The 72,089-nt window shown below is 36.3% G+C and overlaps 1 protein-coding gene and 1 long non-coding RNA gene across 4 annotated transcripts; one reads left to right on the top strand and one right to left on the bottom strand.

Annotated features, from left to right (window-relative positions):
* The first annotated feature begins 39,905 nt into the window (after nt 1-39,905).
* Nucleotides 39,906-44,866, top strand: LOC149532790 (uncharacterized). The gene is made up of 3 exons (XR_016357249.1): nt 39,906-40,042; nt 40,151-40,226; nt 43,460-44,866. It is a non-coding gene; the product is annotated as an uncharacterized LOC149532790 (long non-coding RNA).
* Nucleotides 39,914-45,817, bottom strand: LOC149532789 (uncharacterized). Of its 3 annotated transcripts, none has more exons than XM_089805355.1 (5): nt 45,745-45,817; nt 45,269-45,333; nt 42,848-43,002; nt 41,467-42,717; nt 39,914-41,309 (listed from the first exon to the last, which is right to left on the bottom strand). In XM_089805355.1, exons 3-5 carry the CDS (start codon nt 42,959-42,961, stop codon nt 40,245-40,247), a joined length of 2,430 nt encoding a protein of 809 aa, XP_089661481.1. In that variant the 5' UTR covers nt 42,962-43,002; nt 45,269-45,333; nt 45,745-45,817; the 3' UTR covers nt 39,914-40,244. The 3 variants fall into 3 exon arrangements, with proteins under 3 accessions (XP_089661481.1, XP_089661480.1, XP_089661479.1); XM_089805354.1 differs by lacking the exon at nt 45,745-45,817 and adding an exon at nt 45,544-45,727; XM_089805353.1 differs by lacking the exons at nt 45,269-45,333; nt 45,745-45,817 and having other exon boundaries at nt 42,848-43,009.
* Between the last annotated feature and the right edge of the window lie 26,272 nt (nt 45,818-72,089).

Below are 72,089 nucleotides of genomic sequence, written 5' to 3'. Positions count from 1 at the left end.
TTATTTTGTCTGTCAAATTAATACTCTTTCTGAGTTAGAGCAAAGAATTCTCCAGGAGCATCTCAAGCGATTCCAAGTGATTATGAGGGAATTTTCTGTTAGGGAATTTGGTCGAAGATTTCCATCACTTATCGAGTAGCAATGGCATCCAGAAGCACCAACAATAGTAAGGCAAAAAGAGGATCAAAGATGTTGGTCAAGGGTGTAGAATGGAAAGCTCCAAATTTCAAGTTAGTTCCTATAGTGGCAGAGGCACTCGACCCTAATGGCGTGTAATCACAAATTCCACCAAAGGTACTTCTGATTAATGATATCCACACTCATTTTAAATGTTTAATTCAAGAGATAGGAACCCTAGAAATGGATAGTGCCTTAGAAGAAATGTGTGTTGATGGCTCACTAAAACCTGAGCACAAGCATTTGGAAACAAAAGGGTTGACACACATATCCCATCTATCAAGAAGCTTTCAGATAAAATGGATCAGGTATATTCTTAGGCGTGTTCACAATGGTCAGCTATGGTTGGAACAACCCATATTGATCACCAAAAAGATGATTCATAAGATTACTGGCCTTCCCATTCTGAGCAAAGCTAAATCCACCAAAACCCTAGGTTGGGATGAACTCTAAATGAAAACCCTAGCCAAGTGGGATGGTAGAGGCTTGAAAATTAGCATCGTTATCGATGTAGAGCTGAGGTTCAGAATTCATGTAATTGTTCACAAGTTTTATAGTTCCAGTTGTTTGAACAATGTGCCATGTGAGGCAGTAGACTTAGCATTCAAAGTTGTGAAGAAAAATTTGCAATTTGACCTATTAGAACTACTACTAAGGCAACTAAACAAGAATATGGATAGCATCAAGTCATCAAAGAACAATCCCTACAAATTCAGTTCTTTGTTAACATGTCTCTTCTTTTATGTACAAAAATTATTTCCATCCAAAGGTTCTATCATATGGAGAAAAGATGTTCTCATTTTGTATCAAATAAATGAGTTTATAGCAGAAATGGGTGTAAACTTTGACAGTATAATGGATAATTATTTTGAAGACTTCAAAGAAAGAATGAACAATAGGTTCAAGATTCCTTCTAAACTTGTTGAGGACTATAAAGATGATGTATGTTTCATGGTAGACTGCGATAGAGTATACATTTAGGTAGTCAGACCTTGGGTTGCACGGGTGAAACCTCTCCCTTATGAGGTCAATATTGATGAAACCAAGGACATCATTGACGCACTAGAAAATGAGCCTGTAGATCCCAAGCAACCAGTCTTTGGTACTTATGATGAGGCAAAAGCCATAATTGAATTAGAAATTAAGCTAGCTCAAGCAATCAACAAAGGTAAGAGAAAGATTGCTAAGATGAAAACTATCACTGGTCCCTTAATGCTTACCAAGGGAAAAGGAGAGGACTAAGAAGAGGATCAAGAACAACAAGAAGAAAAGAAAGAATCAAAGAAAGAGGTAGAGCCAACAAAGAAGAGAGGGAAGGTTACCATTACTAAACCTCCAAAAGCCTCCACAGCTGTTTTCACCAGGAGAGGCAAAGATAATAATAAAGGTGAAGTAGTAGTCAACAAGCCCCAACTTACCTTCTAAGAAAGGTTGAAATAGATGGAAGAAGGTGTTGGCATCACAAACTTCAAAGCTTTAAAGTTTGAAACCAGAATTGATGCAGAGAAGATGCAGATTGAGGAGCTGGTACTCACCAAAATGGGAAAGTGGAAGTATTCCCTAAACCAGATTACTCCTTAGATCTCAAAAGAATTATTAGTAAGAATGCAACCGAGATGGGAATCATCCACTCAGACAATAAAAGACATCTATGAACAATCCTTGAAGAATCTATTACCAAATCTCACTGAGGCAGAAGTAAAGGCAGCCATGAAGAATAATGAAGGTAAAATGATGATTAGATTTTACACATGTTTGATTCTAATTAAGGACATTGAGCATGTTGTAAGAGATTCAACAAACATGTGGAAGAATATCTATCATCTGCATAAGCCTAGTGATGATCCAATTGTGATCAAGGATGATGATGGTGATAGTGATGATGAAGAAGATGACATCACTCCATGTGCTACTGTTGATATTGAAGATTATCAGGCACTAAGGGCTGATGATGAAGAGAAAGGGGAAGAAGCTGAAGAGGAAGACAAGGAGGAAGTAAATGAAGAAGAAGACCCAATGAAGATTGCAGCATAAGTCATTGCTTCCCTTCCTCACTCTCCACCTAAGCTGACAACATCATTAGGGTTGGAGACAACTTCAGTAGGATTGATTGCATCTATATCAGAGATATCATCTGCTCCTACCACCCCTCAGCTCTAGGCATCTCCTATGGAAGTATTAGTTACTTCATCTACCGAGCTGCAACCCTCTTCATCAACACCCGAGTGATCAATCACAACATCATTAACTATGCCAACTTCTTCTACTCCATGTACAGTAAGTGCGCCAACCCATTCTACAATTTTTTCTTCAATAGCTCTAACTGAACCAATCTCTATTAGTACTTCAATTGTAACTATTCTAGCCTATACATTACCCATTGGTACATCATTTTTGGGAAGCACATCAGTTTTGGATATAGTTCATATTTCTCTCAGTGTTCCTCCAGTTGGACCAATTCAAGCCTTTTCTACTAGTCCATCTATATCAACTATTGTTTCTATTTCTAAATCCAAGGAAGCAAGCACTGAAGTAAAACCTAAGACTGCTCTAAAACTTCTGCTTACTGGCAAGGTAATTGATGAAGATTTAGACTTGGATAAAGAAATTATTATTCCCAAGATAGATTTGGACACTACCTCAGCCAACAAAATAAGAATGGTCAGTCAACTTTTAGAGCAAAAGGCAAGTCAGAAGCAGTTAAGAGAAGAGAGGGACAGAGAATACACAATAATAGAGAATGCCAAAAATATAATTACTAAAGCTATTGGTGTTGATGTTGATCCATCTCAACACATTTTGTTACAACTAGAAGAGGCTATAAATAAGTTCAATGAGGAAACCTCTAGGCAAGAGAAGCTCATTGAAAAAGCAGAGAAGAAATTTGACAATAAGTTGCTTGAGCACATTGCAATAAAGCGGGTAGAATTATCCACAATTTTGAACAACCTTGAGCAATCTTTTACAAATGTAACATTACTTTTTGGCAAGCTCTGTGATGTTACCGAGTACACCAATGATGTTAAAAAATAAATAAATAAGATAGATGTGGAAATAAAGGCTAGTGCTTTAAAGTTACAGCTTGACCATAGTTCAAGCTCTTCACATTAAGGTGAAATTTTTGTCAAAAAAGTAGGCAGAGTTACTTAGAGAAGAAGCCAGGACTAGATCTACACTGATTGACATCCAGAATATGATCCTTCCAGTCATGGACCAAATTCAAAAACATATTGCCTATTCTAAAACATTGATTCGCGATAACAATTTTTCTATAGCAGATCATATGATTGAACTTTCTGCAAAAGTTCAAGTGGCTCTCTCTGTAGACACCTAAAAACCTTTAGAAAATAAAGTATTTTTATTTTCTAAAAAATTCCTGATGACATCATCATTTATTAATTAATTTATTTATTTATTTTTATGCCATTAAATCCCTTTATCTTAATTAAAAATATTTAATTAAAGAATCCCTCCCAAAAACGTTTAAATCTTATTTAAACATTATTTCCTTATTTATTAATTATTTAATTAATAAATTGACCAAAAAACCCAAAATAAATTTAAAAAATATTTTTTGCCCAAAACTTGGCCAATTTTTTTAAGACCACTAACCTCTTCCAAAATCTTCTAATCCTTCTTTAATTTTGATTAAAGGCTAATCCCATCATTTCCTACCCCTAATCCCAACTCAAAATATTTAATTAAGATTAAATATTAATCCTCATGTTTATTAAAAAAGTTTTAATAAATATCTCCTCAACCCAAACCCTTGAAATAAATAAAACTTTATTTATTTCCTAAAAATCTAATTTATCCTCATCCTAGGAAGTTCTAGACTCTTCTAGAAAGTCTTCATCCTCATCCTAGGAAGTTCTAGACTATTCTAGAAAGTCTTTATCCTCATCCAAAGTCTAGACTCTTCTAGAAGATATCTTTAAACCTAATCCTAATCCCCTCCTAACCTTGTCACATTCCCTAAACATGGGTTAAAACTTACTAACCCAAGCCAAAGTTAACAAATATCTCCTCCTTCACCCACCCTCATTAAATGCCATCCACTTGCCTATCCCTAAGCTAATCCTAAACCATCCTAATCCATCCTCTAATCATTTGCACAATCCTAAGCAAGCTTAAAACCCTCCTAATCAAGCCCAAGTCAAAAATGCTCTCATCTCCCTCAAAATATCTCAACCATAAAACTTTATGAAGCCCACTAGGCCATAAATGACTCTTCCAAGCCCTTTTATTGCTCTTACAAGCCATTATGAGGGTCTTTATGAAGATTTTATCCCATTGAGCCTCCTTTGTTGACTCATCCTTCCCCTTTCCTCCATCCTCTCACCCTGTGACATGTGTCACTCCCTGATTGGTTGTAAGGAAGCACAATCCATGTGCTTTCTTCTCATGCAATCTGAGCCCTCCATGAGCTTTTTCCCATCCTTGCATCTTAGCCCTCAATCCCTCAAGCCTCTTGCCTATAAATTGGATCCTTCCCCTTTGCAAAATAACACAATCCATGAAGTAAAGTCATAATGCCATTTTAAGAAGCCATTTTACATCAAAACCATACACTCACACCCAAATTACAACTCCATTTGAAGCCCTTTTTGAAGCATAAGCTTGAGCATACATCCTATCTATTTAGACAAAGCCACTCAACAAGAGAGCTTCTTATTGAGAGAGCCCATTAATGGCTCATATTCTCAATTGAGAGCTCATCTTAGTCTATCTTGAAGTTTATGAATTTTGTTTAGTTTGTAGAAGCTTTATTTAGATTTGGTTTCTATTAGCATACTAATATTGCTCATATACATTTTGGCACGCCTCATGGGACCCTACATGGGTCATCTTCATTAGCTTTTTTAGTCAAGTTTTGTATGTCATTTGCTAATTTTGGCTAATTTTGTTTGTTTTTGTGATTGGTAGGATTGTATAAATTGGTTTTGTAGGTCCACATGAGCATGAAGAAGACAAAGGAACTCATAGTCTATCTTATAGTGTTTGCAGATTTTTCAAGCTTATAGGTGGAAAAAGCACTTGGATTTCTTCTTCCCCTTCTTGTCTACATTCTTCTTATTCCATCTACTTCTTCTTCTTCTTCTTGTGGGAGATCTTGGCCATTTTTTTTTTAAGGAAGCAAAATCATACACACTTCTTTTTAGTGCTTAAAATGAACCCCCAAATCATACTTAAATCCATTAAAAACTAAAAATTTGCAAAAAAAAAAAAAAATCTTTTAACAAGTGAAACTAAACCAATCCAATCATTTGCATCCTTGCAACATCAAGGTTTTAGATGCATTCATGCAAAGTTAGGAACACTTCATTTTTGAGAATTTAAAAAGAACTTCAAGTTTTCATTTCAAAAGGTTCAAAATCAACATTAAGTGCACACTAAAAATCTAAATCAAACTCAAAGCATCAATCAAGGATAAAATGAACCTCATTTGCAAATATTTTAAAGTTCTTTTAAAAATCTCATGAAAACTAAGAGTCCTAAATGGTTGCCAAAATTGTCCTAAAAAGCTTTGTTATTTGTTCCAAACAAATGTCTTGTTGCAAAATCTTGAATGTTTCTTAGGTTTTTCATGCATCAAAACAATCTAGGAATATCATTTTTGGGCTTAAAATATGCAAACTAGAACACAAAATCTTGAATGAAAACCAAAGTCCAAAGAGTCATTTTCACTTTTGAGTCCAAAACAATCTTGAATGATCTAAGGTTAAAACAAAGCACTTCAAAGTTCTTAAAACAACACACAAAATCTCAATCTTGAATGCTCAAAGGAAAAAACTTGAATGTTTAATAACTTGTCTTTGAATGCATGTTGCTAAACACACTCTTGAATGCCATGGATTAAAATCAAATTTTCCTTGAATGCATGATTAAAACAACAAATCCAATCTTGAATTCCAAGGATCAATTAACTATTGCAATATCAAACACTTCATTTGGAGCTTCTAAAATTGAACAAAACAAATCTCTTTTCCACATGCAGTTTAGGTAAAGTTTGATTTTTGGACATTTAAGAAACTTTGTTAAGTTAAATACAGATTTTCAAAAATCAATTTGAGTAGTTCCTTGGACTCACCTCTTTTCTAATCACCCATCAATTCAACCATTGGTTGCAATCTCAGTGCCATTTATGGGGATGGGTCTACTTGAAAAAGGTGTTAAATGTTTCATAATCTAACTCACTCACTTGGTCTTTGAACATTTGCTTTAACTTTATCAAAAAATTTAAATGACCAAAACTCTAGATTAAATCGATCACACTTCAAGTTTGGGCACTAAAATTGAACAACTATTGACGTGGAGGGCCTCCGGGCATGCGCTTGACAAATCAAGTCTCACACATCTTTGCTTTGGGCTTAAAACAAAATCACACCAACTCTTGAATGCTTTAAAAGAAATTAATCGATACTTGACGTGGAGGGCCTCCGAGTGCGCGAGTTTTCTTTTGTTGACCCTAACTCTTCTTCTTGTTTGCATTCTTCGATTGATTTACTTTTGTTGGTGCTTCAAGTTGGAATTGAACATCGTCTCTTAAACATGAGTGCTTGCAAAGTCTAGATTAGCACACATAAGAGTCAGTTGGTAAAAGAACAAGCGTGTTTTTTTTTTTTTTTTTTTTTAGCCCAAGGTCATCCAAGTCTTCTCTCCCCTTGTCGTCTTTTGAGGCCATCTTGGGTGCATAAGATTAGGATCCAAAACCTTGTTTCTTTTTAGGAGGCCTGCTTGGGGATTTCATCACCCCTTGGACGACCTCAACTCCAGCGTTCTGGCAGAGTATAAGAATCAGGAGGTGAATCGAAAGACACCTCTCTTGGAATCAAGATTTTTGTCACTCAGGCTAAGCCTCAAGGAACTTTATACCCTTGAGAAGTGAAAGAGGAGAAGTGGGTTATCGCTCCTCTCGGCTGTGTGACATCTTGTTGGTTTCATCTATGGATTTGGGCCTCACGTACCTTTGGGTATATCGAGGACTCCCTAGCTAAATCAACTGTCAGCCTTGTAGACAACCATCTAGAGTGTTAATGTGTTTGAAGTGATTGATTGAAATATTTGTAAAACATACACACTCCTTAGTGCAAGTATCACATTCTGAGAATCAAAAAATTCTATCTGGTTGTTCTTATCTATTGCTTGATTTTTTATTTGTTGAATGAATGTTTGCCAAACTTGGTCAATCCTAGCTTAGGGCATACTTAGCGTAGTCACTGCCTATTCCAGAAGTTGAACAAGTTGAAGCAAAACAACTGAGATCTCTCAAAGACAAGAAGATTCAGGAATTGATGTCAGAGCAACCCAAACTCAAATAGAAGTTCCACAAAGTTAAACTCAAGCCATCTCAGGCATACCAAGAACTTTCAACCAAGAGAAAGGAACTAACACCAAGTCCTCAAATTGCCAAACTCCACAAAGCAGAGGACAAAACTGCTGACGAAGCCCTTCAAGATGCCTAGTTAGATCGCACCATCCAATTTAACCAACATCCAGGAGTTAATAATGCTTATGCCTTACCAACTAGGCATGATTCTATGATTAGACCCCCTTGTTTCTCCACATCTTCTTGCATAAGCTTCACTTTTGCATTAGATTCATCTTTGTAGGTAAGCTAGCCATCTTTAGTCATCCCCTTAAGCATTTTAGCTCATCCATCTCATTTAGAACCAAACCATTTAGCCAGCAATCCAAAAACTTCACATCCAAGGCTTCAAAATTATTGTCACCTTGCCAAAAGTTCACCATTCCTAACATCTTTCAAATCCACCAATCTCACCTAGGTTATCCCTTTGACAAAGCTTTGTCTAGGGTAATTTAGCTTTGTCACTTGTTATCCCTCATCACCTTGAGCTAAAGGTTGGGATCCACAAGTGGTCAATCTCATGTTCTTCCTAAAGGATCATCAATCTATCCTTAAGTTAACACAATCACCACCAAGCTTGCACATAGGAAAGCAGACCTTTCATAATTTGGCAACATATCTTTGAAGTTAGAATCCTCAACCCAATCCTCCTTAGGTTTTTTCATACAGCTTGGCCTCAACCTAGGAAATCATTTGCATAGAAAAGCCTTCCTCCCTTTTGCATCCACCAGCATTTGTTGCATCTCATCCCTAGGTGCATTTTTCATGCCACTTGTCACTCGCTTAGCCAAGAAGAAAGAAACAATGGAGCCTTATCATTTGGATCGAATAGCATCACCCCCCTTGAGCACTCAGCCATCCTTCAGCCCAGAGAAAGCTATGCCATCATCTACTGACATTGAAGCTTTCATGAACCAACCAGGAAATGTAGTATTGGTAAATGCCATTATAGACAAGAACAAAGAGACAATCATGGCTAATTTTCGAAGGGACAATGTAGGAACCTTTGACTTTGGAAGACCCCCTCCATTATCAGATCCATCTCACCCATTGTTTGGGCAACTACCACCACCCATAGGCTCTTATGATCCAAATTATCCTCAATATATGCCAAAAGAAGAGCCTCTAGCCAATCCATATGATCCAACAGACCCAAACATACCATCATCCACCCAAGTTGAAATCTCCATGCCGCAAGCCAACCCAGCCACCACCACTCCATCCTTGGTTCATACCTCTCTGCTCCAAAGCCCCTTTACCCAAAACACCTCACCGTTCATGCCCTTCATTATTGCTACTGCTGCTCCCCAACCCAGCCTTCCAAATCCACCCATCTCCCAAATCAGTGCTAGCATCTTTGGCCAACCTCAGCAATATACAACAAGGATGCCGCCCATGGGGCCAAGTAATCAACCTTTCATCACCCCCAGCTTGTTCACCATAGCCCAAAGCACAATCCCATCATTTCCATTATGTCTTGGGAGCTCAGTGCCATCAGCCACAAATCCATAAGCTACTACCCTCACTCCACAAAGCTATCAAAACCCACAAGCTACTACCAATGTTCTGCCCAACTCTCAAGTGACCCAAGCTCCTGCCACCACTCTACCAAGCTTCCAAATCTAGCCACCAAGCTATCAAACCCCATCAATTCCATTTCCTAGCTTTCAATTCCCACCACCTCCACCACCAACTAATCCATTACCTCCTATTACCAACTACTTTTCAATGCCACTTGTAGGAGACAACCCACCAATCCAGCCAACCACCAATTATTTGCAGGTACCATCCCAAATGGGGGTGCAGCCCACATACCTTGGTCAAACCCCACAAGCCCCCTGATCCTTTCCCCAAGCTTCACAACCATCTTATACCTTACCTCCACAAAGCAATTCATTTATCCCACAGCCAGCTTATGTTCCTCAATGCCAACCTCAAATCCCATATCAACAGCAAGCCTTGCAGCACATGCAACACTATGCGCCACCTCCCCCTCAACAAACCATCATCCACCATGCAGCTGCCCAAACAATGTACAATCCCTATCAGCAAATCCCTCACAACCATCCATATTCAGTGGCCCCATCTAGTGCATACCTACCTCAAGGAACTCCTACATTGGGGGCACCCCAACCATCACCCATTAATTTAGAATGGGAAGCCATGAAAATAGCTTTGAAGAACATCCAAGAGGGAAATGATCCAAAAACTTTCAAGTTTCAGAATGTGTTCCCTTACCCATTTGACAGAGCCATTACCATGACACCATTCCCCAAGCATTTTGAGACACCAAAATTTGACAAATTTAGAGGAAAAGGAGACCCTGTCACACATATCAAAGAATTTTACATGCACTGCCAAAAAGTGGCATATGATGACGTCTTCCTCTTGCGTCTCTTTCCCAAAATCTTGGCCGGACCAGCTCTTGAATATAGAATCCCCTATGGCACAATTAAAAATTTTGCTGAATTGTCTGAGGCATTTGTAGCCCAATATGCCCATCTTGTTGAAACAGAGCTATCAGTAGTTGATCTTGTCCACACTAAGCAAAAAGGTTGAGAAAGCCTTCCTGAATATCTGCAAAGATGGCAAACCCTTACCACCCGCATATCTTGCACCTTGCTAGAGCGCCATCTGGTGAAAATGTTTATTGATAATGCCCATCCTAGCTTGGCTCACCACATGACCATGAACTGTTTGCAGACCTACAAAGATATCAAAGAGAAAGGAATGATCCTTGAGCAAGGACTCATTAAAGATGGTGTGGTCAAGATTTACAAGGAAGCCAACCAAAATCAATCACATTCCAATGACAAGTCTAGGTATTGGAACAAAAACAAGCATGTTGCAATAGATGGCATCACTGACACCAGACATGTGAATATTGTTGGTCCTTCTCACAACCAGTCCAACCCACCCTATCAACCAAACAATCAGCAAGCTATCAACTACCAACAGCAGAATAACCACAACTATCAAAACCACAATCCAAGACCAAACTTTCAAGGGTCTAGCAATCAAGCTAATGCCATCAATGTAGCTACAGGACAAAAGCCCAGATTCCAACCTACACCTAGAAACTATACACCCCTTGGTGAGCCATTGGATGTCATTTTTGAGAAATTAGTTAAGGAAAACCTCATCAAATTTCCTCCTACCCAGCAAATTGACCCAAGCCAATCCAAAGCTGCATGGTACAAAGACAATGAGTACTGCAAATTTCATAGGGTAAAAGGTCACACTACCCTTAGATGCATGAAACTAAAAGACTATGTGCAGGACCTCATTGATCGGAAGGAAATCACTGTTGGTGCCCAAACCTCTCCCAATGCAGGCTTACAGATCTATCAAAATGCTTTTCCTCCTCACAACAATCAAAATCCTGGAAAAGAACCTATCCAAACCAACAACAACAACACCAACAATCGTCAGCCAAACCAACAGCATGGGAAGAACAATGACCACACTTCATCCTATATAGACTATGGTAGCCTCATAGGTTGTATATCTGAGAAAGAGCCTTCTGTCAATGTTATCAATATTCAAGGACCAAACAATGAGTGTGCAGTCACCACTCAAAGAGTGTGATTTAACATCGCAGGCCCACCAGTTTCACCAGCACCATCAACTCCATCAAAAAGCCAGTACAATATCTTGGAACACCTTGGGAACATGCCAGCCCAAATCTCCATTTTAGACTTTCTTCGCACCAGTCCTGTGTACAAGAACATCCTTGATAGTGCTCTTATAGAATCTTGTGTCCCTTCAGATATCAATGCTACTAATTTTCGTAATCTTGTTGGACACCTATCCTCCTCATGTGCCCTATCTTTCAAACCCACCGACATACCCGTGGTCGAGCCAGATCACACCCTTCCACTTCGCATAGCCATCATGGTATCCAATTTTGTTGTGAAAAGAGTAATGATAGATAATGGATCAACCTTGAATATTTGCACCCTAAAATTCATAAAACAAGCTGGGTATACTGAGGCAGATATCATCAGTGAGGTTATCACCATCAAAGCTTATGACAACTTGGAAAGAACCACAGAAGGAACTATTTTGCTACCAATCAAGGTTGGGCCAGTCATCCAAGAAACACTCTGCCATGTTATTGATCTAAACCTACCATTCAACATCCTCCTTGGTCGCCCATGGATTCATGCCATGAAAGTCGTTCCATCCACTTACCATCAGTGCGTCAAATTTTTGCATCAAGGCAGTGAGGTAACCATCCATGCCGATCCATAACCCTTTGCCTACTACAATGCGGTTGAAGCTTCATATACAAACCATTGCCCTAGAATTGATATTGGCACATCCATCGCTAGCTCATCCCACACTTGTAATGACCCAGAAACCATCCTCGCCTCTACCCTGTCTACCGTGAAGATCAATAACAAGAGTTGTGGAGAGTATAGTCTGTCGGATGCATTTGCTGTCGGGGTACTCCCACTTGATCCACATGCCCATGGACGACCGACATATCACAAAGCTAAGGAGATTCCACCTCCTCAATACAAACAGTTTGGCCCAACAACCTTTGTATCCTTGAAAATCCCTCTTCATGAGGAGCTCACTCCAGATATCAACAATTGGTTACATAAGGATGCACCTCAAAGAAATTAGGCACGCCTTGATCACTTTAGCTAGAAGTATCCCCAAGAACATAAGCTCATCACTAACAAATGGAACTATCAAGGTGGTGGTCTAGGACCAGAAGAAAGAGGCATGCAGTGCCCCATCGACGCACACAAGTGGGAATCGAAGTCAGGTCTTGGCTTTGGCATACCCACAACTGAGGGCACCAATACGGACGGTCATGCTTTTTTGAACATTCACCGTGACCTTGTCAAAATCGAAGACATTCCTGAGGAAGTTGAAAAGAGAGCCTACGACAATATCCTAGACCAAATCTCCCTCGAAGACTCTGTTCTCCAAGAACTATCCATCCACCTCATTGACCTACCACTCGCCCATTCACAACTCATAGATTGGGACCAACCAAGCGTCATACACATTGATGAGTTCGCATCAGAGGAAGCACTTCTGAGATTCATGGGAGCTGAAACACCTCACAAGAAAACAAAGCCAGATTCTGCCTATATCTACAAGCTAGATCCCAAGGGGTATTTTGGAAAAAATCCCCAACCTAGTTCCGATACACCCAAAACTAGACCTAAGGTGAATCTGAGACTAGCTAAGGTAGCGAAGAGAACCCCTCAGCAAGAACATCTAGAGCCACAAGTAGAACATGAGGATTTAGCATTACCTCCTCAAGATAATCGACCAGAGATATCTTCTATTCTAATTGAGGATACTAGGGAAGTCAACATTGGTTCTTCAGAGATCCCTAGGCTTGTTCACATTGCTGCATCCCTATCACAAGACCAAGTTGATCTCCTCTTTGAGGTCTTAAGAGAGAACATTGGCCGATTTGCATGGTCATATTAGGACATGCCAGGGCTTGTTCCAAAGCTTTTAGTTCATCATCTTGCAGTCAATCCATAGATCAAGCCTGTCAGACAAAAGCTTAGAAAAATGCACCCCAAGGTGGCATTACTGGTCAAAGCTAAGTTAGAAAGAATGTTAGCTGCTAAGGTTATCTGACCTATTGACTATTTAGAGTGGATCTCCAACATGGTCCCCATCACTAAGCCTTCTGGTGACATCAGAATCTGCACTGATTTCAGAGATCTTAACAAAGCTTGTCCAAAAGATGATTTTCCCTTGCCCAACATAGATATGATTATAGATCTTACAGCTGGACATGAAATTTTGTCCCTCATGGATGGATTTTCTGGGTATAATCAAATCAAGATTGCAAAAGAGGATCAGCATAAGACAACATTCACTACCCCTTGGGGAACCTTTTGCTACAACATGATGCCTTTTGGCCTAAAGAATGCTGGGGCTACCTATCAAAGAGCTATGACAGCCATTTTTCATGATCTCATCCATAGCATTTTGGAGGATTATGTGGATGATATCTTGGTCAAGTCTCATACCTTCATGGATCATCTTACTGACCTGGAGAAAGTCTTTGATAGGTTAGCCAAATATCATCTCATGCTGAATCCCAAGAAATGTGTCTTTGGGGTCACATCTGGCAAGCTTCTAGGCTTTATAGTTTCTAAACGAGGTATACAGATCGGCCCCAAGTAGGTCAAGGCTATCTTAGACATGCCTCCTCCCCAGACACTACGACAGCTTCGTTCTCTTCAGGGAAAGCTTCAATCTATTCGGCGCTTCATCTCCCAGCTTGCAGATAAGTGTACACCATTTTCACATTTACTGAAGAAGGATGAGAACTTCAAGTGGGATCCTTTATGTCAGCGCAGCTTTGACCATCTCAAGCAGTATCTCATCAATCCCCCTATCTTGGTTCCACCAGTTCTTGGTCGTCCCCTGATTTTGTACATATCAGCAACACCTACTGCTCTAGGGGCACTTCTAGTACATCTCGATGACTACAGCAGAGAAAGAGCCATCTACTACATCAGTAGAACCCTAGTTGATTATGAACTCAATTACACTCCTATGGAAAAAGCTTGTTTGGCAGTTGTTTTCTCAACTCAAAAGCTTCGCCATTACATGCTAAGTCATACCATCCAACTAGTCTCCAAGATTGACCCTCTCAAGTATATGCTCTCTAGAACAGCACTTACAGGCTGTTTGGCCAAATGGGTTATGCTCCTTAGCGAATTTGACATCCAGTATGTGGACAGAAAGGCAATCAAAGGGCAAGCTATAGCAAATCACCTAGCTGATGCACCTCTAATAGATGCTTATCTGTTGATCACAAAATTTCCAAATGAGCATATCTGTCTAATTGAAGAACAACCCCCATGGAAACTTTATTTTGATGGCTCATACACATCTCATGGATCAGGGGCAGGAATATTGTTGGTCACACCTCAAGGAGATTACATTCCAAAAGCCTTCAAGCTACAATTCCCTAGCACCAACAATATAGCTAAATATGAGGCCCTCGTAGCAGGATTAAAGATAGCTGCAGAATGGAACATTGCTAAGCTACAAATCTTTGGCAATTCTCAGCTCATCATCAAGCAAGCCCTAAATGAATATCAAACCAAAGATGAAAAGCCATTACCCTACAAAGAGCTAGTTGATCAGCTAACCCAACATTTTACAAGGCTTCAGTTTACACAAGTGCCTCAAATACAGAACAAAGCAGCAGATGCTATGGCTACTATAGGCTCGCTCTTGGAAATTCCCCAAGCAACTACACAGCATGAGTTTTTAGTGGAGCAGCTCCTCACACCCGCCTATGCGAATGAGGATTCAAACCGTGTTTGTATCTTGGTTGGTCCCCAATCCCCTTGGTACCATGAGATTCACGCTTACCTTAACGATGGTATCATATCCCCTCACCTCACACGTACCCAACGCCAGAACCTCATCCAAAAATCATCCCGCTATGTTATCATAGCCAATACCCTATATCGTCAGGGTTATCACGATACTCTCTCTCTCGATGTTTAGACCAAAACGAGGCCGTGATGGTGTTAAAAGAAGTACACTCTGAACTTTGCGATGCCCACACGAGTGGTATTGTCCTAGCGCAACAAATCCTTAGAGCAGGCTACTATTGGCCTACGATTGAAGAAGACTCCTGTGACTTTGTCAGAAAGTGTCTCCCATGTCAGCAACATGCAAATCTTGTGCACGCTCCAGCATAGGATCTACAGCCTATTACACCACCTTGGCCTTTCACTTGTTGGGGCCTTGATCTAGTTGGAACTATCACACCCCTCTCATCTGATGGACATAAATGGATAATAACAACTACAGACTATTTCACTAAGTGGGTGGAAGTAGTCCCCCTCGTCTCAGCTACAAAAGTTCAGGTCTCCAAGTTCATCTTATACCACATTGTTTGCCACTTCGGCATCCCATCCACCATCTTCACCAACCACAGAGGTAACTTTGAAAATCTCAACATGGAAGAATTATGCACTTCCCTCCACATCCATCATCACTTTTCTAGCCCATATTTCTCACAAGGTAACGGCTAGGCAGAGGCAACTAACAAAACCCTCCTCAAAATCCTAAAGAAAGTTGTCAATGATTCCGGTCGTGATTGGCACCTACAAATAAATCCAGCCCTATGGGCCTATCGAACTTCCTTCCATACATCCACAGGCACAACTCCATATTCCCTAGCCTATGGTGCCGAAGTGGTACTACCTATAGAGGTTGAACTTCCCTCCTTGCGCATATCTTTGCAAGGGCAAATATCAGATGAAGAATACATAGTAGCTCGGCTCACCCAACTAGATCTCTTAGACGAGAAGCGACAACAAGCCTATGATCATCTCACAGTCTATCAAACTTGTCTCAAAAGGAATTTCAACAAGAAGGTGCTTCCATGACACTTTCAGCCAAGTGACATGGTCCTCAAAGAAAATATGAAAGTCCAAGCAGATCGAGAAAAGAAAGGCAAGTTTGAACCTACATGGCTTGGTCCTTATGTTGTCACTACTTCCTTTGGCTCCGAAGCCTATTAGCTATCTACACCGGAAGGAGAACTCTTGAATGATCCTACTAAAATCATTCATCTTAAGAATTTCTATGCTTGAAGATCCTTGGTATACCTAGCTTTTGAAAAATACAAATAAAAAAATAGTAAAGAGAAATAAGCGTCCAATGGTGAAAACTTGGCAATTCAAGTGCCTTGGATAGGTACCTTGGTGAAAACCTGGTAATTCAGGTGCCTTGTGTACTAAGACTAATCCATTATCTATCACTATCCTATGCCTCATCCATTCACCCACCATCCCATAAAACACCTGCTTGTTCCCTTGGTGTTCCAACCAAATATCCAAAATCTAATGGAGCTTGTAAATGCCTCCTGTACAGCTTGTAAAATCTTGTACCTCAGCTTGTAAAATCTTGTACCAAAGCTTGTATTATACCTTTTAAATCTTGTACCATACCTTTTATATCCGAATCTTGTCCAAAGCTTGTACCATATTCCACCTTGTAAATAATCTTGTATCCTAGCTTGTATACTATCACGTGCACACACAAAACCCCATTTTCACTTAAGCTTTTCGCAAACCATCTACCTATCCACCTATCACCTATTATAGACATCCCATCCTTCACAATAATTCCATCTCACAAAAACTAAAACATGAACAAACTTGTATATTTGTAACATATCTTGGTCCATCAACTTGTACATCCTCTTTAGCTTAGTACCATTGTATCTATCCAGCGTTCGTGTTAGTTCATCCTTGATCAGCATCTTGCACCCATCACACATCTTGGTTAGCTATTCCAATGCATCCTTTAGCTAGATTTCTCGTCACCAAAGTGTTATCTTTCTTAGTTTAGCTTGCCAGATGCATCACTCATCCAAATCCACCAGCTTAGGTGCTCTCCGATAGGTCCTTGCAGGATATAGCTTTCCTCATGTATGATCTTGGTCCATTAGTACCACGTCCTACCCATCTCGTTGGCAAACGGTTCTCTTTTGGATTTTCACTTTCTTTTGATTTGGACTCTTCCCTATTGGGTCTTGAAATATCTTTTCCAAGAAATCTCCTTGTTCCCTCCTCAAGGTTTCCACGATCTTCCATATCATGGTATATTGCGAATGGGGCAATCAGAGCGTAAGGTCTTGATCATGTCTTTTGCTTGTTTTCTTTTCTGCTTGTGGGTTACCCAATGTTGTTTCCACATTGCTTCCTCTGGGATTCATGTGTGATACTAGGGCAATCCTTGCATGTTTGTTTTGAGTCAATTCGTCAGTCCTCTGGATAGTTGGTGAAAAGGCCTTGATGTTCTTGGTAACCTTGGCAATTAACCAATAGTCCTATAGCAAATCTAGTGCTCAACTACATGGTGGTACTTCTCTTTGAATTATCCCCCCGCTCAAAAAGCTTCAATGGTTTTCCTTCATCTCCATTATCCCCCATCCATATCCAACATCCATCTCTCCTACCCCAGCTTATGCATCAGTATCTCTTTGAATCACTCCTCACCTTTAGCTTTAGGGATCCACAATCCTAGTCCTAGGAATCCACCAATCCAAATCAATCTACCAAGCCTCATCTTTCGAGATCCACAATCCTAGTCCTAGGGATCTTTGAAACCCATCTTTCGCCAATCTGACTCTTTGAAATCCTATTGCATCAGCTTTATAATCCCCTCATCCATCTCCCTATCTTGGATTCCTTTTTATAGCACTCCGCTCCTTCATCCTCCACCTTCCCTAAAGTCTTAAGCTTGCTTCCTCTTGTGCATCTGATTCTCCTTTATCATTCTCCCATAGTGAGAGTTTGAGCTAATTCAGCCCCTTCTCTTTGCCAATTTGAGTTTCCTTGCTCATCTAAGATTCTTGTACTTTTCAAGAAGCCATCGAGCCTCGCTTTCTCTCCCTGCCGCCTTCTTGAGGGGGCATCTCACAGTCCATTCTCTCCTCTTCTGCTCTAGCCTTGGGCATCTTATTTTCTTATCTTTGATGCGATGCCACTTGCGGCATCACATCAAAGAGGGGCAAAATGTAAACACCTAAAAACCTTTAGAAAATAAAGTATTTTTATTTTTTTAAAAATTTCTGATGACATCATCATTTATTAATTAATAGATTATTTAATTTATTTATTTATTTTTATGCCATTAAATCCCTTTATCTTAATTAAAAATATTTAATTAAAGAATCTCTCCCAAAAATGTTTAAATCTTATTTAAACATTATTTCCTTATTTATTAATTATTTAATTAATAAATTGACCAAAAAACCCAAAATAAATAAAAAATTTATTTTTTGCCCAAAACTTGGCCAATTTCCTTAAGATCGCTAACCTCTTCCAAAATCTTCTAATCCTTCTTTAATTTTGATTAAAGGCTAATCCCATCATTTCCTACCCCTAATCCCAACTCAAAATATTTAATTAAGATTAAATATTAATCCTCATGTTTATTAAAAAAGTTTTAATAAATATCTCCTCAACCCAAACCCTTGAAATAAATAAAACTTTATTTATTTCCTAAAAATCTAATTTATCCTCATCTTAGGAAGTTCTAGACTCTTCTAGAAAGTCTTCATCCTCATCCTAGGAAGCTCTAGACTATTCTAGAAAGTCTTTATCCTCATCCAAAGTCTAGACTCTTCTAGAAGATGTCTTTAAACCTAATCCTAATCCCCTCCTAACCTTGTCACATTCCCTAAACATGGGTTAAAACTTACTAACCCAAGCCAAAGTTAACAAATATCTCCTCTTTCAACCACCCTCATTAAATGCCATCCACTTGCCTATCCCTAAGCTAATCCTAAACCATCCTAATCCATCCTCTAATCATTTGCACAATCCTAAGCAAGCTTAAAACCCTCCTAATCAAGCCCAAGTCGAAATTGCTCTCATCTCCCTCAAAATATCTCAACCATAAAACTTTGTGAAGCCCACTAGGCCATAAATGACTCTTCCAAGCCCTTTTATTGCTCTTACAAGCCATTATGAGGGTCTTTATGAAGATTTTATCCCATTGAGCCTCCTTTGTTGACTCATCCTTCCCATTTCCTCCATCCTCTCACCCTGTGACATGTGTCACTCCCTGATTGGCTGTAAGGAAGCACAATCCATGTGCTCTCTTCTCATGCAATCTGAGCCCTCCATGAGCTTTTTCCCATCCTTGCATCTTAGCCCTCAATCCCTCAAGCCTCTTGCCTATAAATTGGATCCTTCCCCTTTGCAAAATAACACAATCCATGAAGTAAAGTCATAATGCCAATTTAAGAAGCCATTTTACATCAAAACCATACACTCACACCCAAATTACAACTCCATTTGAAGCCCTTTTTAAAGCATAAGCTTGAGCATACATCCTATCTATTTAATCCTCATGTTTATTAAAAAAATTTTAATAAATATCTCCTCAACCCAAACCCTTGAAATAAATAAAACTTTATTTATTTTCTAAAAATCTAATTTATCCTCATCCTAGGAAGTTCTAGTCTCTTCTAGAAAGTCTTCATCCTCATCCTAGGAAGTTCTAGACTCTTCTAGAAAGTCTTCATCCTCATCCTAGGAAGTTCTAGACTATTCTAGAAAGTCTTTATCCTCATCCAAAGTCTAGACTCTTCTAGAAGATGTCTTTAAACCTAATCCTAATCCCCTCCTAACCTTGTCACATTCCCTAAACATGGGTTAAAACTTACTAACCCAAGCCAAAGTTAACAAATATCTCCTCCTTTACCCACCCTCATTAAATGCCATCCACTTGCCTATCCCTAAGCTAATTTTAAACCATCCTAATCCATCCTCTAATCATTTTCACAATCCTAAGAAAGCTTAAAACCCTCCTAATCAAGCCCAAGTCAAAATTGCTCTCATCTCCCTCAAAATATCTCAACCATAAAACTTTATGAAGCCCACTAGGCCATAAATGACTCTTCCAAGCCCTTTTATTGCTCTTACAAGCCATTATGAGGGTCTTTATGAAAATTTTATCCCCTTGAGCCTCCTTTGTTGACTCATCCTTCCCCTTTCCTCCATCCTCTCACCCTATGACATGTGTCACTCCCTGATTGGCTGTAAGAAAGCACAATTCATGTGCTCTCTTCTCATGCAATCTGAGCCCTCCATGAGCTTTTTCTCATCCTTGCATCTTAGCCCTCAATCCCTCAAGCCTCTTGCCTATAAATTGGATCCTTCCCCTTTGAAAAATAACACAATCCATGAAGTAAAGTCATAATGCCATTTTAAGAAGCCATTTTACATCAAAACCATACACTCACACCCAAATTACAACTCCATTTGAAGCCCTTTTTGAAGCATAAACTTGAGCATACATCCTATCTATTTAGACAAAGCCACCCAAAAAGAGAGCTTCTTATTGAGAGAGCCCATTAATGGTTCATATTCTCAATTGAGAGCTTGTCATGTCCCCTTTTCAAATAATTAAAAAATAATAATCTTTGCTAAGGCAGGTAGGCCCAAAAAGGTGAAGTTTTAAAAAAAGGGGATAATTTTTGGAAGATAATGAACTAATAAATGAAGATTATTATTAAAATATGTTTTATTAACCCCTCTTGGATGTGACTTAGGGTTATGCCCTCTTTTAAGGGGTTTGGAGGCATTTTGGGCTGATTTCAGAACTTGATTTTTGCTCATTTCTTTGTTATTCTTCAGAGGCTGCCAAACCTGTGGAGAAGGAGACCCAAGAACGGGAGTTTGCAGGTTTCTAGGAAGGCTAAGGATGGAATTTTGAAGCCATTCCATGTGCATGCTCATGCAGAGTTTGCCTTTGTGCTGAACAGTGCAGATTTGTGAGTTTTCGGGTGTATATTTGTAAGAGTTTGGTGTTTTCGGTTGAGTATTTCATATCAGTTTGGGTTGCTGTTGTATATAAGACTTTAAAATGTTAAAGTAGAGCTAAAAATATGTATTTGGATATGATTATACTTCTGTGATAGATTATTAAGTTTTTGTGGTGATTTCGGGCTATTTTGTGCTATTTTCAAGAGCCCGATGAGCATTAATTTTTGTCCTTCGTTTGGGAGCTATTGTGTGCATGTTATACAAATCTAAAAATGTCATTTTATAGGCTATTATGCTACTCAAATTTCTGTAAAAATGTCCACTTTCAGATTTATTAATAATAGGTGAAGTTGTGAAGCTTTTGGCACTATTTTCGGCATACCCAATTTGGGGTTTATTGAGAAATTGGTGGATCTTTGTGATATTAGTTGTTTGATTTTGAAAATCTGATTAGAGGCTTGAAATATCATATAAAATCAAAAAAGGGACATTTTAGTGGTATTAGAGCTATGATCTTGCCAGCCTGAGGGTTTGTAGAAGTTTGCATGTCAGTTTTGACAACTACCCAGATCTTGCATGTTAGTTTTGACAACTACCCAAATCTTGCATGTCAGTTTTGACAACTACCCAGATCTTGCATGTTAGTTTTGACACTACCCAGATCTTGCATGTCAGTTTTGACAACTACCCAGATCTTGCATGTCAGTTTTGACAACTACCCAGATCTTGCATGTTAGTTTTGACAACTACCCAGATCTTGCATGTCAGTTTTGATAACTACCCAGATCTTGCATGTCATAATTTATGATTGCATGTTGCTTCTAATCAGCTGCATGTCAAAATTTATGGTTGCATGCTACTTCTAATCATTTGCATGTTAGTTCTTAGTGAATTTGGTGGTTGCATGTTGCTTCTAATCAGTTGCATGTCAAAATCTATGGTTGCATGCTACTTCTAATCATTTGCATGTTAGTTCTTGGTGTTTGAAGAAGTTATATCCTATTGGGGTTACACTCTACTTTATCCAGAATGGACAGGTATAGTACTAAGTCTCAGAGGACACGATCTTGGACAATTGATATCTAGAGTCAAAACAGTAGAAAGGATGGTTATTTAGACATTCGAGATAAACTTATGAAAATAAGCCATGACATGTCTGAACAGTTGGTTGAGCACCACCGTATGATGAATGACATGTTGTCCGACCCAGCTAAGGTGGATAAGTTGACTGGATTTCTATTTGGCAGATTTTCTCATAGGGCAAATGACATAATTACCAAGAACTTGCATGAGGAGTTTGAGAAACTAGCTTATAGCCAGGCAAAGGTCTTAGATTCTACTCTGCCATAGGAGGTAGTGGGTTTAGATGATGATTATGAGGATGTTGTTGTGTATGATGGTGAGATACCTGGTAGAGATGAGCAGACATTGAGCATTCATGACTTTGTTGAGAAAGAGTACCAGGCACAGTTATATGCTTCATCACATGAGGTTGAGGCAGGTAGTACTTCACATGATTTGTCTAGCCAGTTGAAGGTGAACAAAGATAGTATTGTGACTTCATTATCTCATCATGATAGGATGTGGGATATGATAGAGGATCACATTCAAATGATTCAGTTACAGGGTAGACATAAGGGAGTTCAGGCAAAGTCTCCTTGTGTTGACTTACAAGCGATTAGGGAAGGAATGGGAACGATGAAGTTGAGTTATTTACATCTTCTATCAGATCATGACCATCTTCTTAGCCTTGTTGGAGACTATTCAGATGCCTTGAGGAGGAAGGAGGAGGAAGTTGACAGGCTTTCTCACGAGCTTGAGGACACTCGAGCTTCTTTGGTGAATACTCCATTGGCATTACAAGACTGGGAGAGACATGGGGATAAGCATGGCATGGAATTGAGTTTAGTTTCATCTTGCACTCCTAATACTCAGCTTTCTACGAATGGTAGATCATATGTGGACATTGATAATGTTGTGAATTCATCTTGCATTCACATCCAGGATATAGGGATAATGTCAGACAGGTATGTGAAATTAGTTGGTATTGGTCATATTACTTAGGTGAGGATTTTGCTTGAGTTACCAACTGATTATAGTTTACAGATATGGACTCAAGATTGTTATATTGGCATTTGGAATTCAGTTGACTGGAGATCTTTAACACTTTTTGGTAGCAGTGTTTGTTTGGGTGCTATCATGGATTTGATTAGCAGATTGCATGATGTTGTCTTTTCTTGTGCTAGCAACTTATTCGATGTTGGTATTAGTTTTTATACACCGGTGTTGGGCTTTGTTCATATATCCAGTCAACCATACTTGTTGGAATGTGTTGATGATATTTCATATATTGGCAGTGTGTACAGATGAGTCTCAGGATCATATTGGCATTGATGACATCCAGGAGGATGCAGTGGGCAGTTTTGAAGACTTAGTTTCCTTGGGTACATAGGAGTTGGACAGCAGTGCTAATGTTTTTGATACTCCGTATGTTGATATGAGCTTTAGATTTGATTCACAGGATATGGATGGTAATACTCTAGAGACTAGTAACTTTGAGGATACTCCTTTAGACAGTGCATCAGAGGAGGTTTGTAGGAGACAATCAAGCCAGTGCCATCATGTGTCTAATCAGTTGAGAGTTAGTGACTGAGACATTGATGTCACTTGCCAGCATTTCGATGCTGCTCGTCAGTTGTTAGCAATTTATGGATGGGGTTCTCCTACTAGTGATGAGCAGGAAGACAGTTATCTTTCCTTGACAGAGATCCACTCTTTATGGGAGGCTATTCGGATTTTGAGACAGAATTATATGCAGTTGGTAGCCGACAAAGATTATCTTATGGAGTGGGGCAGTATAGCATATGATGCATTGTTGGCCAAGGAAGATGAGGTGAGTGAGCTTATTGAGCAGCTTGAGGTGACTTCTGAGATTCTTGAGAGTACACAGTTGGCTTTCAAGGAGTCACAATTTCATTTGGCTAAGGTGACCATGGAGTTAGAGTGGCTACAGTCTTTACCTGATTCTATATAGTCACAAGCTGTGGTGTTTGGTGATCTGAGGATGTCCATGGCTAAGATTGTCAGAGACAGTGGAGATGGGGATGCATCCATCCTTGATACTAACATTGGCATATCAGGTTCATTCCCACTAGAGTCAGGTTCAGTTGAGTTGGGTGTTGTAGCAGATTTTTGTATGCCTGACATGGTGGTGGCCTCTAGTACTGATGGCACAGAGACTAGAGATGTATCAAAGATCATGTGTGATGTTGGTGAGTCGGCAGTTGGCATGGTTCCTGCTAGTAATACTACTCCCTTGGTGATATCTTCGAAGGTAGTAGTCAGTTCCAACATGGTTAATGATTAATTGCAGTGAGTTTCATTTGGATTACAGTCCGAGCCACTGACTGAGATTGACGCATTCTATCGGCATTACACTATGAGGTACGCTCATCAATTTACCTTTGATGACCATGTTGATGAGATGATGATACAAAGATGTACTTTGGTTCCTAGTGCTTATCATTAGTTATGGGACAGTTTGATGCCTCAAGATGAGAGTTGTGATGGGCATGACATGGTGATAGGTTCTGCAATTGATAGCTTGATAATATGTGACTTAGAGCAAGAGTTTGGGAGTGATGCTTCAGTGGGTGTTGTTATTGATTCTACTCCTTTGGCTATGACATCTCCTGACTTAGCTAGTGATCAGTCACAGTGGGTTGTATCACTTGTTCATGGTGAGCTGTTGACTGAGGTTGGTTTTTTTAATCAACATTATATTGTAGGGTATGTACATCAGTTAACATTTGATCCTTGTTTTGAGGAGTTGATGGGAGGCAAATTTGGTTTGGATTCCATTTCTTACTCTTTATCTTGTAATGTCTTTTCACCATCAGCAGTGCATGGGAGTTATGGTTATGAGATAGTGGCCAGTGATTTGCAGAGTTGTGTTGACTGTAGGAGTTGTACAGTGTGTGGATTCTCCATACTTGGTACAGTTTCATTCGAGAGTGTTCACCATTGTTGCAAAGTTGGATTGTACATTTCGTATAGGCCAGTGGGATGCGTTGATTGTATTTATTGTGTTGGTAGTTTGATTTGTCCACTTTACTTGGGTTTTGATGTTCTAAGAGTTTGTGTCTCATGGTTTTTTGACTGTGGTAGTGGTGATTTTGGAGTTTGTTTGAGCTATAATTGTCAGTTTGATTATGGATTCCTCTTGGTCATATTGCAGAGGATATTGTAGGAGCCTGTGTTAATTGGTAGTAGTATAGTTCATGACTACATTTGGGATCCAGGTGGATTGATTGGTTTATTGTTCAACCATTGCTTGAGGACAAGAAATGTTTGGGAGGGGAGGACTTATCATGTCCCCTTTTCAAATAATTAAAAAATAATAATCTTTGCTAAGGTAGGCAGGCCCAAAAAGGTGAAGTTTTGGAAAAAGGGGATAATCTTTGGAAGCTAATGGACTAATAAATGAAGATTATTATTAAAATATGTTTTATTAACCCCTCTTGGACATGAGTTAGGGTTATGCCCTCTTTTAAGGGGTTTGGAGGCATTTTGAGCTGATTCCAAAACTTGATTTTTGCTCATTTCTTTGTTATTCTTCAGAGGCTGCCAAACCTGTGGAGAAGGAGACCCAAGAATGGGAGTTTGCAGGTTTTTAGGGAGACCCAAGAACAAGAGTTTGCAAGTTTCCAGGAAGGCTAAGGATGGGAGTTTGAAGCCATTCCATGTGCATGCTCATGCAGAGTTTTCCTTTGTACTGAATAGTGCAGATTTGTGAGTTTTCGGGTGTATTTTTGTAAGAGTTTGGTGTTTCCGATTGAGTATTTCATATCAGTTTGGGTTGCTGCTGTATATCAGACTTTAAAATTTTAAAGTATAGCTGAAAATATGTATTTGGATATGATTATACTTCTGTGATAGATTATTAAGTTTTTGTGGTGATTCCGGGCTATTTTGTGCTATTTTCGGGAGCCCGATGAGCATTATTTTTGTCCTCCGTTTGGGAGCTATTGTGTGCATGTTATACAGATCTGGAAATGTCATTTTATAGGCTTTTATGTTGCTCAAATTTCTATAAAAATGTCCACTTTCAGATTTATTAATAATAGGTGAAGCTGTGAAGCTTTTGGCACTATTTTCGGCATACCCGATTTGGGGTTTATTGAGAAATTGGTGGATCTTTGTGATATTAGTTGTTTGATTTTGAAAATCTGATTAGAGGCTTGAAATATCATATAAAATTAGAAAAGGGACATTTCAGAGCTCATCTTAGTCTATCTTGAAGTTTATGAATTTAGTTTAGTTTATAGAAGCTTTATTTAAATTTGGTTTCTATTAGCATACTAACATTGCTCATATACACTCTCCACTTGCAAAATTTTGCAAGATAATTGGGATACGACATTGTCTCTTATTCTCAAGGCACACTATGAATTTCTCTCTCATTTTAGTGTCTCTATTTGAATTTATTGTATATATTCTCTGGCATTATTGTCAAAAACGGGGAGTATGAGATGAACAAGAGAGCAAGGGGAGTAAAAGAGACTTGTGAAGAAATAAAATAAATTGACATATGTATACATAAAAGCTATGTATTCCATATGTATGGGGGAGACATGTAAGATATGTATAGACATCAGATTTACAAAGATCAATTTTGGTAAATCAGAATCAGAATGTCAGTTAACATAAGTTTTGGTTCATAAGTGTTTTTGTCACTAATGCCAAAGGGGGAGATTGTTGGCATTATGTTATATTTGTCATTAGTGACAACACTTACTCAATTTAGAATGCTTACCGAGCATCTAGTGGTTACCTTGTAAGCTTAGCAATTATACAATTTACACTGAGCATTCCTGAAGCTATTGAGTAAATACAGGCAATGTGAAGACCGATAGTGTCTATTGAGTTTCTCAGTATCTATTGTGCTTCATAGTGTCTACCAAGTAGTAAGTTTGTGTCATGAAGGTTCAAAGCAAATCAAGCGTTGGAAGAAATAGTGTTTTTTGAGAAAATCAAGGTAAACTCAGTGTGCAGTATCTACCGAGTGACACTACATCTACCGAGTCACCAATAGTTACCGAGTTCAGAACTACATCGAGTGATTAGTATGGACTGAGCCCTCACTTCTACCAGTGCATGACGATGTCGAGTAATGTAGTGAACACTGTGTATCAGAAGGTCACTAAGTTAGTTTAGTGAATTTGAGTTATTTACTATTGGGCCAACTTTGTAATATATTTGTTCACGTGTATTTTGGCCAACCTTGCAATTTTGTAAATTTGAAAGGTATATATGTAAAATGTGTTGTAAGATATCAAATATCAAGAAGCGAAGTAATGTGAAGTAATTTTGAAGAGTATCTGTGAAGGATTTTCAACAATAGTTCAAGGAATACAACAAGGTCAATACAGAGGCAGAAACGTTATATACATCACATAAGGTGATTAGTGCATAAAGGATCTTATCAGCAATCTATTGTAAGTAGATCCACTGCTTCATCTTAACTAGTGAATCAGTCTTCTAAATCCTTTAACAAGGTAGACTTAACAGTCTTTGTATAAATCTCCTAACCGAGTGCATACTTCATTATATGTTTGTAAATCCTCTAACAAGGTGGACCTAGTAGTCCTTTGTGCTCCTAACAGGGTAGATCTCTAGAAGTGGTCAATATAAGCCTTAATTGACCAACTTTATGCTGCAGTATTGAAGTTTTGTGGGTATCATCCCCACCCCAGTTTTACTTTCTATTTGGAAGGTTTTTGGGTCACCAAAATACTGTGTTCTCTTGTACAATGAATGTTTTATGTTTCAGAACTAATGAATGTAGTAGCATAGATGTATGTGTGGTAAATATAAAGGAAAGTTTTAAAGTTACTGATTCACCCCTCCCCTCTCAGTAACTTGTCATATCTTGAATATTTCCAACAACTAAAATGTTGAAAGAAAACTTGGGTCCTGACAACAAGGCTTGGTGAGGTACCCAATCACAATCAAATATCTATGAAACAAAGAAATAGAGAAAACCTAGTAGGAAAAACCCTACTCTAAAATGAGATAGAAAAGGATGAACAAATGAAATATCTCAAGAGGCTCTCTCAAGACCATAAGTACAATAAAACCCCCTATGATAGAAGCTTGAGACTTCATAGCCCCCCTAAAATGGCAGAACTCTTGTGTCAATGAACATACTAATGTGGCTCCAATCTAAAAGAAACAAAGGCAGTGGACAAGAAGGGTAAAACCCTTAAATGTAAGGTGAACCTGGAAATCCTAGTTGATGCTTAAAGGAGAATGCATGAGAGTCTTGAAATGGAATCTCCAATGGAGGTGGGATAACAGGTGTGTTAAATCTATCATCTAAGAGGAGATGTGTGTCCTTTGATATATCCTCAACAATTGCAGTAGGTGGCTTGATGAATGGAGCTAGAATGGTAGGCAATGCTGAAGAGTAATCCTATGCAATAAATGGAATCTAAACAAGAGGTGGAGGTGTAGAAGTCACAAAACTAGTCTCAGGAACAACACATAAGTTAAAGCAACTTGACTTCACCTTAGTAGACTCTTGTGAAGAAGGAGAGTGAGTCTCTGATAGTGGAGATGGTGAACTGAATTGTGAAAAGGACTATAGGTGGGAAGCATGATCACCAATCCCTATAGCAATAATATTGCATGTCTCACTATCTCTGATGTGCACTGAATCTTGTGCAAACTCAACTATCTTCCCTATCCCACTATGTGTAATCTGATAGATAGAGAGAAGGTTAGAGGACAAAGATGGAACACAAAGTACATAATGAAATTTACTATCATCATTGTCAATATAACCTTTCTCACATATTGTCATAAAAATGTTGTTCTCCATCAAAATGTGTGGAGTAGGAGAAGCCTTAAAAGAAGAGAACAAATCCTGAGAAGGTCCATATAGTGTGAAGCACTTGAATCCAGTAACCATCTAGAAGAATGTGGTGTAGCAGTTGCACATAGTGCATGACCCTTTCCTATATCTTTACCATCTGACTAAAACGATGATGATGAAGATAATTTGTGAGAAGTAGAAGGAATATCAATGTTGCTCTCCTAAAGGAGACTAATCAAATTTGAAACCTGTTTGGCATAGCCATCTAACTTCTTCTCATAGCAATGTGACTCATCATGATTATGTTTTACCCCCCCTAGGAGGAGGTGGTCCTAATGAGCTGCGAGTGCTAGAATCAATCTAATATTTTGTAGAATGAGATCTATGTGTCTTCTCCTTCATCCCTAAAGATGATCGAGCTACCAAAGCATAAGTTTGTGAACCTATGAGAGAATCCAATTGAGAGAGATTAGCTTGCTCTTGAGTCAAATGATCAAAAAAAATCTCAAAGGATGGCATGGTAAATCTACTACCCAAAGCATCTTTGGTGGAATAGAAGGTGGAGGCAAAATTCTAAAAGTTTCCACATAATCTAGAAAGAATTAGGTAGATGCACTTAGAGTTAGTCTTGCCTTTCCCACAACCCTGCAATAAAGATCTCTGTTGTTTGAACTTCATCAAGAAGTCTTCAATGGAAGGAAAATAATCATGTACAAGAGAGGTAAGCTTTTCTTCAATTTGAAGTGCCTTGAACTCATTCACTATACCAAACAAGCCATCAAGCTTGGTCCACATATCTAGAAAAGTATTGCACCCATCAAGATGAAACTATAGATTGTCAAATACTTGTAAAGAAATCAACCTCATTGCCTCATCCATCTTGTTCATATGCTGCAAAGTCTAATATTGGCTATGAAATATGGGTTGCACTGTATCTAAACAAGACCACAACCCTTTCGACTGGAGAAGCCGTGTCATCAAGGTCTTCAATGTGTGATAGTTATGAGGGGTTAGAAGTTCTAGAGAAAGAGAGGTCTTAGCCATTGTTTTAGAAGGTGTTGAATTGTTTCTTGAATTTTTTTTGGTTTACTAATGTAAATAACATAAACAATAATACAAAACACCCCACACAATACAAAAAACGAAACCCCAACTGCTATTATGAATGCATAAACAAGAAGAGAGAAAAAAGGATTCAATTTGAGAAACACATGTACCTTTGGGAAATACTAATGAAAATAACATAGAATCTAGATAGGGCTCAAGAAGAGCTTTCCAGTGCTTCTTTTAGATCAAAAAATAGAGTTAAAACGAGCAAGTTATACACCTCAGAAGATAGAAAACATTATCTAACTTTGAGCAAAAAATAACGGCAAATGCCTCAGGATCTGTGCCAAAAAAACTAATTATTGTGCAAAACTACATCGATTTGTGTACCAAAAATATTGATTTGCATGCCAAAGATCTTAATTTTTGACCCAAAAATCTCGATTTACGTGCTAAAAATAAAAAAATCGCCACATTGGGAAATGTGCCAAAATATCAATTTTTGAACTAGAAAATCTTGATTTGCATGTCAAAAATCAAAAAATACCACCTCGAAAAATGTGCCCAATCTGAAAGTAATATTATTTTGCCTCATATTCCAACTATGTCCAAATTGGACAAATTTTATAAGAATTTAGAGGTTTTGAAGAATTTTGAATCCAACTGTGAGTTCTGTTTGGCCTCAAAGTGCTCTAAAAATTAGAGACCCCCTTGTTTTTACAAAAAAATACCCAAAAGATGTCAGATTTGTTTTGTCAAATCCTCATTCTTCTTTTTCTCTTCCGACTCTAATACAATGAAGGATTTGAGCAATATGCAATACAAATTCATGGAATCCGAAGAACACTTGCATGTAAGAACCTGTCACAGAGAAGAAAAAGAAAAGAAGAGGCAAGAGTTTTGCTTTGAAAACATGAGAACTATATTATGAGATTGAAAAGATGAGAGATAATTACAAAAGATCAATCCTTATAGAAGGAGATCAAAAACCTAAAAAGGAAACCCTAAGAGGTAAATGACATTTAATAGTTACTAATTAATTATTAAATGGAAATGCAAAGTGCATAAAGTGAAATCTTAAGAAGGGAGTAAAGGTAATTTAGTAAATGAAATGAAATTAAGCTGTTACTCTAACACTTTGTATATGATTAGTGTTTTCATTTATAAGCTTTTGCATAGCCTATCATATACTAACATGTATAATTTCGCAAGTGTTTAACATATATGTAGGAAAGGGAATGAATCTAAACTATGAAATGAGATGCAATCAATTGCTTGAGGATAAGCAAATTCGAGAGGGGAAGACTATGATATCCCCGCTTTAATAAGATTTAATAATAATTAATAACTAAAATAATATAAAAGAATAAATAATATAATTATAGTATGAGTGAATAATAATAATAACTTTAGGGACATCTTAATGTATTAATAAAAATATATCATACAATAACAATATATATAATACTAATGTATTAATTATACATAATAATATTTTAATATATAGTTTAAGTAAAGATAAATAAATAAATAAGATCGTAATAATTGTTGTAATACTATAATATAGAATATCTATATTAGTAAAAATAATAAAATCAATATTAACTATCACTATTACTTATATATTATCATTTTAATATGATTATATAATATTATATGTTAAATACTAATGCAACAAATATTAAAAATAAGGAAGAGTCATGATCTTGGATAGACGCTTTTCTTCCCTCTCCCATAAGGTACAAAAGGAAGGAAGATGATAAAAATAAAGGGACAGTCATCACACATATTCATATCACTAATGGAATGAAATAATATATTTTACATATTCACACCATTCATGAACATGACTAAATCTTATCTGATATTTTACTTAGTATTAAAGAGACTAGAAATGGGGTCATCACAATTGGTATCAAAACATGATCCTGCCAACCTGTGTGAACATAATTCTATCAAAGGGGCCAAAGTTGCTTCTAGGCTCCCCCCTCCACTCACCAACAATTCGTTGATGATATTGTTATCTTTGGGGAAGTTTTAATTTTTGAAGCTAAGAGATGGAGATCTCTTCTCTCTTCTTATGCCTCTCTTTCTGGTCAACATATTAATTTCCAAAAAAGTAAACTATTCTTCTTCAATACTAGCAAGGAAATCAAGGCTAAACTATCTAAAATTCTGAATTGCACAATTGCTTCTCTTCCATATACCTATCTTGGTCTCCCTTGCTCACCCTCCTACTTCCTTTTGGAATAGTCTAGTGGAATGGTTTCCAAAAACGTTGGTTGAATGGAAAGGGAAACTATTTAGTTTGGGGACAAAACTTTAGCGTCTCAAGGCTTGTCACTAGAGCATTTCGATTTATTTCATGTATCTGCCTAATATGTCCTCTAAGGTGTCAGAAGCCATTGAGAGAATCCAAAAAGGCTTCATTTGGATAGGGACAAAAGAAAAAAGAAAGATGTTTCTGATGGGATGGGATATGCTCACCTCGTTATACACAAGGGCTAGGAAAAAGGAGAGTTAAGGATATGAACAAAGCCTAAGAACTTCTATTATTGTACAACACATAAGAGCTTTTATTATTCTACAATGTATAATGATATTCATGAATACCATCGACTTTCTTAAATTTTGAAGCTCAGTCTCTTAAGCACTACATGATTTATGAGACCAACACCTATAAAATATTTATGAAAAATCTCAAAATTTTACTCTATTTTTTTAGGAAGATCCATCTATAAGATCTTATCCTTATCCTTTGAAGACTTGATTTTTCTTAATGAATAATGTAGGTAAAATTTGTATCTTGAAATGACCCTGACTAATAAGGTCACTTAAAACCCAATGCTTAGTCTTAAAACAATTTGTCAAAACTGGGCATGTACTGAATACTACTGCTAGAAGTAATTTCCTGATTATCGGAAATTGTTTACAGAACTAACACTATTTAATAGATGGTGCCCCAAACGTATTATACTAACTAAGACAAATTTACAAACAGTTGGTGAGAAATGTAAAGATATAGCTGTAAACCTAAAAATTTGCCATAATGCTGAATACTGAAACATCTATTATTTAAATCACTCCTCCTTCATATGTCTGTTTATTACAATTAATGATTACTCAATTATGTCCTTGGCCTAATCTTAAAAATTGATATGCAAACATAAGAACCTGAGAATGTCAGCGTTGCCCAATTGCTGAGGAAATTCTAAAGTCGAATAGACCTGTACATGAATACTCTAGTCAATATTTAATTCCCAGCTGGAACAGGCTTGGACTTAGCCATCATAATCCTTGCCATTAGTGCCGATGAATCTGAAGTGAATCTTCAAGATGTTCTTGACCCACCTACCAATACTGCTATAATAATTCGCAACCTTCAAACAATGCCTAATCTGACATGAACTGAATCCGCTTGGTGTCAAGGAAGACGAAGCCCCAAATTGCATGGAATTTGGATCAGTTATGAAGGCTGGGTTGCTCCCGTACAATTCTGTTCCTCTTAAACTTCAGACTGCATGCTAAGTCCCTGTGTCTTAATATGAACTGTATAATGGTCGGATTAAGACCTCTGATCTATTCTGACCTGCTCCTCTCAACCCGTCCACACTGCTGTACCCGTACAGTCCTGTGCGATTTTAATATAATTTACAGACTTCCAAAAACAGCGCCCAAACTAGTATGGACTAAACCGCCTAGGGATATTAGATAGTCCTTTAAAGCTTAAATTGAAACTCTCAATCAGTTCTGTGGAAAATAAACAAATTTGTGACCATGAACCTTAGTACGGCTCTAACCTGTACGACCCTGTTCAGCAAATAATCTGCTTGGTATTGGGTGCCGAACTTGGTATGATTTGGACTGCCGAGGGTTAATGTATAACCCCTCTCAGACATAAATTCAGACTCCCTCGCAGTAAGAAGTTATGAATAAAAATGTGCTTCCAGCTTCTTTCGAATTTCTCCAGTTCTGCGATGATTTGTGTAGACAGCAATTAATTCCACTCTAACTAATCTTCCAATGATCAACGATCCTCAAAATTGGCCTTAGGCCACAGATTTCGTCCTGATGAAATGATTGTGATGTCACCTCCAATCTGCAATAATTCAGGTGATATTTCACACCCTCAAAATTGCGTACCAATTGAGAGTTATCGTTCTCAATGGCCAACTATGACAATTGCAGAAACCCTAGGTTCCACAATGCACCTGTGATTAAATCACAATCTGAAATCAAAGAGATAAAACAACTGCCTGATTCGAATGGAGCCCCAGGGTGCCTATTTATTCTTTTCTCTCCACCTTCTCCAGAGACTTCTAGAACATTTTTGATTTTATCTCTTAAGTGACTTTATTAAATATTTTATAATCCAAGTCACTTTATTAAATTGATTAAATATAAAGTTATCTTTTAATATTTATTTATTTGATAACTTTATAAATAATTAACTTAATATCACTTATTTATTTAATTAAAATGATTAATTAGTCGTCCTCATAAAATATTCATTATTTTGGACAACCAAGTTAATCAAATCAATTAATCAGACTGCCTCCGAAAATTGGGGACATGACAGTCCGCCCTTCCTGAAATTGCTTGTCCCCAAGCAATGGTTGAACCATGAGCCCAAACAATCCGCCCGGATCCCAAATGACAACCTGTGTAATATCCCAATCCTCACCATACTCCCATGGAAAAATCATCAATACCATCAGCTGAGAAACTACACTCAACATCCAAACAACTGACAATTCTGATGAAATCATCTGTAAACCAACTGTAGATGGCGATAGAAAAAACCTTTCTGTAGAACTCAAACCAACTGAAACATTGATTCTATCAATGCTCAAGTCCCTGTCCAATTGACGCCTACACCCAACTACACTATGGATATGACGACAACAATAGATACCTGAGTCACTGCCATCAAAACCAATCTCTGATAAACTGTGTCGGGTGTGTCGATACTGCAGGCTGTGTATCTTGCAACTACCAATTCTAATTTCAAAAAATGGTGCCAATTCATCCCATAATGGATGGTAAGAAACTGAAGCTGATCTATACCTGCGTGAAAACAAATCTTCCATTTCTAGGTCAAAAGAAAAATGATGAGCATACCTTACCGCATAATACCGGTAAGAACCTCCAAACTCTGCTGCTGGCTCATCATCACTGAACTGGGAATCAACAGATGGCTCCAATCTCCGACTCCGAGTGACTGTAGGCTGGATAGGATCCCGTGCATTCTGCTCAACAAACCCTCCCTTGAGATCCCCGTGAAGTAGCATAGTAGAGAGGACCACTATAATCTTCTCAACCAATCTGCAAATAATACTAGTATCTTGGATGAGAACACCTTCTGTCACTTTATACGAGTCCAGACGAATACGTGCACTATTCAACAAATACTCCATGAACGGTTCAGTGCAATAAAAATTATACGAGTAAGCATCAACATACTCCCCTGCACACCACAACTGATCCTCCTGTGAAGGTGGCTTACCCAACTGTACCACACTGACATCTATCGGAGAAGAATCAATCTGGAAACTTGACTCTACTGGTATCCCAAACTCATTAGGACCAGCTACTACCAAATCCTGAATATGTGTGTCAGCCTCAACAATATGCTCCTTAGTAGCAACTACGGAAATGTGCTTACCATCATCCACCTCAATGGTCAGGTGAACTGGTTCTGGGGTTGGTTTTGACTGCAATTGCTCCAACTCCACAATCACCTCTTTTAACTGAAACTGTGACTTCTGTAGATCTCGCTGTGTGTCCTCTAAAACCTCAGTAGCTGCTATGAGCTCCTGGGAAAGCTCACTCACCTCTTCTTCACGATCCAAGAGTGCCTCATAAGCTGTACTTCCCCACTCAACCAGGTGGTCACGGTCAGCTACCAATCGTAAGTAATCCTGCTTCAAAATCCATACAGCTTCACGCAAGGCATGAATCTCTGCCAAAGAAAAGTAACCACCGCTGGACTCATCCATCATAGAAGTACCCCAAACAGTAATGGCCAATAATTGACGAGCAGTATCAAAGTGCTCACAAGCGATAGCAATGTCTCGCTTACTAACTTTCAACTGGTTAGTCACATGATGGCTCTGGCTAAACTGTCTCCTACAAACCTCTTCTGGTGCTCTGTCTAAAGGAGTATACTCAAGGTTACTGGTCTCAGGATTATGATCATCCATATTCTGCGAATCAACTCCAAAACTCGTATCACCATCCAAAGTTTCAAAAACTGTAGTACTACTGTCAAACTCCTCTGTACCCAAGGAAGTTGTCAAGGAAGCTAACTCTTCAAAACTGTTCACGGCATCCTCCTGGATGTCATCAAAACAATCCTGGGACTCATTTGTACACACTGTCAAATATGAAAAATCTTCAACACCTTCCAGCAAGAACGGTCGTCTGCATATATGAACCAAACCCAACAACGGTGTATAAAGACTAATACCAACATCGGTCAAGCTGTTGGCACAAAGAAAGACAACACCGGGTATTCTGCTAATCCAGTCCATGATAGTATTTAAACAATCACTGCTACTATTAAGTGTTCTCCAGTCAATTGAATCCCAAACGCTGCTGAAACATTCTTGAGTCCATATCCGTAAACAAGGAACAGCTGGTAACTCAAGCAAACTACTTACCTGAGTAATGTGATCAATACCAACTAACTCCTCATATTTGTTTGACATTGTCCTTGTATCCTGGATGTGAATGCAAGATGAACTCGTATCATTATCAGCAACCACATATGAACCGCCTACTGCAAAAAACTGAGTGTCAGGCGCGCTAGATGAAACTAAGCTTAGCTCCAATCCATGCTTATTCCTATGTCTCTCCCAGTCCTGTAATGCCAATGGAGCATTGACCAAAGTTGCTCGAGTGTCCTCAAGCTTGCGAGAAAGCTTGGCAACTTTCTCCTCCTTCCTCCTCAAGGCATCTGAATAGTCTTTGACAAGTCTCAGGAGATCGTCACGATCTGATAGAAGATGTAGATAACTCAACTTTATCGTTCCCATTCCTTCTCTAATTATCTGTAAGTCAACACAAGAGAACTTTGCCTGGACTCTTTTTTGTCTATCTTGTAACTGAATCATTTGGATGTGATCCTCTAACATGTCCCGCATCTTGTCATGATGAGATAAGGAAGTCACAATACTATCTTTACTTACCTTCAGCTGGCTGGACAAATTATGTGAAGTACTGCCAGTCTCAACCTCATGTGACAAAGCGTCTAATTGAGCCTGGTACTCTCTCTCAGCAAAATCATGAATACTCAGTGTTTGCTCATCTCTACCTGGTATCTCACCATGAACATCCTTATCATCATCTGAACTCACTGCTCCGCCTGTTGGAACCAAACCATCCTGAGTACCTGAGACATCACCCTTTGGCAGCCTGTATACAGCTGTCTCAACTTGAGTACCAAGTTGACAGTTACTATCCATCAGCGTAATGTCCTTCACCGCTTCTTCCTGAGGCTGAACTGAAACCTCTGACCGGTTGCACACTTGTTCCTCGAGTTCCTCATTAAGGTTCCTAGTAACATCTCTCATTGTATCAGTCAACGCTTTGTGAGAAGGTTTGACAAAACGAAATCCAGTTGATTTATTCACCTTAGCTGGGACGGACAGCCTGTCAAGCATACGGTGGTGTTTAACCAACAGTTCAGACATGTTATGTTTGATTTTTCTGAGCTCATCCTGAATGCCTGAATAGTCCTCCTTTCCACAATTCCGACTCTGAATACTGCGTCTATTACTTGTCCGAGATTGTGTCCTTGGAGACTTTGTGCTGTACCTATCCATCTTGGTTGAAGTAGAGTGCTGATCACTCGTGTAAGTCGGTTCTCACCCCACAGGATGGCAAGAAAACCGGCTCTGATACCACTGAAATGACCTTGACTAATAAGGTCACTTAAAACCCAATGCTTAGTCTTAAAACAATTTGTCAAAACTGGGCATGTACTGAATACTACTGCTGGAAGTAATTTCCTGATTATCGGAAATTGTTTACAGAACTAACACTATTTAATAGATGGTGCCCCAAACGTACTATACTAACTAAGACAAATTTACAAACAGTTGGTGAGAAATGTAAAGATATAGCTGTAAACCTAAAAATTTGCCATAATGCTGAATACTGAAACATCTATTATTTAAATCACTCCTCCTTCATATGTCTGTTTATTACAATTAATGATTACTCAATTATGTCCTTGGCCTAATCTTAAAAATTGATATGCAAACATAAGAACCTGAGAATGTCAGCGCTGCCCAATTGCTAAGGAAATTCTAAAGTCGAATAGACCTGTACATGAATACTCTAGTCAATATTTAATTCCCAGCTGGAACAGGCTTGGACTTAGCCATCATAATCCTTGCCATTAGTGCCGATGAATCTGAAGTGAATCTTCAAGATGTTCTTGACCCACCTACCAATACTGCTGTAATAATTCGCAACCTTCAAACAATGCCTAATCTGACATGAACTGAATCCGCTTGGTGTCAAGGAAGACAAAGCCCCAAATTGCATGGAATTTGGATCAGTTATGAAGGCTGGGTTGCTCCCGCACAATTCTGTTCCTCTTAAACTTCAGACTGCATGCTAAGTCCCTGTGTCTTAATATGAACTGTATAATGGTCGGATTAAGACCTCTGATCTATTCTGACCTGCTCCTCTCAACCCGTCCACACTGCTGTACCCGTACAGTCCTGTGCGATTTTAATATAATTTACAGACTTCCAAAAACAGCGCCCAAACTAGTATGGACTGAACCGCCTAGGGATATTAGATAGTCCTTTAAAGCTTAAATTGAAACTCTCAATCAGTTCTGTGGAAAATAAACAAATTTGTGACCATGAACCTTAGTACGGCTCTAACCTGTACGGCCCTGTTCAGCAAATAATCTGCTTGGTATTGGGTGCCGAACTTGGTATGATTTGGACTGCCGAGGGTTAATGTATAACCCCTCTCAGACATAAATTCAGACTCCCTCGCAGTAAGAAGTTATGAATAAAAATGTGCTTCTAGCTTCTTTCGAATTTCTCCAGTTCTGCGATGATTTGTGTAGACAGCAATTAATTCCACTCTAACTAATCTTCCAATGATCAACGATCCTCAAAATTGGCCTTAGGCCACAGATTTCGTCCTGATGAAATGACTGTGATGTCACCTCCAATCTGCAATAATTCAGGTGATATTTCACACCCTCAAAATTGCGTACCAATTGAGAATTATCGTTCTCAATGGCCAACTATGACAATTGCAGAAACCCTAGGTTCCACAATGCACCTGTGATTAAATCACAATCTGAAATCAAAGAGATAAAACAACTGCCTGATTCGAATGGAGCCCAGGGTGCCTATTTATTCTTTTCTCTCCACCTTCTCCAGAGACTTCTAGAACATTTTTGATTTTATCTCTTAAGTGACTTTATTAAATATTTTATAATCCAAGTCACTTTATTAAATTAATTAAATATAAAGTTATCTTTTAATATTTATTTATTTGATAACTTTATAAGTAATTAACTTAATATCACTTATTTATTTAATTAAAATGATTAATTAGTCATCCTCATAAAATATTCATTATTTTGGACAACCAAGTTAATCAAATCAATTAATCAGACTGCCTCCGAAAATTGGGGACATGACATATCTCCAATCTTTGTATGTGAATATATGTATTACTAGAAATGACACTATTCATAATAAATATAAAATAGAACATAAATTAGATTCACTCACATGCTGAAAAGATTTGATTATGTTCCAGTTCACTTTTGGAAGATTTTAAGGCAGGGGTCCCATGGGAGGGGCTTGGGCTCTATTTTTGAGGAGCGGATGGCCCCATGATAATTTTTTAAGGGGGTACAGGTTTATTTGGAATCTATGCTATAAAATAAGAGCTCTGACTTTTTAGCTCTCAAATTGAGCTGGTGAAAATGGGGTGGGGCTCCCCACCAACTTAAGGAAGAAATCTGCCAATTGTCAAAACCTACAATTCATTTTCCCACCAAAGAAATTTATGAAGAATTTAAATTTAAATGTTTAAAATTTATAACACCACAAGCTTTTTTCAGGGACGTTCCCAAATATTCTCACGACAGGCTCTATTTAGGCTCTATTTTACAGAAGTGGGTGCCATGGAACCCTGCAAGAATACATTTAACTTTAAAGCGCAGCACAATATTCCTCTGAGCGGTATGGATTGTTGAAGACAAGCATTTTAACAGAAGCAGCCACCAAAACGCAGGTGAGAGGTTAAAGTAATTTGATACCCAGTAAGAACATAGCTAACCACTAGATAACATGCATTAGTTTGAGTTACAATTTTGTAGTTAAATCTACGATTTTGCCACAGCTGACGGACTAAACAGATGAGCGCATTTATAAGCGCAATGTGATTGGGGAAACGGAGAATAACATGGTTGGAAGAGGTATTTCGTTGACCCGATTTAGGTTTTCTTTCTCATAAGATTCGGTATTATCCGATTCTTCTTCTTTTGGGAATCTTCATTAGCATTAGTATTTGGAGTGGAATGGAAGCTTTGTAGTTTTTCAGTAGATTGCATCTGTATGTTGAGAAACTTACTGAGGGGCTCAGCATTCAGGGGCCTAATCACTGCTACAGATGGTTTTGGATTAATGTCATTTTTCTGAATTGGCTTTTCTATTTGGGCTCCATAACCTGCATTATAAGCCCTCTTGCGCCACTTTCTCGCCTCATGTTCAACTACTTTTTTGTCCATCTCTGTCTTCTCTGTCCTCAGGTATGCTTTCTCCAATGCCAACTTCAATTCTGCCATTTCTCTGTTGGCTATATCCAGTTTGCTTGACAGTTCCTTACTTTCTTTGGCACCTGTTTTGATTTCTGCAGCTTTAATGTCTGCTTCTTTCACTTTCCTCATCAAGCTTTCGTACTCCGTTGGTGACATTGTAATTCCAGTGAAAAAGCTGTGTGCATTCAGGTGTTCATCTTTTCCTACCTGTAGGGACCTTAATTCTGAAAGAGCTTCTTCCTCTGCGATTCTCGCTGTCTCGGCCTCCTTCATAGCATATTGCAGCCTTGCCTCTACAGCACACATCTCTCGCTTCGCCTCCTCCACATCCATTTTTGCTTTTCTGGCTTCGTCTTTCATGGCGTGTGCTGCCTCTTTCTGTGCCTCTGCTGCCCTTAGGGCATCTTGCAGTTCTACTTCTAGAAAGGCCTTGTCGGCCTTTGCCTGCTCTGACTCTAACCTTGCCATGTATGCTTCTTCTTTCAGGGCTTGCACTTCGTCCTTTGCTTCTTTTCCTTCTTTTAAGGCATTTTGCAGTTTTAGCTCTAAAGAAGCCATCTCAGCCTTTGCTTGTTCTTCTTCCAATGTCGCTCTTCTTGCCTCTTCTTGCATAGCCTGGCACTCCTCTGTCATTTCCTCAACCATTTTTATAGTAAATTGCAGTCTGAACTCTAAATAAATCATGTCAGCCACTATTTTATCTACTTCTAATTTTCCTTTACTTGCCTCCTCTTTTATGACCTGAAAAGCCCTCAAAAAGAAGCAAAAAATGTAAATACGATTAGGGTCTTATGTCGCTAGATGCATTGATTATTCTTGTATTTTATCTGAAAAGTTCGAGGCAAATTTGATATTGAGAAAAAAAATGTTCATATTAAATCATATTAAATTCACATGCCTGTGCCTCCTCCTTTAATTCCTCAGACTCCTTAAAGACGTTGTGCAGTCTTGTCTCTGTGGCAGTCAGTTCAGCCCTTTTGTTCCCTGCTTCCATATTGGCTTGCCTTGTTTCCTCTTTCAGAGCCTTAGCCTCCCTCTTTGCCCTCTCTGCCTCTACAGCTAGTTGTTTAAGAGCTACAGAGAGATCCAAAGCAGCAACTTTGGCCTTTGCTTCTGCTGCTGCTGCCGCTGCTGACTTTGATCTGGATTGATGAAGGTCTGCATTTAGCATTGCTACTGAAACCTCTAGCTCTGCCTCTCTTTCCTTTGAATCATTCATCTCCTTCCACACCTGATCCAATTCTGCCTTCAGAAATTCCACTGAATAATGCAAAGTGTTGCACTCTTCTGTTATCATCCTCAGATTCCCCTTTGTCTCCTCAAGCTCTGCAGACATAGATATTAAAGAGTTTGCAGCATCAGATTCTACCTGCTTAAGCTTCAACTTCAGATCATTTTGACTTCGACTAGCATCAGCAGCAACCTTGGCAAGTATGGACTCTGACTCTTTTACCGAGTGCAATTCCTCTTGCAACTTATTCATTGTTGAAGTTGTAGTTGTCAGCTTCACCTCTAGGTCTTTTGCAGCATCAACCTCTTGCGCTAAAGCCTCCAAGTGTCTTCTATTTTGCTCTACCATTTCAGCAACTTTCTGTGATTCAGCCTTTTTTGCAGCCAAAAGAACATCCTTTTCTTTCTCTGCCTTAATGCAAGTCAATTGAAGAAGAGCAAGAGATTGCTTAGTTGAAGCAATTTCCTTGGCAAGTTCCTCTAGCTTGTTATTACTCTTTTCTGCTTCCATCCGTGCCTTGTCCAGTTGTTCAAGAGCCAATGCCTCTGATTTTGAATAGTCCAAAACACATACTTTTGCTCTTTGAAGTTCCTCTCTGATATTTTCTAACTCTGCAGTGGCCATCATAAACTGCTCTCTTGCAGCACTAATATCTGCTTTCAAATTCTCATTGTAGGCCTGTATAACATGGGGATTTGCAGCTTCTAGTCTCTTAATAAGTGCAGGGACTTTACTAGCCCTTTCCTTAGATTTCCTTCCCTCTTCTAATTTTCTAGTGAAAGCTTCAAACTTCAACGTAGCTTTTTCCAACTCTAGTTGGCGTTGAAGCTCAAAATCATCTGAAGTTTTGAGTTGATCCTCAAACATGGTGGATTCAGTTTGCTCTGGAATCACACCTCTTTCTTTTGTTATGCTCTTCTGTGAATATGTCAAAATAAAATTTCAGATCCAAAAGCATAAACGTAATCAATACGCTCAAAGCATCTCCTTTGACAAACCCACAAATTGCCCAAAGTTGCTATTTGAATTTATGTGAACTTGAAATTACCTCTCCACATGACATTTTAAGCTTTTTGCCATCTTCAAACGCAGAAATACTCTCTCCAAATAAGCCAAGGGCTGTTTTGACTGAATCAAGTGGTCTAGCGTCAACCTCTCCCATGTTAGGAGCAACCGGTATTAGGAGATAGTAATCTACTGTGCCTGCCATATCTTAATTGTTAGCCAAAATTTAAAGGTGAACCTGTTGTCTACATAAAGTTAGTATTACAAAGAACAATAAATAGAGTCTTGAATTTCCATTGTGTTCTTATTCTAGCGGTCTTAAGTTAAATGTTAAACGGCAGTAACTTACAGGAGCAAACAAAAGTCAGTGAAACAGTAAGCGAAAGGCATCTTAGCTTGATGCACAAAGAAAATAAGTGTAATAATAGAATAATTGTTGTACTTCAACAGTCCTTGAAATCAAGAGATCAGTGGAATGTCGAAACATCAGACAAATTCTCTTGGGTGTGTTGCTCTTAAGGAGATGAAAAGAGATCTGTTTCATCAGGATAGTGTTTTCGGCTATAGGCTCAAGAAGACTTTCAATTGTTCATTGAATGCTGAGTGGTAAAAATTGTTCTCGAGACTAACCGTTGTGTGAAAATGTTATGCTCAGGTATTTGAGTCAACAATGGACGAATTTTCAAATTAACTGAAGGGGGCAGTGTTAGTCGTTGTGTTTGCCATTGTGCTAAAAGATCAACCTATTAACATCCGATACAACCACACAACTTATAGAACACAGGAGCTGGTTAAGCCACATTGCGAATCTCGAAGAGAAGCGTTGGTGGTTAGTTCAACAATCCCCCCCCAGCATTACCCAAGGAGATTTGAACGTGTCACCAAGCTCTGATACACTTATTAGCCGTCGTGTTTGCTATTGCGCTAAAAGATCAACCTGTTAATGTCTGGTACAACCACATGACATATAGAGCACAGGAGGCGGTTAAGCCACATCACGAATTCCGAAGGGAAACGTTGATGGTTAGTCCAACAGGCAGTGGTAGATGTAAAGATTCATGATAATCTAGAAGCTTTCCCGTTGCATCTGGAGTCTGCATTTTAGGTAGAGGAGGAGGAAAATAAGCTTCCTACTCTGAGGTATGTCATGGGTATATGCTGCTGTTGGTACAGGCTAATGTAGTGCACGTTCTGCATCAGGGTAAGTAAAAATGTATCCGGTTCATAGTTTGGAGCTGGTAGAAGCGTTGCATGTTCTGCTGGTGGAATCAGTTGATGCTTTTGGCGAGAGGCGCTCATAACAGAGATGGAGAACGCTGGCTTCTCCTCTGCATGATCTGGGATTGAAGCACACTGGTGTGCAGGGACTCCAACAAGGTTCAGCGTATGAATACTGGATAGTGGTTTGATCTTGTTTCTGTTATAAGTGTTGAGATTGTTGACTTGGTGATCAACAACTCCTTTGAGATTCGTGCCATGGGTCTGGTTAAATCTGGCATTTGTAGTGGGCATTAAAAGTTTGAGCTTTTGGTGCAACGACAAATGCTTCCAACAAGTGGTATCAGAGCCTTGGGTCACAGGTTCGAGTCTCCCTTCAGTGGGTGTTGAGGGCTCAGTCGGTGCTGAGGGGGAGATTGTTGACTTGGTGGTCAGCACCTCCTTTGATATTCATGCCGTGGATCTAGATAAATTTGATATTTGTATTGGGCATTAAAAGTTCGAGCATTTGGTGCAATGGCAAATACGTCCAACAATAAGCTCTGTGTTTTCACTAAGGCCTTTTTATTTGGAATGTGATAGTTTAGTTTGGACAAGGTTTCATATCTAACATACCTATTTTCAGGCTAGTTTAGATGCTATGTAATAGTGGTTTTGTTAGAAGTTTATGCGGTTTAGCAAGACTAGGGGCATAGAACAGAACCCTGATGTTATAGTACAGGAAAAAGGGTCAGACTCACACGATCACTAAAACTCTTAAACAATTGGGATCATCAACGCTTCTATATATTTTGGCAACATGTATTTTAAGCTGTTGTTAATATGCCACAATTACAACTAAAAATATCCAAATCAACGTATTTCTTTTGTGAGGAAAGAACTGGGTTCTAGGTTTCAATACTTGCCAGAATTTTACAAATGGAGTAAGGGCTTCACTCTGGACAAAGCGACTCTCTTATTGTTATGAATTATTGAAGGCTACAATTTTGATCCAGAAAAATGATAAATCATATTAATATCATATATGCTGAAAATTTAAATTTGATATCTGGCATTCTCCAAAACCATTCAAAAACCTTCTTTTAGTGATGCTTATGAGTATCATATGATTTCTGACAACCATAAATGTTAAATCAATTCAAACAAACAAAGGGTTTCTTATAATCATTTCCAGAAAAAGATTTAACCCATTTGATTTTTCTAAAAATTATTTCTAGGCAAGATTCTGGTCTTTTTAATGCCTTACCTGTAAGAAATTGCAGGTAGTCTTGAGCTCCAATTTCTGACTCTTAACCAAGAAACGCAATCAATCTGAGATACACGAAATTGCTCAATAGGCATACTGACAGTAGCCCAATACAAAGTACTGACAAGCAGAAAATCCACAGGACAAAATTACAGCCCGATTACAGCATATTTGGCGATCAAACCAAAGCTTTGTTCAGCTATAATCCAGTACCAGTAAATGAGAAGATACAAAAAACTTCGACCAAAATTGTAAACATCTACAGAAATTGATACCTTTAAGGGACCTTGTCTGGGTATTTCGTAGAAGTCAAAAAAGGCTTATATATCCTAACTGGCACGGTACTCCCAACATGCCGGATTTATCCGGCAGAAAGCATATAATAGAGACCAATAATTTTGTTTTTGCTTCCAACTTTCTTACAAAGTTTATCATTTCATATTTCATATTTTTAAACAATCATAAAAGATTAATACCTCAGCAGTTCTTGTCACTGATACGCATGCTTCACAAAATCGTGATTTCAGATACATTTCATGATGATATGACGAAATCGTTCCTGATCATTTTGACCTTTTTCATTAAAACAGATTTTATTCTTAATTCTGATTGTTATTCTAATGGTTTTGTATTTTAGTGCATGTCCTATCACATGTACCAACTTGCATCATCATTCATATTTATATGCCTGAAATTCATTTTAAGTCAACGATATGGTTTCATGAATGTGAGAGAGGATGAAAAATTCGATTCACCTATTTCTTATTGAAGAAAAGAAAACAGAATTACACTGTTAATAGTTTAATTTAGTTTAATAGGTTTGTGGGAAAGTAAATTTAGTGTTGTCCTTCATTCTTATGAGATGTTGAATTCTTTCAATAAACAAGGATGCAAAGTGTTAAAGTTCTTGTCTAAGTATAGTTTTTACATACGACAAGTAGCAGTTTAGATAATGTTTTATACATTGGATATGCAATAGAATAAAGCAAACTGTGCAATTTTCATTGTATTTCAATAATAATTTACATTAGCAAAGCATCTACTCAATTATGTTATGCAACTTGATAGAGAAAAAGTATGTCTTATAGCATATCAATGCATATACATTATATCATTATGCCTATATGACGCAGAGAGTGTACTTGGATATGAGACTCATGTATATACATTGTTTGATTACGCACCTTTCTTTATATTGACTAGTATCTTTTGTAACTACCATTAATTATAGCTTGATATGTCATTATAGCTATCTATGATACCTGCAAATTTCATTTTGTGCATGTTACTATATTGTGATTATGTCTCATAATAAGTTGCTTTTCATATTTTAAATAAATGCTAATTTGTGAGTAGACATGTTTACCTTTTGTTTTGAGAAATTGTTCAATCTCCATTTGACACAACATGATTGATAGCATTGTTTTGGTTTAATGTGAATTGACCTTTCACGGTGAAATCTCGAAGGATAAAGATGAACTTTGATTTGTCCTGTCTGTAGTCCTCAACTTTTGTGTCTTTTAGGCTTGGTAGTAGTTGTTCAACAATGCACTTGTCTATTGAAGACTGGATAATTTGTTTGTTTTCAATTGTGATGATAGTCTTTAGGTATAATGAATATACATATGGAACCTCTTGATTGCATCTATTGCAATCAGTTGTTTTGTCTTCTAGCATTCCATAATCTTCAAATTTTAAGTTGCATTGGGAACAAAATGCATGAAATGGATTTGTGAATGCGTTGGCTACTTTGAGAACTCTATCAACCTGCAAGATATGTTTTGATATTAATGTAGCTTGTGTAAGAATTAATTAATAGTTGAAGTGCTAAATTATCTGAGTTTGCTTACTTGTAGTGTTGTTTGTAGCAATGCATTCAAGGCATCCAATGTTCTCTTGTCTTTTAGTGTATAGATGTATGTAGCAACTCCTGTGCGAAATGTTATGTCCATGTCATTTCATTGTACAATGTTTCTAAACAACATTGCAGGAGTCTCACCTCTTTGTAATTGGATTGCTATTTGCATGGATTCTTCTTAGAATGTAGAGTTGATTTGGAGCTAGTCATTGACAAAACAATTTTATTTTCTACTTTTAGAACTCTGTACTCAATAGAAACATGACTACTATACATGTTGCATAAAAAAGAGAGGTATTAAGTGTGTTTTTTACCTGTACTTTGTCATCATCATTATTTCCATCTTTTATGTCAACAACATATTGGGAGCCAGTTTGTCGTCCTGCAACTACTAGTGCACCTATTGTACCAATGGCATAGGTACTTATGTTTGTGAGTACTTGTTTGATTGTGGAGCTTGGTATGAATTTGTATTCTTGGCAAAGTCGTGGTATAGTTTCAATTGTGCTTGAATCTTGGAGCTTCAAGATGCAATTCGAATCTCCACGGTCAAGAGTTGTTTTGTGTCCTAGTTGAAATCTTGACACTATAATGGATGTTCCTGGAACTATCTTGTTTTTGTACTCTTGTATTAGATTCCCTATCACATTTAAAGTTATTGTCTTTTCTTCTTTAGATTTTGTCAAGTCTGCATGTAGCACCTCTCGTGTTTTGTTTTCTCTATCCAGTGTTGCTATATATACGACAAGTATGCCTCCTTCAAAAGTATTTCCTGCTTTTCTTGCATTCAAGTCCTCAATTGATATTGCATTGGGGTTTCCTAGTTTGACCTACACAAAGTATTATAGTGTTAGTCTAGTATTGTAGTGGTTTGATATTTAACATTTCTTCAAATACTAGAAATTCATGTATTGATTTATCATTTTTCATGTGGGAATTCATGTCATTAGAGATGAGAAAAGCTCAGTACCTTTTTGTTGTTTGCTCTTGCTTGACATGTGTTCCCTTTCCTATTCTTTTGCTTCCTTCCATTATTTTGCTGCACAAAAATCTAGAACATTGAAATATATACTATTAAATTAGAGTTATTGTTTTTGATACATAAAACTCTTAGGTGTAAGATGTATTTGCATTCCTGTATGTGTTCTTCTATTTAATTTTGTGTTTGGTTGTCTATGTATTAGCAATCTAGAGTGGAGTATGGAACTTTATGAATGTAGCAAGGTGATCAGTCCAGTATGCTTCTGCTTTGTAACAACAACATATAGTATTTGAGTTTGTCCAGATGTGATCAATTGATTTGTATACATTTTGTGTTTTTTCTGTGATGTAATTCATGTTGTGGTATTGCATTTATTTTTGAAGATTTTCTTTCCTAGCATTTCTTGTTGACATATCAGTATTGAAATTGCCTACAATGTATAGATTAGTCATTGGTTTGACATATGCGGTGACTTGTTGAATAATAGTGGCATATTCTTCAATGGGTGTGTTAGGTCTTGCATAAAGATTACATATATTTAGTTCATTGCTTTTGATCAAAGTTGTTATTGTAATAGATTCTATATTTGTTGTGTTGTATTGCTTTATCTTTGAAATGACTAGGGTTTTGTTGGCTAGTATCATTATACCATGTATGTGGTAGGCATTGAAGTTGTTGAAATGTTGGAATTCATCATTTATTTTAGGGATTTGCATGTGTACTTCTTGAATGCAGATGATGTCAGATGACATTAAATCATAGTCATTAGTTATGTCATTTATGTGAGGCTTTAAATTGCGTATGTTTAGTGTGCATAATAGCATGGATGGTGTGTTATGACAACGTGTACCATCATTCTCGAATTGCCATTTTGCACTTGATTGTAGGCGGGACATTTCAAGATGTATTCTCTCTTTGATTTTAAATTTTTTTGGTGTTAGAGGTTTTAAAAGGAATAATGAGTCAATTGTTTTAGTTCATGATAGTATTGTGTATGTTAATCCATGTTGTTTAACGCTTGTGGGGTCAAAAGCCATTGCCTCCATTGTAAGCCCTTGTGACCTATGTATTGTTCTTGCACATGCTATCTGTATAAGGAATTGTTTTTGTACAATAATTTTATTTTTCACGGATGCCTTTTGGATAAGTCGAATAATGCGTAGTATTGGTACCCAATCATTTTCAATTTTTTTTTATATAGCATTGTACGAGTTTCTTGCGTTGTTGCTGTTCGATTGTATTGTCGTTAAATCTTATCCAAACTATGTCAAAATCATTATATTTTGTGTATGCTTTAAATATTCCATTTGATCTGTTTACCAGACCATCTTTTGTGTTGTAGTTTCTTGCATATAGTTCTACTAGAATATTTGGTTTGAGATGAATTTGATGTGGGAGTGAAATTGTTCGTGTGTGTAGGCGTAATGCATTGTTATTTTCATCATGTTCGTCAATGGCATTGAGGACAATCATTTCACCAAGAATTATTGCAAGCATTTTTGTATTATGAGCATTGACATCGATTCTTTTATAGAAAAGGAATGGCAATGTTGGGTCCAATGGTGGTTTTCTCATGCATTGTTCGTTGATATAGTGCAGATTTTCATTTGTTTGCATGCCTATTTGTAGTGCCTGCCCCTAGTTCACATTTTGTTATTATTGCTGAACTTTTTTAGAGTTAGTTTTATGTTGTTGGTTAGCAACATTCTTTTGAGATTATCAGATATTGTGCTATGGATTCAATTTATTATGTGATGTGATTACTTAGACTCTACATTTCATGTATGTCTGATGATTATTTTCAGTGTTTGCAGTTATTAATGATGATTAGTAAAATGATTTATTATCATGTGTTTTCTTATGGATACTTACCCCATACTTGCATGTGTATGGTGTGTGTGTTTGCTTTGCGTGTTTGCTTTTGTATGGCGTGTTTGATGTGGTTAAGGAAGAGAGTCGTAGTCACCTGCTAGTCGGGATCTACACGATGCACCACTTCCTGCCATTGTTTGTTTAGTTTAGTATATTTGTGCTTGTACATGCATGGTTTTTATGCAGGTTGCAGGTAGCGGGTATCGACTTTCCTAAATTGTCAGGATGAGCGTACCCTATCACATCATCTCAATGATAAGAGAGGGGAGATAAATTCTCAAGTCCAAATCCCAACCCTTTAAGCCATTTGTTCTAATTGGAATATTAGGACAAGTATCTGAGTTGAGTACCCTCCGAATGCGTTAGATGACGTAATTCGTGATATTAAGCCTTGGTTTGATTTTGTATGTATTTTGGCTATGATGAGTTTTCATATTTTAACCTTGTGAGTCTTTGATGTATTTTCTATTAATTAAGCCTAATTAAAAAGATTTAATTAATAGTTTAATTAAATGAAAAGTTAATATGGTATTTTAATATTTATTTTATTTAATTAATTGAGAAATTAATTAAATAAAATAATTAAATTTAAAAATAAAAGTTTAAAGTTTAAATTTGGAATCTGGCAATATTTATTTTAATAATAATATATTTGGAGTTCATTTTTAAATAAATGACTAAATAATATTATTATTAAATCTAATAAATATTTTAGCAATTAAGTTTTGGAAATGAAATTTAAAAGTGAAAAATATATTTTAAATTATTAAAAGATTTTAGATTTCATGTGATTAAAATATAAATATATTAAGATTGAAAAGTGGAATTATTAAAGTTAGTGCATGAGATTTAATAAATAAATAAATTAAATTGAAAAGAGTAAATTAAATATTATATTAATATTTTCTCACATAAGAGTTGGCAAATTCTCGAGAGTTGTCATGTAGACAACACATGAGTTTGCACTCTATGAATGCACAAATTGTCTACACTTAGAAGTTAGCATTTTATTTGAGCACATGGTGTCTACAACCTTAAGACTTATCTAGAAGGTTGGAGAAGACCCATGCTTGGTTGTCATGCTTATCTTCTAATTGTTTCTAGAGACACTCTAGATGCATTTTAGAGGCCTTTAAATAGAGGCTCTCCTAGTGTGTTAAGGGCAAGCTTAATGGAAGCTTAAATAAAAAGCTTAATGGAAGCTGAATAGCTACAAGCTAAAATGGAAGCTTCAAAGCTTATATGCATTGGAGAAGATTCATATGCTCATATATTTTCTATTTGCTTCTATGCTTCTTCTAGCACTTCTAGTCACTTGGAGGATTCAATTTGCTTCAATTTTGGAGGATTTATGAATGATGGAGAAGAAAGGATTTTCTATGGACTTTTGAAGCATGGCAAATTAGCATCAGTGTTCAGGTGCACTCGTGATAATCACATATTCTCTTTGCACTATTTCTCTTCCTGTCTTTATCATGTCTATGTGTCTGAATACTCTTGTGATTGAATCTATAATTGAAAATTGGTATCTAGATATTCTATTTGGTTGCAGAAGAAAACATTAGAAAACCCTAGATCCAATTAAAGAGAAATTAGATATAAACGAGTTTGGGATCGAATCAGAATCGAATTGAGAAATAGATTTAAAAATGTTTTCAAAATTTATAGTCAAATCTATCAGAAGGATTATGGAATAAAATCTAGAGAACAATTATTTTAAAAGAGAAATTCTTAGTTTAAAGAATTAGAAAACCCTCCTTGTTTAAAAGTTGTATGTTCTCTTTTTAATATGTAAAATACGCACATATATAAATACATATATATGTGTGTGTTTGTGTGTTTATAAAAAAATTGCAAAATATTTGATAGTGAACTGCATGTATATATATACATATATGCATATATATGTATATACATATATACATATATGTATATATTTATTTAAAATCTCAATGGAAAAATATTTATCAAATCCGATTCTGAATCGCATGAAAACGTTATTTAAAAAAAACGTTATCGCTTTTGAGAAGCACTCAGTAAAAAATGTTATAAAATTTGCATTGAATAAATTGGAGAAGGACGAATTTCGTACCCCCCCTCGGCCTGCGATTGTAAGTTGCAAGTACGATGTACCACGATCGGTGCGGCTCGGCCTTAAAGGTAGCTACAACAGTCGTGCGACTTACGAAGGTCGCAGGGGTGAACAGTCCCCTGTACCCGTGCCCAAAGTCATTAGCGTGTAGGGTACGACAACGAAAGCATATGATATATTTGCTTTGTAAATTGATTGTATCAATCGATTTTATATATGAATATTATCGCCATTAAATATTGTTAAGTGACATATATATATATATATATATATATATATATATATATATATATATATATATATATATATATATATATGTATGTATGTATGTATGTATGTATGTATGTATGTATATGTGTATGTATGTATATATATGTATAGGTATGTATATATATATATATATATATATATATATATATATATATATATATATATATATATATATATATATATATATATATATGTTGAAATTTAAATATTCAAAGATTTATAAATAATATATATAGTTTTAAATTGATTCATTTACTTAATTGGAATTTAATCCAATTAAGGTTAAAGGGGAATGTTATAAATGAAGAATTTAAGTTATTAATCAGGATATTGAAATTCAATAAAGCAATATAGTTAGAATTTATAACTACTTAATTAGTCTAAAGACTAATAAGAATGTTCTAAATAAATTAATGGAAGATTTTAATAGAAACAATTGTAGATAGAACTGATGGAAAGAGATATATTTATTAAATAATATTTAATATATATTAAATAACATTTAATATATATTAAATAATTTGGAGATGGTAATTTTATATTACGAGATGATTTTAAATTAAGTAATTCAAATTTTATTGATATTGGACAATGGGTTATTGTTACATTTTGACCTTGTTATAACATAGCTATGATTTGAATTATTATTATAAAGTATTGATGTACTTTAAAGGTTAGCAAAATATTAACTAATGAAGTTTACAGAAGGATTCTCTAGATCGATTATCTATAAATGAGTTTAGTATTTATTAATGTTTGTTAAGATTAACAAACTATTAATAAATAATGGTATTAATGGCTTGAATAGTTAATTAAATTATAATTAGTGTACCATGGGAGAAATTTATTTGAAATGATAATATATGGTATTGGGGATTTATTACATCTTAACAAGTTGTTATTATTGAACTATTAATATGAATATTAGGGATTTGAGTTATAGTTGACTTTTAACGTTCAAGTTATAGTTAGCTATTAGTCAACTGACATTAATTAGAACTTTGCTATCGTTATGCAACTATTAATTAAATCAATCAATGAGACTTAATTAGATTTAATTAATAATTAAGTTATGTAACAAAGTTTTAATCGATATAATAATAACGATTCTTTTAGTGGAGTTGTTAAGTATCAAAGTTGATAAATCTTATTTTAAGGACTTGAATAAAGACTTTAGTTATTTTAATGGTTATTAGTGATGATTGTAACGATTAAATTAAAAGACATAGGATCTAGTAACATTTAGTTTTAATCGAATGTTTAAAGGTCATGGATGGTGTACCTATGTTAATTGATTGATTTAATTGATCATTTTAATAAAGTTATAATTCAAAGATTGATAATTGGTTCTTTTATAAATGAATAATGATCATTTGATAATGTTGAAATGTAGTCAATTAGTAATATGGATCTTGGTCAAATAAAGAGAACAATTTAATTAAAGGTCAATGATGATCAATTTAATGAATATTTATCCTTAAGTTATTCTTAGAATGTAATTCTTAATAATGGAAGGATAATGCTATCGGGGAAAATGGGTTGACTTGTAGGTCAAAAGATGAAACTTAAGACACTTGAAAGTATACTTGCAAACAGAAATCAAGAAACCTCTACACTTGATTCAACTATGTAATATAGCAAAACCAAAACATGTGTTTGCATCATGTATTCTATATGCTTCTTGTTTTGAGTTTTGGGTTGACTAGTGATGACCAGTCGTAGGTTGTTACCAGAGGCTCGGGGGTTATGAGATGTGTTGGCATGTTGATTTTACTTGGTCTCGATCTTTATAAGCCCAACCATGGTTATGTGATCGTATGCTCTATGAAATGTTTGTACTTGTTCATCAGTCTTCATGTGTGAAGCTGAGATGTATGTGTTTGAGACACCTGAGCTAATCATTTTTGAGTCATCGATCAGTTATCCTTGGTTTGTTTTCTAGTCGCCATGATGAGACTAAAGTGTTGATTTATTTCTTGATGATGTCATGTTGTGACATGTTTGACTCAACCATTTTGGAGTCTTCGATCAGTATGATTTTGAGATATTCTTGGTTGCTTGTTGAGAACCAATGGATGTGATGATTTATTTTGGTTATTGAGAATCGATGGATACTTATGATTATCAGTGATGCCTTCAGTTGCCAATGGAGAACTGTTGTGGTCATGATTTTCTATGGATGCTTTTCAGATGCTCATGGAGATTTGATGATTCTTATTATGGATATTTGATGCTTATTTTGCGGATATTTGATGATTCTTTTTATGGATTTTCTTTACAGTCGCCTGTACAGGACTGTGGTGATTTATGATTCCATGAGCATTAGGGTAGGTAATCTACTTGTAGTGTCGGGAAGTGGCTTGCAATGGGGGTCGGGGCCCTAAGTGGCTGCCAGGGTAACTCATTGTAAGTTTGGTTAATAAGTGATAACATTTACACACTAAATGGGGATTAAATGAACCTAAAAAGATAATTGTTTTGGTTCTCGCCCATGCCTTGAGCGCTTGTACAGGCTAGGATGGGAGTAGTGAGAACGCATGGTTGCGACCGTGCATTCCGTAGTATGCCTCGTCAGTATGAGAGGATACTAGTGGCCGCATGAGATCAGTATGGACTTGTGGAGTTTAGCTAACTGCCAGGGTAACTTGTACGTGATAAATGCGATGACACTTTCCCGCTTGCAGAGTAGGTTTCCTACATGTCATTGTTGTGCCTCTGGGAATTAGATGTCGGTTTTGTGTGATGGAACCTTTGAGTAGTATACTTTTTAGGATTCTCGGATTTATAGAGATTTGTGTTATGTGATAGCCTATTTGGGACTTGAGATTATCTCCTCAGCACGGTGGGAGTGGACCACTTAGGTTCCACGTGGTCGGGTGGTAGTGTATTTTCCACTCTTATCATTTGAGATCCATCCGAGACATCGTGGCTGATGCTTTCTTGGTTGGTATTTATCTTCATTATGTTCTTGGATCATTATGATTGATGATATACCTTATGATGGATGTATTTGCTAGTATGTTTCTTATATTGATGATTTGCATATGTTAGATGATGGTATCCTATGCTTTACTTTGTATGTTAGTAGGATGTTTTAGGAGTGACATTCCTACTATGTTAATACCGATGATCTTTTCGGTGCTTTGGAATGTTACGCACGGAGGGATGGCTAGGATCCACGATGGTATAATGATGCTATTTACGGTTGGGAGGAACCATGCACTTAGTTATTTATGTTTGTGGTTATCTTTTATGATGGATGTTTATATCTTTTGCGATGATGTATCATGTATGATATGTGGTTTCATTTATGTTATTGCATCATGGATTAATAATGGACGATGATGTAGTTTATTTTCATGGATGTATTTTTTTTTTAAGCCTTTCATACCTTGTATCATGTACAATGAATGATTGAGCTAAACTAAAATGTAGTTACAAAAAGGACACTTGTATGTAATTTTAAGAATGTTGGACGTATCATTGTTATTTCATAAGGATGTAATGTTAGATGAATAATTAGTTTAGATGTAATTCAACGTTAAGGGATCTTTAAAGAATGTAACTGTTATGTTATGTTATGTTTACTTTCATTTGAATTGTTACTATTGCTTCCGCTATCATGTAAGTGTTATGAATGGTTTATCTTTCATGTTAAAAAAAAAATTGTTTGGTAAACTTAGTGAAATTCTTTGGATTCCTTGGCGGGGCATTACACTATTCGTATTTTGTTGAGAACATTAATGATTTTTTCATCCTTTTGCCTTATTGTACATGTTAATGAATAACATTTAACATTGTCTATCCAAAAATTGTAAGGCATCAATTTTGACATAGTTGCTTTATTTTCAAATACGATTGCGTCAAGTACTGGTTGTGCTTGGTACAAGTCTCCACATAAAATAATATTAACGTTTCCAAAGTGTATGGTAGGCATTTGCATTATCTCACACACTCATTTGTCAATGTAACGTAGGAATGTGGCACCAACTAATGATATCTCATTAATGAGAAGTACACATAACTAATCATAGTGCTTTGACATTGCATCTAGTACGTCGCTATTGAGTGGCAAGAAGTCAGATGTGATAAAAGGTATGTGGAATGCTGAATGTAATGTGACTCCACCTACATTGGGTGCTCCTTTTCCTATGTAAGCCGTTATTAGGGCCTTTGGTTTGTTGGGATCACTGTCGATGTACTTATTAACTTTTGCAGTGAAAGTCTTTCCAGTTCTGGCTCCGCCTGTCAAGAATAGATGCAATGGGTTCTTGTTGTTTTTAAATTTTTTTTAACAATATCTTTGATGATTGCTTGTTGTTCTCTATTTAGCATTTGCCTCAATTTGTGATACTCATCGCTGTCCATAATTTGTGGATGGTGGCTTATTTCAAATGTGTTATAACGTATGTTGCTTTGTATCTTTTGTACCTTGTGTTGGATGTCTTTTTGCATGTCATATTGCTCAATTTGCTTGTGTCAGTTGACTATGAGGGTTTGGACATCCATGCCGATTTTCAGTATCTAGATCCTTGACTACTTTTTCCATGTCACCCCATGCAGGAGCTGTGTTATGGTTAAACTTTGCTTGATTCGTTATGATTATTTGCTGATAGTATAAATGTGCTTGTTCCCATGATGTAAAACTTTGTTTCAATGTGCTCTCATTGATTGTAAATGGCACATAGAGTATTAATTGTTCTTTACAATAATTTTCTAGGTCCATGTGTTTGTTGAAGTTGATAAATCGTATTATACTCGATTTTTCTTTTTGTGTATTTTGTGCCCTTTTTGCTATACTTGGAGACAAATTTTGCAAGGCATACGCTATGAAGGATTGGAGATTGACTTAAATAGTAGTCCACTAAGGATTTCGAAAGGACATTTTTTAATTCATCAGGTTCTTTAAGTAATTCTTTATTGCTTTTTAGTATAAATGTGTGATTGTGATCATCTCTTGTGTCTATGAATATGCACTTTCTTGAGCTATGATTTAGTGGCAGTGATAGAACTGTGTACTGCTTGTGATGACATTTGTTGTAAATTTAGTAGCGCATTTCCTAGCTTTGTTATCATTTGTATTGCATTGATACTATCTTGTTTGTGGTCATTGCATATTCTTTTAAATGTATTTGTCATTGTTTTGTCCACTTTTGTCATGTATGAGCTACAATACATTGCTGCAACATATGCATTCAGTGCAAATTGTGCATCAGTATTGGCTCTCCATAGTTGTGGAATTCTCTTCACAAAGCTATTGTTTGAAATTTCTGATGGCTTTTGTCGCAAAAAGAGCATTGATCGTTGTAGAGTTGATCTTAGAGCCAAGATATATTCTTCTTTATTGGTTCCAATTTCATCTAAGAACATTTGAAATGTGTATGACAGGTCATAGTTTGCCTTTTCTAATATTGCAAAGATACTTGTTGCTTCATTCTTGTCTGACAATGGTTCACGTATTACTGTCCTTTGGAGGGGTGGAAAAGGAAAATTGTATCTGCATGAAATCTTTCTTAGTCTTCTACATCGCTTTGTGTGGTAGTGCTTGTGAATTGTACGAAGACTAGGCTCTATATGTTCAGTTGCACAAGTAATGTACTTGTCAATAAAGTCTGTGATGGATGTATTGCTATCTGTTCCATATATTGGTGCATTTTTTACCCAGAGTAGGAAATGATCATGTTCATTTCCTCGATTTTTAAATTCAGTTACAGAGAAGTAATCCACAATATTTCCAAAGAACGATTCATCAATTAAAATTAATTTCTTCATTGCATCTATTCTGTACCTATAGTATCGTGCACAAGTCACCGGGTCTTTCTTTATTAGATTGAATTTGTCACCTTTTTTTTCATACTCTTTTTGTTGTTCAATTTTTGACTGATGCACATTGTGCAATTGTTTGAGTGCACTTAATAGTGGATCCCAATTTTGTTCTGCATTACTGAAAGTAAGAAAAAAAGTTGGAGGCCCTAGTTGGCGTATCATTGCAAAAACATTCTTTTTAAGTTGGTGTACGTAGTTTGGCGATATTCTTATTCTTTTGAAGTCAACATATCCAATGTCTAATTTGAGAATTATTTCCAAGTTGGGTTTTTTCTTAACATCTTTTGCTTGAAATTTGCATCCTTTCAATTGTCCCTTTCGTATTCTTATGCACATTGTAGAGAGTACTTGTTGCACCAATATCTTGATAGTCTTGAAGAAGATATTTGTCGTGTGGTATGCAAAGTACCTTTTTGATTGCAAGAGTTCCCATCGTGCAATCTTTTGGTAAGAAAATCTTTGAATGATGTCTTCATCACGTGGTTTACCAAAGAATAATGTGGGAAAATTCATTTCCTTAGTATATTTGTCTTTGAATATTCCAATTGGGTGGTGCTCTTGTGTAGGTGCAACGTCAATTATCTTGTCTTGCATTTTATGTATGGATCTAGATTCAGTGAATCCATGTACCAAGGTTTTTGAAGGCTCATTATGTTCTTTGTCATTGTTTGAATGTGTTGCATTTTCACTGAATGGAGAGGATGTTTCATCTTCGTAAAATATGTCCTTTCATTCTCAACATTAATCTCAAAAGTTTCTTTCCAATCTTCTTTTATTTTAACATTTTCCATTATGTATAGTAGTTTACTTGTGAGTTTTGAGAGTGCTTGCATCACTACATTTGGCCGCACCATTCCTATTTGAAATGCATTTTTGCATTCTAGGAACCTTTTGAGAGCAACGACAATAGTTGTTGTGCTATTGGTTGTTTGTGGTAGTGCATTTTGTATGCTATTCATGTTCACAGGAACATTGATAATATAACCTATCAGTCTCACTTGTGATCTTTTGTATCCCAATTCCCATATTTTAGCAAATGCAATTCTCACTGACACTAGTCGTTCTTCTAGTTGTGACAAGATTTGCACATTCTCTATTGGTTCATTAATTCTAATATTTTTTGGTGTACTATATGTTGGGAGCTTGAAGTGTTTCAATGCAAACAAGAATGTTTGATAGATGAAATTATTTGGCGCTTCATATTTTATTTGCATCAGGGTATAATAGTTGTTCTTTTCCTTTTGTTTCATTGGTTTGATGTTTTTCATGAAACATAATAGTTGACAAATTGAGCATGTGTGTTTTGGTGTATCTTGGATTGTTGTTTCAAATATCTCTATTGGTGATAGTCTAGTTTTTTTTTTTAGTAGACGACACTGTCCAACCTCTCTTTTTTGTTTTTTGGATTCTAGATGTGCATGTTGACTTATTTTGAGTGTTCTTGCTTTGATTTGCATCATTCATTGTATTATTTTGTGTATCTCTAATAAATTTCTTAAGATGACATAGTCGAAGTGCATTAATCTCTGATAAATCTCTTGAGGCGACATAGTTGAAGTACATGCTTTCTATTAGGGCTCTCTAGTTTGATATTTTTAATGTGCACCTTGTCATGTCCTGTATTATTTTTGTTTGCAACTTCTACAATGTGTTGTGTGTTATGCTCTTTTATAAATCTCTTCAGTTTGTTGTATCGCATTTGTGCTCGATGAATGACTCTTTCTGACAGTAATCTTATTAGTGGTTCAAAGTGACCAACAATAGGATTTGTATCATGAAAGAGGATTGAGTATGCTTCTTCTTCTATTGATTCATTGAAGTGCAAGTGCTTTCTTGCTGTTGTCGTTGACCAAATGCATATTTGTATTTTTAACCACTTAGATAACCAATGAATGCAGAATATATCTCCCCATAGTTCGACTTCTCCATTGTGTATGTTTTGCTATGCAGAAAGTCGCATTCTGCACAAATATGTTTTTGGATTATGTAGTCAGTATAGTTCATATAGAGTTTGTGGATGAAGTTCTGTACTATATGAATGCAATGCTTCTGATTCACCTTCTTTTTTGCATTGTAAGAAGTAATCAATGGTTCCATTTCTTAGCTTAAGTGATATATATCTATAATTTAGTAGGAATTCCAAGGCATCAAATAAGCAGTCTCCTATGTTGTACTTGAATGTTGGTACTCTGCATAGTCCTTCATTCTCTAGTATAATGTCAATATTGCAAGTTCTATCTTGACCTGTTCGCTTGTAATGCTCCAGGTCTATAATTTCTATTTGATTTTGTATCATTTTATGTTTTAGGAAGGACTAGTACAACCTTAGTTTTCTTGTCACTTGTATACTGCACAATGTTTCTTTTCTACATGCAGATATTGCTTTCCTGCATAACAAGATGCATCTTTTCAATATACTATTTTTAGCTATCTTAGATTATTTACTTTTATTTTTCTATTCGTTAAAATTAGACTTGCCATAAAAAACTATACTATACATTGCAATATGTAGTCCCATTTATTCAGAAGTATCTAGTATGGAACAATTCAATTTTCATAGAATGATTTAGATTTGCACTATGGTTGTCATGACAAGAAAAGTATACTTCCACATTGATATTTTTATAGAGGAATAATTGCATACACTATCTCACAATGATAAATGTAACTTGAAGACATGTAGGCCATACAAAAACTTGTACTTCTTGTCTCTTCTACTATCGCATATTAAAAAAAGATATATCATGATACTAGAATAAAAAACACATAACATGTTGCGTCATTAGAATTCCTTGATGAAATATGCAAAAAATAAAATGCTAATATTTTTATAGAGGAATAATTGCATACACTATTTCACAATGATAAATGTAACTTGAAGACATGTAGGCAGTACAAAAACTTATACTTCTTATCTCTTCTACTATTGCATATTAGAAAAAGATATATTATGATACTAGACTAAAACACACATAACATATTGCATCATTAGAATTCCTTGATGAAATATTCAAAAAACATAATGCTAATAGAAAACACAAGTAGCGAATATAAACATTGATACTCCTCTTGTTCTTTGCTCATGTCTCCATGTTATCTTTATGTTTTTTTAATCTTTCCTCTTCACATTGCCATCTCAATATTAAACAGTCATTGATGAAGTAAAGAAAAATGCTAATACAAAACACAAGTAGTGAATACACAAATTGCTACTATGCTTTTCTTCAATCATGCCTCCATATTATCTTTATGCTTTTTCCACCTTCTCTTCACATCTCCACATCAAATATGATATGTTGACTATGTCATCAAGCATTAGAAATAATGTTGAGATTGCTCTATGTCTGTACGATATGAATCATAAATTCGATGGTGAAGCTCAGTGACATTATTCTCTGATGTCAGATGGAAATTGGAGAAGTCAAATGTGCCATGGTTAACACCACACATGTCTATATTGTTAGGATTGGTAGCAAGATTGTTTAGAAATGAAGGAACATTTTCATTGGGAACATTACTATCATATTTTTCTATAATTGGATCCATGTCGAGAATTGCAGAATTCCATTTTTCGTGAGACAGGTGCATGGGGGAAACAACTTGTTCTAGTTGTTGCAATGGGTATGAGTTTATCAAATTTGAGGGATGTATATTCTGATAACTTGTTTCAAAATCGAGTAGTCCAATTGCAGTAGGATAGGTTGATTCAGATAATGGATAGTGAATTTTTGTCTCACTTTCTGAAGAATACATGCTATCTATGCTAGCAGCATATATGGAATTGATATGTTCTTTCGATGGAAGATCTTGTACTAGATTTCTATGAAAACTTTCAAGGATGTTAGGTTTCATGTGCATCATGGTTACAAAGTGTTGGTTCTCAGTGATAGGTATTGTTTGACCAAAATGATCATTTGCATAGACCATTGACATTGGACCATTTCTTCTTATTTCTATTGGACATCATTCAACTTGAAGGGCCAATCCAAGTTGATCTTTCTTTAAGTGAGATATACTTTTTGTTTCATGTATCTCTGTATTTGAATGCACAATATTTGTAATGGCTTTGTATCCTTTGAAGGATATTGCAACCAGATCATATGCGATAGCAGCTTCCTCTTTGGTATCAAATGTTCCTAGCCATTTTTGCTTTTGTTGTATAGGATTCCACACTTGTGCAACATAATGACCACTTGAATGTTTCCATACACCTCGATATGACTTTTCTTTTGGATAGATTTTAGATCCATTGCAAAATGACATAGGTCCTTTGTTTTCTTCAACTTTTTCAGAACGTTCTGCAATTCAGACAATTTCATGTATTTAGTTTTCTTCCTGTTTGATCTCATTACATTTGAGATCTGAGTGCTCTGCACATTGGAAGATTGACTATGAAGTGTATAGTTGACATGACAAAAGGTGGTGTATGCATTATTGCCTCTCATTGACATGCTGGCCATATCATAACGAAAGGCTGCTTGTTCTGTTGTGTCAAATGTTCCTAACCATTTTTGTCTTCGTAGCTTGGGCAATGTTATCTTTGCTGAAAATCGACTAGATGATTTCTTGCGTACACACCTATATGTCTTCTCCATTTCTTCTTTTGTGTTTCTATAGCACAATTAAACTTTTGTTAAGACATGTCTCAATACACACATGTTTATATTACATTACAAATGACCAATCCTCTCAGACAAAAATTTCAATTATAAAGAAATGAAAACGATATGCAATTCTAGAAAATAGTAGGTCAAAAAAGACTGTTGTCATATTGTTCATAATCATCTTTTGTGAGTAGTTACTTGTACCTTATCTCCATTATAAAAGTTATTTCCATACTATGATCAATTAGAACACTACCAATCGATAAATACTAAATGTCATTACTATTGTCATGACTAGTGACATTACTATTATTGTACGTTGCTCGGTTACATACCAAATGCATACAATATGGCTACCGTACATAGTGCAATTAACGTTACAAACCATGGAGTATTGTCCACTGTGAAGAATAGTCTAAAACCTACTAATGTTATCAAGATTAGTGTCATCCATGCTTTTATTACAAGTTCTTCACAGGTAGGCACATGCTGAATTTTGTTCTCAGCTAACTTAGTCATCATGTTCTATGGATATGCTCCATTCACTGCAAGGGGGTCAGCAATCCAAAGACATTGTTCAAAAAGCGAAAAACAAATTCTTTGACTGTGGGTGGTCTCGACCTACAAATGTATATATGTGTTTTAATCTATTCTATGAGGTTTTGATTGTAGATTTTGTAGTCAAGAAGACAATACAATTAGTAATTTTGCATCTCTGAGATCTATTCAAGCACATTGTGTCTTTGACTTCTTTTGTTGGCAATCATTACTTTGAACACAGAAACTTATGCCAATAGAGATCTTATGAAATGCTAGCATGGATCTTAAGGAAATAATACACAAAGAAACAAGTAGATTTTGGAAACTTGTAACTTTGAAATTTCTAGATTCGAATCAAATGTATAACTTTACTTACTATTTTTTACTTCACTCAACTGCCAAGCTTGTGTATTTGGTCCTTATTGATTTTCCTACTTTGCAATCAAAATGTCGTATTAAGAAAAGCATAATCAAACCTTCACAACATTAGATGTAATTAATTAGGTCACTAGTTCTTATTCTACATATGTGAAAAATAATTTATTGTTTGGCATAATCATTGTGCACACATTAAACATAGTAGATCAAACTTTTACTAGTTCGTAGTCAACTTTGCAAAAAAATGGTTAGCTAAATAAAACTATCTGCATGTTTGCAACAATCGAAGTTTAAAACAATTTCTAATATATTATAAAGTGAGATGGAAATTACTAGATACATATTGTAATATATTTTTTGAAGCCTCAAGAGATACTTCACTAAGAAGCAAATGACATTGAAATGACCAGATACATATTATACTATATCATAGTGAAAAATATTATAGCTTTTACATGCAAGTTGTGAACTTTCATTCATAGTAAGCATAAGCTTATACATCATCACTATATTCTTGTGGTGGTTGTCATCTTGTAATCATTAGTTCATCAATAAAGAAAGAGCCATCTCCCAATATCTGCTACAAGATGAATGCCAAGTGGCTCAAAATTATTCTCAAATACAAACAAAAAATGACATGAGTAATGGTGCTTTATGGTCTTAACTGCCAATGCTCCCATATTATTATCATACCATTGCCCAATAATTTCTGTGTTGTCATGTCTTATAATCCATTCAAGTGAAAACATTGGATATGTTACCACAAGGTTTATTATGGATAAAAGTGTTTCATCTTCAGCAACCGTGCTAAATGGTGATAGTTTGCAGAATAGTGTCTTGCATGTTGGATTGAAAATGGTTGTCAATTCTTGTGCAGTGTGATTTCTAGGAGGGAAAAGTCTTATGATATCTTCACAATGAACTATGATATGAGCTTCCCTATATTGCAGCACTAGATGTTTTAAGTAAATCAATTCACCATTAGTCATGAATGAGGATAGAACACGAATTTGATTAGTGTGTGGTATTGGCTGAATGTCTCCCCATCCATCATATTTGAACATGACAACATTCTTATCATAAAAATATCTTTCCAATATTTTCCTTTGGCATTCGTTTGGAAGTTCTAGAATTTTTTCAAGAATACAAGATTTTGGACTTTCAGAGAGGTGATCTATATATGATCTATTGAAACAAATGCATCAAGAAATCCATTCTTGTGTAATATGGAGATGAAAAACCTGTTTGCAACGAGAAACATTTCCTAGAATTTATCAAGCATCAATTAGTTCTAAGATATATGTTGTACTTAGTGTCATTCTTTTGTGGATATACTTTTTATGGCAATAATCATACAAATATCATTAATATAAATCATTCCATACATACTATTGAATAAATGTGCAACATATGACTATCAATTACAATGTTTCATTTTCCATCAATGAATTCCACTATTCATTGCATGTTAATAGTATACTATTGAATAAATGTGCAACAGATGACTATCAATTACAATGTTTAATTTTGCATCAATACATTCCACTATTTATTGCATCTTTATAGTATAATTAGTATTCAAGTTCTAAATTTCTCTATAGTAATTATAGTATCATAAGTTTACAACCAATTATATTCATAACAAAGCTAGAAGAGACATTACTTTAATAATCTTTTTATTCATATATCGATACAATATTCACATTACTTGTACATACTTGTTCATTCATAGCATAAAGTACCTAGATAGAGCACCTAGTCTCTGCAATATTCTCCATACTTTGTAGATACATGTAACAATAGGCAAAGCACAATAGTCTATGTGCTATTTTTCACACTTCATACACACATGTAACCATAGGACAAGGACGATGTGATAATTGAACTTTGACATTAGTACTTCCAATTTATGAGCAAAAGTCAATTTATAGTACTAATAGATAGTCAAACAGTTCATGAAGAGCTTGCAGTTGAAGGAGTTGGAGCAGTGAGATTTGCTTCAGTTGGGAGTTGTTTGTCACTTGGATGCTTCATGGAACACTAGTTTCCTTGGGTAGATTTGTGTACAAAGACATGAATGCATTGTACAAATTTGTCACTCTTGTCACAAGACGTTCACCCAAATGAGCAGCGTGTGCATTTAACGCATGAACTAGAACAAGGTCACATTCATTAGTAATAGCTAGACACACCCACTATAAATGCATGATGCAACTTCACACTCTTCAACTGCTTTATGAGAAAAGAGGTTGGTAGCAATAGATGCATGTGGAGTTCCTCGATATGCACAAATTGCTTCATGGTATCCTGTCGGTGGCACAAAGTACTCTCGTACATAAGCATTTGCTAGTTTCTCAACGATTGTTGCTTCTTGTACGAAGTCCATACAATTCAACAAGAATCGTGAAACAATATTAACATAGAAAATTTTTCCTGAAGCATTTTTCAGAAAGTCCTTGCCTATCAGTGTCCTTAGAGATTGCTTGACACATGAACAATCAAATATGAAGACATGTCACATTATGGTTGATTCAATTGGTCCTATGATAGGATAGTCTCACTGCGACCTTGGAATACATACTGGCTTATACATTTTCAAGTTGTAAAGTCTATTATTAACTTTTCAGTTGTTACATTCTACAATCTTTTAAATTTCTAAAGCTAGTTATATTAGTCACTAGTATAATTCTCCTAGTAGAGAAAGTAATTGCTCAAGATTTTGAAAAATATGTTGCAAGTATTGTCTATAGCACAAGTTTTTTTGATTGAAAAGAAAAATCAACAAGATGCACAATAATACTATTTAGTTTTGTGTTATTTTGTTATGTTTTATTTATTATAGCAATCAATTAACATTCAAGATGCAGTACATGAAAATATTGGCTTGTAGGTTTACTTTCGAAAAAACAATAATCAGCATTGAAATCTTCATTATTATTTTTTTTAAAGAAATTTGGTGAAAGTTTGTATTCATAAAGAAATCAAATTATCTCTTTTACCAATGAGATATTCTAATGATGGAAAATATAATAAAAAAGTTCTTAAGTGGGAAATGCTGTTTTATTCATAGATTGGGAGAAATATTATCAGTAACATGAAATATGATTATGATCAATGTCTTTATTTCCGTTGTAACGTATGAATATATTGGTCCCACTCCATATTACATCTTCTTCAACATTAATGCTTCTTTCTAAGTGAAATATGTGATGACTATAGTTTAACCTAATCAGTATCAAAATTGGTAATATTGCAGCTATGATATGCACATTAGATCTATGGGGTTCATTTTGTTGAATGTTTGTGTTACTTTTTTAAACGTGAATTAGAAACGTAGAAACTAATTGTAACATTTCAAAAAATTTGATATAAAAATAAAAAAACAATATTTGAAAAGGAAAACTTATTTAATTTTCTTTGTTTTCAGTGAATCATTATTATTAAAACATCTTAAATAGGTATCATAATGAAATCTAGTTATATATATAATAATAATAATATATTTAACACAGTGCAATTAACATAAAACAACACAAATATATAATAATAATAATAACAATATATAAGTTTCACTACCACAAATTGCTACTCTTCTGAGTGCTATTTCAAGGTTTCTTGTGGAGCCTTTTACATCACTATTTTTGTCCTCTCTCCAAACACCAAAGATGTCACATAAATCTTGAGAAAAATGTGGGCATCTGTTCATCAAAATGCATGAATCTCTGCTTTCGAGACTTATTAGGCTACTACTATCCCAATTCATAATTGGCTTATCTCCCAATTTTAAGTACACAGAATAGCAAACAAACCCTTTTGTGTTTATATCATCTTCTGTCCCAATATAAGATATGATAACAAATAGAATGTCACATTCTCAAATGGGAAAAAAATTAATAAACTCAAGCATAGTTAGGTGCAAAGTCTTCCCCACCATATAACAGGGTGGGTGTACACAAGCAAGATGGTGGTGACTCCTATTCATAGCTGGGTTTGGTACAATGTTGTGAACCTTGATAATTGTCAATATTACTAAATTACTTATAGAAGTACCATAGTCTCTTCGCTGTTTACTATTATGCTCAGCTTTTTTTGTTCTAAACTCCATATTCAGAATGCATTTAATAAACTAAGAATTATATTGCCTAGTTTTGTACTGATTTGAGTGACAATTCAATCCATGAGAAAAGAGATGTATATTTGGAGGAAAAAGAAGTCATCTACAACGCAATCCTAAAAGGGAAGTAATTGACTCATTATCATACTGCCACGCAGACCACCAACTGATAGAGAGAGAAAGAACAAATATCAATGCAATGACTTAACTCTTAATTAATTTGAAGATTACTGCATCAGACTCCAGAGAGAGGAAAAGTGTACCCAATTCATGGAGAACATGAAAAATTATCATTGCCTATATTTTTAAGTGTGAAGAGGGTAATTAAATGACAACAGCTTTCCTCATTCACTACTCCCAACACCATAGCTTAAGCCTACATGTACATCTGGAACAACTAGCAAAGTAGAGGGCAACTTCCACTGGAACAAGTCAATAGAATACTGATTTTCTTAGTTAGCTAAGTTATGAGGGCACCGATATTATTATGGGTAATCCATCAATGACCTCAACCTGTCCCTTTTGATGGTATTTTGGATTTCAAAGGCAAGATTTGTTAGCAAGATTTTATAAATTTTTAAGGGAGCTAATTGTTATAGCTTTAATATTAATAGATGCAATTTGCAATTTTTGTTACTTCTAAAAGCCATCTCTAAAATCACATTATTATGTTCCAAATATAAATCAGGCTAGAGCAAGGAGTGAACCATTGAGGATACATAATGTTCAGTAAATAAATTTTCCAGCTCACAAATGTTTGCAGAAGCTGTATTGTAATTTTGATGTCATATTGTTCAGAAAACTAGGGACGGTCTTTAGTAAGATGCCATATGAGTAAAAAATACATAAAATGACCATCAAATTAGTAGTTTGATAAATAAATTATAATACTTTCTGGATAGATTATAGTTTTAATGATAAACTATAAATAGTATTCATCATTTTTCAGACATGGGAGAAATGTAGATATACCATACCATTTGTGCTCATTAACATTAGAAAGATGCATATCAGACCAACATTAGAAAGATGCATATCAGACCAGAGAGAGAGAGAGGGAGGGAGGGAGGGAGGGCGGGAGAATTCAAGATGCACAACAAAACCATAGATTGAAAAGTCCCACATGTCTAATACATCCTAGTACATTATTAGCCCTATACATTCATAAACAAAATGCAACTAGCAGATGCATGAGAAGATCATCTAAGCAGATGCAGTGCTATCATCCGCAACAGAAGCCAAAGTGAGTTCAGGTTGCACATTCAAAGATTCATCCAAGGCATTTGGCAGGCCCAGAGCTTTGAGTGCCAAATGAGCCTCCTTCTGTCCATAAATCATCATTGCTCCGAAGGTAGGGCCCTGCATTGAATCACATCTTGTTATTGCAGAGGTGGAGTGTATTCATGATCTCTGCACTGAGGTGCAGTGGATGAGTAAGGAAAGCATGCCAAAGATCAAATTCAAAATATTCATACAAAAGTCTTGACTGATTGTTCCTCTGGAGCGGGTTTGACTAGTACTTCTAAAGGAGACGGGGAGCCTTCTAGTAGGGTAAAATCTAACAACAATAGAGTAGCTATATTTCGAGATCATGAGAAAGATCGCAAAGAGCCTGAATTTGACCGAAGTTATGATAGGTGAGAAGAAATTGTTGCAATTTCTAGTACATTGTTAATTTGTTAATAATTGTTCTAAGAAATGTTATAAATAAATCAGTGTGATTTTATCTCCAATAGCAGGATCATGTCATAATGATCTGGCCATTTGTTGTTGAAACCTCTATAGGTACTATGAACGACATGAACTTGGGTTTGGCTTAAACTTAGGACCATTCAATATGTAGGCATTGTATCCAATAGTAGCACTGAATTTCCTCAGTTAGGGGAAACACACAGAGCACAGGTTCATATGGAACCACAGGCACATCCACTTCAACCTCATACCCTTGGTCCATGGGTAGCTCCTCCAAATACTAGAAAAACCTTAAAAATTGCAATAACAAAATATTAATTGATTGGAGCATAAATGTACAAAGAAAGCAAGCATCGGATCCAATTTAGGTTGTGTGACTAGAGATCACGAGATCTAAAGATTCAAAGCAATTTGGAAAGTTGGGATTAGATGAGACACCTGATATCTTGGAATAGCATTGCTTCAAGCACTAACGAGATTTTTGGAGAGAGATCGATTTGGTGGAATCCTAGGCATAAAACTTAGCCCTTGCCTCTACTACAAGGGGTGCTCAGTAAAAAAATTGGACAGCAAAAGGAATAAGAAAAATGAAGAAAAACTGGGCAACAAAAGGAATAAGTAATATGAAGGATATTATTGCAGAAGAGAAATATTTGGAATGGGAGGACATTATCCACAAATATGATATCCTGTAAGGGCAAGGAAGGACATACTCTATACTAAGAAATGCATGCCAAACCCTCTGTTCCCAAACATTGTCAAAGTATGTTCAAAGATATAAATATTGCAGGTGGTGGTAGATTTAAAAAGTGTCGAGTTGTGTCTTAATGGGGTGTTATCAAATCCCATGACACTTTCAATGTGTTAAGTATCTCATATATGGAGTTGCAATGTTAATGCTTACATACTCGATATCAGAGGACAAATGTTCATGTTAAACATACTTGCAGCTGATTGACATCAATAAGGATGGTCATGATGGTGATGCCTAATAACAAAAGTGAGATAGATGTGAGCACAGTTTTCCTACAATCTTGCAACACATCAACAAGATAAATAGAAGCATATGAACCATTTGACCAAATGTCAATTTGATCATGGCTTGTGCAAACAAATGTCAAAGCGGACTATGGGAGAAGGAAATGTGTAATCGTGCTCGTTTGTGAGCCCTAGTGAAGATCATTCCTCCATCAATTTCATAAAACAAAGATAATTTTGGCCATCTAATGTGCCTATCTCTATCTATAGAGGCATTTGTCGTTGAGTCAAAGTTCTTGAGTCCATCATTTTTAGTGGAATGGAACTCTCAGACAAAGGCGTCAACAACATTTATGTGTGAGAAGTGAATCAGCTTTCATGGTCTTTAGTAGGTTCCCCAAAGGAAATTGAGAATCATAAATGCTGCAGAATCGAGTGACGACATCTCCCATGCAAACTGGCTCGAATTGAATGCTAATCTATGTGTCAGTTTCTTGTGTTCATTTATCTTTTTCCTTTTGCTTCCCTAAATATTCTAGTTTTTACTGGGTTCCCTATATTTTGGGTTTAACAGTTGCTAGAGTAAGATTTTTGCTATTATGGTTAAATATTATAGCATTAATTTTTGAAAATGCTCTATTTCGCAAACCAAAATTACTTGAATTTGCTACGTTTCAAATACATGCTAGACAGTAAAAGCCTAAACTGTAATTAGGCCTTATGAAATTGGTTGAAATGTTAAAAATAATTTCAACCAAGAAAGTATTAAAGCTTAAAAAGAAGACAATACACTCCTGAAACTTGTAATGAACATATAAAGAGTTCCACTGGATGTATATGTTGCCTTGTGATTCACCTATGTAAGTAAGTATCCTGCCATACTGTGGAGAATCCGATCTGAGAAATTAGAGATTCAATCTTACTGTAATTGTTTGGAACATTTTTAGTGGCATAGCATCTTCATATCTCCCATTGCCAGTGCCATCAGGCAAAGAGGTCTTGCAAGGAGCGAGACAACTTTAGACCCTACTGCACACAGAGCTATCAGTTGGGGAGCAAGAGCTAACAAGCCTTGCAGAAGACTGCTACAAATCTTCGGGAGAAGAGTGAAGTAGCATGTGAAGATTTATTTGATGATAGACAATAGAGCTTTTATTAATTCAATATTTGCAGATTACAGTTCCAATATGGAGCTGCTTCTATTTTACAAGATCACAGATAGCACAGGTAAAGAGCATACTCAAGACCTCAACTTGATCTCCTTTATTAGAAAATGATGAAGTAAGATCAGTGGAAGAGGAAAAAAATGCTAATTCAATGGCCTTAGAATAAGGAACATAAAGGCCAACAAAATGTGTAAATGATTCTAATTACAACAATGAAGAATATGGCAATTAAGGTTTATTTCCAGTGGAGAATTTATTGTATTCTGCACTGATAATCCTAGGTCCTTCATTTTTTCAACATTAGGGGCAAATACTGGTAGTCTGCTGATGGAATCCAAATATGACATAATGATGGAATATGCCTACCAAAATTTGGTCCATTTCAAATCTAAATGCTATGCATGTGTCCTTGATGACGACACATGAATCTTTGATCATGACTCTAGCCT

The sequence above is a fragment of the Cupressus sempervirens genome, chromosome 10, assembly GCF_028749045.1.
Source record: "Cupressus sempervirens isolate cs-2001-9-10 chromosome 10, ASM2874904v1, whole genome shotgun sequence".
In the NCBI taxonomy this organism is placed as follows: domain Eukaryota; kingdom Viridiplantae; phylum Streptophyta; class Pinopsida; order Cupressales; family Cupressaceae; genus Cupressus; species Cupressus sempervirens.
The sequence above is the reverse complement of the archived record's forward strand: the minus strand, read 5'-3'. Positions and strand labels throughout refer to the sequence as shown.

What these genes read in the sequence shown, in the direction of transcription:
- LOC149532789 (XM_089805353.1), bottom strand. Translation starts at nt 43,009, where the DNA reads ATGGCAGGCACAGTAGATTACTATCTCCTAATACCGGTTGCTCCTAAC. An exon ending in TTAAAATGTCATGTGGAGAG is followed by an intron (nt 42,718 to 42,847) that starts GTAATTTCAAGT and finishes ACATATTCACAG; the next exon opens with AAGAGCATAACAAAAGAAAG. An exon ending in AATTAAAGGAGGAGGCACAG is followed by an intron (nt 41,310 to 41,466) that starts GCATGTGAATTT and finishes AGGGCTTTTCAG; the next exon opens with GTCATAAAAGAGGAGGCAAG.